We start from the raw sequence: 72,089 nt of genomic DNA, 5'->3' as shown, positions 1-72,089 counted from the left end.
CCTGCAACCTGCGAAAAGGAGACCCCAAACACAGTAAGTTAAGCAAAATGAGAAGACAGAGAAACACACAGCAGATGAAGGAGCAAGGTAAAAACCCACCAGGCCAAAGAAATGAAGAGGAAATAGGCAGTCTTCCTGAAAAAGCATTCAGAGTAATGACAGTAAAGGTGATCCAAAAACTTGGAAATAGAATGGAGAAAATACAAGAAACATTTAACAAGGACCTAGAAGAACTAAAGAGCAAACAAACAATGATGAACAACACAATAAATGAAATTAAAAATTCTCTAGAAGGAATCAATAGCAGAATAACTGAGGCAGAAGAACGGATAAGTGACCTGGAAGATAAAATAGTGGAAATAACCACTGCAGAGCAGAATAAAGAAAAAAGAATGAAATGAATTGCAGACAGTCTCAGAGACCTCTGGGACAACATTAAACACACCAACATTTGAATTATAGGGGTCTCAGAAGAAGAAGAGAAAAAGAAAGGGACTGAGAAAATATTTGAAGAGATTATAGTTGAAAACTTCCCTAATATGGGAAAGGAAATAGTCAATCAAGTCCAGGAAGTGCAGAGAGTCCCATACAGGATAAATCCAAGGAGAAACATGCCAAAACATATATTAATCAAACTATCAAAAATTAAATACAAAGAAAAATTATTAATAGGTGCAAGGGAAAAATAACAACTAACATACAATGGAATCCCCATAAGGTTAACAGCTGATCCTTCAGCAGAAACTCTGCAGGCCAGAAGGGAGTGGCAGGTCATATTTAAAGTGATGAAAGGGAAAAACCTAGAACCATGATTACTTTACCCAGCAAGGATCTCATTCAGATTCCATGGAGAAATTAAAACCTTTACAGACAAGCAAAAGCTAAGAGAATTCAGCACCACCAAACCAGCTTTACAACAAATGCTAAAGGAACTTCTCTAGGCAAGAAACACAAGAGAAGGAAAAGACCTACAATAACAAACCCAAAACAATTAAGAAAATGGTAATAGGAACATGCATATGGATAACTACCTTCAATGTAAATGGATTAAATGCTCCAACCAAAAGACATAGACTGGCTGAATGGATACAAAAACAAGACCCGTATATATGCTGTCTACAAGAGACCCACTTCAGACCTAGGGACACATACAGACTGAAAGTGAGGGGATGGAAAAAGATATTCCATGCAAATGGAAATCAAAAGAAAGCTGGAGTAGGAATTCTCATATCAGATAAAATAGACTTTAAACTAAATACTATTACAAGAGACAAAGAAGGACACTACATAATGATCAAGGGATCGATCCAAGAAGAAGATACAACAATTGTAAATATTTATGCACCCAACATAGGAGCACCTCAATACATAAGGCAAATGCTAACAGTCATAAAAGAGGAAGTCAACAGTAACACAATCATAGTAGGGGACTTTAACACCCCACTTTCACCAATGAACAGATCATCCAAAATGAAAATAAATGAAGTAATGTAGAAGCAATATTAAATATTTATGTAAAAACAGAAGCAATAATCAAAATATTTTAAAACTACTATGGCAGGGTCATTGACCAGTCAGAGAGGTGCTATCCATTAACAAAAAGAAATGCCAAACTGGTGGAAGCAAGTTTTATCACCTTTGTTGGCAAATAAATTAAATAGTGTAGGCTCAGGTGGAAGAGAGAGTACTTGACTGTGATTCAGGGAACCGGGAAAAGCAGCATTAATGAGGCTAAGAAGTATTGAAACAAAAGTCAAAAAGATCCAAGTTGGAAAGCTTCACTCTGCCTCTTAATCACTCTCTAAGTTTCAGGTTTCTCATATACAAAATAGTAAAAGAATACTTGCCTCGTTCATGGGGCTGGCAGAAAAACAGAAGGCATATGAGTATTCTGCACAAATACGTTACTGTATTGAGGTGGAAATGCCACACCTCATGTGATTATTTGCGCATTTCAGTGAAAATTTTCAATGAGTCACACCATTTTCTTCCAGTTTTTTTCATAGCAAGGAAACATGGTCACAGATTATAAATGTCTCTACCTTGATCTCCTTGGATAATCTTGCAGATTGCTACTGAAATTGTTGAGTTCCTCCATGGAGCAAAGTAGATACACAGGGCTGCCAGGAGCTACAACGCTGTGCACAGAAGCCTACTCTACAGCGGCCTTGGGATCGGGCCACATGGCCACAGGAGCAGCCAGAAAGGAGGAAAGGGTGGGTAAGGCCAAAATTCAAGCCAGGCATTTCAACTCCAGCCCTTTGCCGGTGAGGTCATTTTCCATGTATTCTTTGTTTCCACTAGATTCAATGTCTCAAAAATGTTGAACACACAAAATCTGAACCCATATGATGAGCCATCCAGGCCCATGCAATGGTGCTTGCCATCCTGACAGGGTCATCTGGAGCTGGAATTATTGAGTGGGAGTCCAGGAATCAAGGCTGGCTTGAGATTATACTTTGTCCTCTATATCCATGAGCTGTTTGTCCTCAGAGAGAGTAGCCCCAGTCTCCAGAGAGATCACTCTATCATGTCTCTGGTGGCTCAGAGACTATCTGGCCTACAGTACCAGTTCTGACCTGGACTATCTGTGTGCCTCTGGACTTCTGTTTCTTGATATATCAGCTGGGAATAATAAGAGTACCGAACTCAGAGCTGTAGCAAAGATTTTTTTTTTATAATGATTTTTTTTTTGCTTTATAACAAATTTAATCAGTCATACATATACATATGTTCCCACATCCCCTCCCCTTTGCGTCTCCCTCCCACCCTCCCTATCCCACCCCTCTAGGCGGTCACAAAGCACCGAGCTGATCTCCCTGTGCTATGCGGCTGCTTCCCACTAGCTATCTACCCTACGTTTGGTAGTGTATAAATGTCCAAGCTACTCTTTCACTTTGTCACAGCTTACCCTTCCCCCTCCCCATATCCTCAAGTCCATTCTCTAGTAGGTCTGTGTCTTTATTCCTGTCTTACCCCTATGTTCTTCATGACATTTTTTTCCCTTAAATTCCATATATATGTGTCAGCACACAGTATTTGTCTTTCTCTTTCTGACTTACTTCACTCTGTATGACAGACTCTAGGTCCATCCACCTCATTACAAATAGCTCAATTTCATTTCTTTTTATGGATGAGTAATATTCCATTGTATATATGTGCCACATCTTCTTTACCCATTCATCCGATGATGGACACTTAGGTTGTTTCCATCTCCGTGCTATTGTAAATAGGGCTGCTATGAACATTTTGGTACATGTCTCTTTTTGAATTATGGTTTTCTCAGGGTATATGCCTAGTAGTGGGATTGCTGGGTCATATGGTAGTTTTATTTGCAGTTTTTTAAGGAACCTCCATACCGTTCTCCATAGTGGCTGTACCAATTCACATTCCCACCAGCAGTGCAAGAGTGTTCCCTTTTCTCCACACCCTCTCCAGCATTTATTGTTTCTAGATTTCTTGATGATGGCCATTCTGACTGGTGTGAGATGATATCTCATTGTAGTTTTGATTTGCATTTCTCTAATGAGTAAAGATGTTGAGCATCCTTTCATGTGTTTGTTGGCAGTCTGTATATCTTCTGTGGAGAAATGTCTATTTAGGTCTTCTGCCCATTTTTGGATTGGGTTGTTTGTTTTTTTGTTATTGAGCTGCATGAGCTGCTTATAAATTTTGGAGATTAATCCTTTGTCAGTTGCTTCATTTGCAAATATTTTCTCCCATTCTGAGGGTTGTCTTTTGGTCTTGTTTATGGTTTCCTTTGCTGTGCAAAAGCTTTGCAGTTTCATTAGGTCCCATGTGTTTATTTTTGTCTTTATTTCCATTTCTCTAGGAGGTGGGTCAAAAAGGATCTTGCTGTGATTTATGTCATAGAGTGTTCTGCCTATGTTTTCCTCTAAGAGTTTGATAGTGTCTGGCCTTACATTTAGGTCTTTAATCCATTTTGAGCTTATTTTTGTGTATGGTGTTAGGGAGTGATCTAAGCTCATACTTTTACATGTCCCTATCCAGTTTTCCCAGCACCACTTCTTGAAGAGACTGTCCTTTCTCCACTGTACATTCCTGCCTCCTTTATCAAAGATAAGGTGACCATATGTCCGTGGGTTTATCTCTGGGCTTTTTATCCTGTTCCATTGATCTATCTTTCTGTTTTTGTGCCAGTACCATACTGTCTTGATTACTGTAGCTTTGTAGTATAGTCTGAAGTCAGGGAGCCTGATTCCTCCAGCTCCATTTTTCGTTCTCAGGATTGCTTTGGCAATTCGGGGTCTTTTGTGTTTCCATACAAATTGTGAAATTTTTTGTTCTAGTTCTGTGAAAAATGCCAGTGGCAGTTTGATAGGGATTGCATTGAATCAGTAGATTGCTTTGGGTAGTAGAGTCATTTTCACAATGTTGATTCTTCCAATCCAAGAACATGGTACATCTCTCCATCTATTTGTATCATCTTTAATTTCTTTCATCAGTGTCTTATAATTTTCTGCATACAGGTCTTTTGTCTCCTTAGGTAGGTTTATTCCTAGATATTTTATTCTTTTTGTTGCAATGGTAAATGGGAGTGTTTCCTTGATTTCACTTTCAGATTTTTCATCATTAGTGTATAGGAATGCCAGAGATTTCTGTGCATTAATTTTGTATCCTGCAACTTTACCAAATTCATTGATTAGCTCTAGTAGTTTTCTGGTAGCATCTTTAGGATTCTCTATGTATAGTATCATGTCATCTGCAAACAGTGACAGCTTTACTTCTTCTTTTCTGATTTGGATTCCTTTTATTTCCTTTTCTTCTCTGATTGCTGTGGCTAAAACTTCCAAAACTAGGTTGAATAAGAGTGGTGAGAGTGGGCAACCTTGTCTTGTTCCTGATCTTAGTGGAAATGGTTTCAGTTTTTCACCATTGAGGACGATGCTGGCTGTGGGTTTGTCATATATGGCCTTTATTATGTTGAGGAAAGTTCCCTCTATGCCTACTTTCTGCAGGGTTTTTATCATAAATGGGTGTTGAATTTTGTCGAAAGCTTTCTCTGCATCTATTGAGATGATCATATGGTTTTTCTCCTTCAATTTGTTAATATGGTGTATCACGTTGATTGATTTGCGTATATTGAAGAATCCTTGCATTCCTGGAATAAACCCCACTTGATCATGGTGTATGATCCTTTCAATGTGCTGTTGGATTCTGTTTGCTAGTATTTTGTTGAGGATTTTTGCATCTATGTTTATCAGTGATATTGGCCTGTAGTTTTCTTTCTTTGTCACATCCTTATCTGGTTTTGGTATCAAGGTGATGGTGGCCTCGTAGAATGAGTTTGGGAGTGATCCTCCCTCTGCTATATTTTGGAAGAGTTTCAGAAGGATAGGTGTTAGCTCTTCTCTAAATGCTTGATAGAATTCGCCTGTGAAGCCATCTGGTCCTGGGCTTTTGTTTGTTGGAAGATTTTTTATCACAGTTTCAATTTCAGTGCTTGTGATTGGTCTGTTCATATTTTCTATTTCTTCCTGATTCAGTCTTGGCAGGTTGTGCATTTCTAAGAATTTGTCCATTTCTTCCAGGTTGTCCATTTTATTGGCATAGAGTTGCTTGTAGTAATCTCTCATGATCTTTTGTATTTCTGCAGTGTCAGTTGTTACTTCTCCTTTTTCATTTCTAATTCTATTGATTTGAGTCTTCTCCCTTTTTCTCTTGATGAGTCTGGCTAATGGTTTATCAATTTTGTTTATCTTCTCAAAGAACCAGCTTTTAGTTTTATTGATCTTTGCTATTGTTTCCTTCATTTCTTTTTCATTTATTTCTGATCTGATTTTTATGATTTCTTTCCTTCTGCTAACTTTGGGGTGTTTTTGTTCTTCTTTCTCTAATTGCTTTAGGTGCAAGGTTAGGTTGTTTATTCGAGATGTTTCCTGTTTCTTAAGGTGGGATTGTATTGCTATAAACTTCCCTCTTAGAACTCCTTTTGCTGCATCCCATAGGTTTTGGGTCGTCGTGTCTCCATTGTCATTTGTTTCTAGGTATTTTTTTATTTCCTCTTTGATTTCTTCAGTGATCACTTCGTTATTAAGTAGTGTATTGTTTAGCCTCCATGTGTTTGTATTTTTTACAGATCTTTTCCTGTAATTGATATCTAGTCTCATAGCATTGTGGTCAGAAAAGATACTTGATACAATTTCAATTTTCTTAAATTTACCAAGGCTTGATTTGTGACTCAAGATATGATCTATCCTGGAGAATGTTCCATGAGCACTTGAGAAAAATGTGTACTCTTTTGTTTTTGGATGGAATGTCCTATAAATATCAATTAAGTCCACCTTGTTTAATGTATCATTTAAAGCTTGTGTTTCCTTATTTATTTTCATTTTGGATGATCTGTGCATTGGTGAAAGTGGGGTGTTAAAGTCCCCTACTATGAGTGTGTTACTGTCGATTTCTCCTTTTATGGCTGTTAGTATTTGCCTTATGTATTGAGGTGCTCTTATGTTTGGTGCATAAATACTTACAATTGTTATATCTTCTTCTTGGATTGATCCCTTGATCATTATGTAGTGTCTTTCTTTGTCTCTTCTAGTAGTCTTTATTTTAAAGTCTATTTTGTCTGATATGAGAATTGCTACTCCAGCTTTCTTTTGGTTTCCATTTGCATGGAATATCTTTTTCCATCCCCTTACTTTCAGTCTGTATGTGTCTCTAGGTCTGAAGTGGGTCTCTTGTAGACAGCATATATGTGGGTCTTGTTTTTGTATCCATTCAGCCAATCTGTGTCTTTTGGTGGGAGCATTTAGTCCATTTACATTTAAGGTAATTATCGATATGTATGTTCCTATTCCCATTTTCTTAATTGTTTTGGGTTCGTTAATGTAGGTCTTTTCCTTCTGTTGTGTTTCTTGCCTAGAGAAGTTCCTTTAGCATTTGTTGTAAAGCTGGCTTGGTGGTGCTGAACTCTCTCAGCCTTTGCTTGTCTGTAAACGTTTTAATTTCCCCATCAAATTTGAATGAGATCCTTGCTGGGTAGAGTAATCTTGGTTGCAGGTTTTTCTCCTTCATCACTTTAAATATGTCCTGCCAGTCCCTTCTGGCTTGCAGAGTTTCTGCTGAAAGATCAGCCCTTAACCTTATGGGGATTCCCTTGTGTGTTATTTGTTGTTTTTCCCTTGCTGCGTTTAATATGTTTTCTTTGTATTTAATATTTGACAGTTTGATTAATATGTGTCTTGGCGTATTTCTCCTTGGATTTATCCTGTATGGGACTCTCTGTGCCTCCTAGACTTGACTATTTCCTTTCCCATATTAGGGAAGTTTTCAACTATAATCTCTTCAAATATTTTCTCAGTCCCTTTCTTTTTCTCTTCTTCTTCTGGAACCCCTATAATTTGAATGTTGGTGCGTTTAATGTTGTCCCAGAGGTCTCTGAGACTGTCCTCTGTTCTTTTCATTCTTTTTTCTTTATTTTGCTCTGCAGCAGTTATTTCCACTATTTTATCTTCCACCTCACTTATCCGTTCTTCTGCCTCAGTTATTCTGCTATTGATCCCATCTAGAGTATTTTTTATTTCATTTATTGTGTTTTTAATCGATGCTTGATTCATCTGTAGTTCTTCTAGGTCCTTGTTAACTGTTTCTTGCATTTTGTCTATTCTATTTCCAAGATTTTGGATCTGGGAAATAGAATCTTGGATCATCTTTACCATCATTATCCTGTATTCTTTTTCAGGTAGACTGCCTATTACCTCTTCATTTGTTAGGTCTGGTGGGTTTTTATCTTGCTCCTTCTCCTGCTGTGTGTTTTTCTGTCTTCTCATTTTGCTTATGTTACTGTGTTTGGGGTCTCCTTTTTGCAGGCTGCAGGTTCGTAGTTCCCGTTGTTTTTGGTGTCTGTCCCCAGTGGCTAAGGTTGGTTTAGTGGGTTGTGTAGGCTTCCTGGTGGAGGGGACTAGTGCCTGTGTTCTGGTGGATGAGGCTGGATCTTGTCTTTCTGGTGGGCAGGTCCACGTCTGGCGGTGTGTTTTGGGGTGTCTGCAGACTTTTTATGATTTTAGGCCACCTGTCTGCTAATGGGTGGCGTTGTGTTCCTGTCTTGCTAGTTGTTTGGCATAGGGTGTCCAGCACTGTAGCTTGCTGGTCGTTGAGTGAAGCTGGGTGCTGGTGTTGAGATGGAGATCTCTGGAAGATTTTCGCCGTTTGATATTATGTGGAGCTGGGAGGTCTCTTGTGGACCAGTGTCCTGAAGTTGGCTCTCCCACCTCAGAGGCACAGCACTGACTCCTGGGTCCTCAATTTGGTATGATTTGTTGTCTATTCATGTATTCCACAGATGCAGGGTACATCAAGTTGATTGTGGAGCTTTAATCCGCTGCTTCTGAGGCTGCTGGGAGACGTTTCCCTTTCTCTTCTTTGTTCTCACAGCTCCTGGGTCTCAGCTTTGGATATGGCCCCGCCTCTACGTGTAGGTCGCTGGAGGGCGTCTGTTCTTCGCTCAGACAGGACAGGGTTAAAGGAACAGCCTCTTCGGGGACTCTGGCTCACTCAGGCCGGGCGGGAGGGAGGGGCACGGAGTGCGGGGCGAGCCTGCAGCGGCAGAGGTCGGCGTGACGTTGCACCAGCCTGAGGCGCGCCGTGCGTTCTCCCAGGGAAGCCGCCCCTGGATCCCGGGACTCCGGCAGTGGTGGGCTGCACAGGCTCCCGGAAGGGCGGTGTGGACAGTGACCTGCGCTCACACACAGGCTTCTTGGCGGCAGCAGCAGCAGCCCCAGCGTCCCACACCCGTTACTGGGCTCCGCGCTTTCAGTCGCGACTCGTGCCCCTCTGTGGAGCCCCTTTAAGCAGCGCTCTTAATCCCCTCTCCTCGCGCACCAGGAAACCAAGAGGGAAGAAAAAGTCTCTTGCCTCTTCGGCAGCTCCAGAGTTTTCCCGGACTCCCTCCCGGCTAGCTGTGGCACATTAGCCCCCTTCAGGCTGAGTTCTCGCCACCAGCCCCAGGCCTCTCCCTGCGCTCTGACCGAAGCCCGAGCCTCAGCTTCCAGCGCTGCGCGCCCCGCCGGGTGAGCAGACAAGCCTCTCGGGCTGGTGAGTGCCGCTCGGCACCGATCCTCTGTGTGGGGATCTCTCCGCTTTGCCCTACCCAGGTATGTGGGGAGTTTCTTGCCTTTTGGGAGGTCTGGGGTCTTCTGCCAGCGTTCAGTAGGTGTTCTGTAGGAGTTGTTCCACGTGTAGCTGTATTTCTGGTGTATCCGTGGGGAGGAAGGTGATCTCTGCGTCTTACTCTTCCGCCATCTTACCCGGAAGTCCTGTAGCAAAGATTTAATGAGATCATTCACTAAAGTACTTAGTTGCTGCTCAGAGAAGCTTCTACCTGTGTAAAGTATAATTATTATCTGGGCTCCCACATGAGAATCATACAGTTTCAAACTTGTTAACATTTCAAAGCTGCTACTAGTTGTTCAGGTTTATTCCCACCTTCTCACAAAAATTCTTTGTTACAGGCACACCTCACACTTGTTTCTTCATACTTGCTCTGCTTTAATTGCTCCGTTTCCTCTGTGGAACGCTGTGATGTTGTGACATTAATAAGAAATAAGGAATATACTTCATTCCCAGTTCCCGGCGCAGAGCTTCCTAAACCCTAGGAATTTCCTGGGTTATAGGGGTGAGAGGAGTATCTTTTATTATTCATAAGTCGTTTTCAAACATACTATTTATACTATTGAGGTGATTTTTGGAAAGTTCCTAAGGATGAGGAACTGGTTTCAGGGAAACCAACCACGTGATTAGAGGATTGTATCTTTCAGCCTCACCTCCCCCAACTTCCTCAGGAAAGGGAGAGGGTCTGGAAACTGGGTTCAATCACCACTGTATGGCCAAGGACTTAAGCAATCATGCCTATGTAATGAAGCCTCCATAAATACCCTAAACAACAGGGTCTGGAGAGGTTTTGGCTTGGTGAACACATCGAGGTGCTGGGAGGGTGGTGAGCCCAGAGTGGGCATGGAAGTTCCGAGTCTCTTCCCGCCTTGTCCTATGCATCTCTTCCATCCGGTTGTTCCTGAGTTGTATCCTTTTATAATAAACTGGTAATCTAGCAAGTAAACTGTTTTCTTGAGTTGTATGACCTATTTTAGCAAATTATCCAACCAGACGATGGGTTGTGGGAGCCCCCAATTTATAGCCAGTCAGTCAGAAGTACAAGCAACAATATACGTCTTAAAATTGGCATCTGAAGTGGGGGGCAGTATCGTGGGACTGAGCCCTTAACCTGCATAGTCTGCAGTAACATAGGCAGTTAGTGTCAGAACTGAGTTAAACGGTAGGACACCCAGTTGCTCTCTGCTGAGAATTGAAGAATCACTTGCTGTGGAAAACCCCACACATCTTGTATCAGAAGTATTGGTGTGAGTGTACAGAAAAAGTGTGTTTTCTGTTAAATGCCTCTACCAATTTTTACTTCTTACTAGATTCTTCAAGTACCAGTTCAAGGCCATCTCATCCAGGAAATCTTCTCAGGTGTATTTCTCAGAATGAGATAGGTGTCCATTCCTTTCTGTCTCGTTTTTTACATGAAAATCAAGTCTATCTCCCACCTGGACTGTGAGACCTTTGAGGGTAGGGCCTAAGTTCCTCCACTTTACTATCTCCCCCAGCATAACCTAACAGAGAATTGGTGCTCAGTAATTACTGAATGAAATTATAGATAAAAAATGAATTTAACGTAGTGGGATACTGGCATTGTGCACAAGCTTATGAGGTGTCTGCTAACATGGTATGATTTCACAGATGCAAGGAAGAACGCCTGATATTCTCAAGAGCTTTTCCACCAGTGAGCTAATACCTTAGAGCTCCACTCATCTATTTGTCTATGTATGAGTCCAACTCTATGCTGGGATTTTAAAACAAATCAGACCTGACCCCTAATCTGCAACAGCTTTCCTCTGGGCTGACGGTCCTAAACCCCTACTGAGTTCACACGGTGCATGCACAGGAGACCCTTCTCTAAGTATCCTTTACGCCTCTGTAACATGAATGAAAGACCTCAGATACTTTTTGGCTGGGGAACTGAGGGAGAAAAGAGGAAAAACCGGGGGCATCTGTGGAGGGCAGAGGAGATGATACATCACCCACAAGGAAAGGAAACTGCTAGAGGAGGTCAAATCAGAATAAGTCTGCCCAAGACACGTCTCAAGGAGCTGACCAAAGGAGAAGGCTTATCAATATTTGGACTCAGTGGGAAAGGGATGTGAGAATAAGCATGCTCTAAAAGCAAGAGCCCAGCTTGGGCATGAGTTTGAATCTCATCTCTCCACTTAGTAGCTATAAAAACGTGGGCAAATCCTCAAAGCCTCTGATCTTCAGTTTTCTCCTTTATACAATGGAGATGGCCTCATAGTATTTTTTTGTGCCGATTAAATGAAATATCAAATAACCAGTTAGATTGCATGTACTCGATAAATGTTGTCACCCTTCTCTCCTAAGGTACAAAGCAATCCCAGGGTTCAGATGCACTTCTAATCCACATGTCTCTGTAGGTGGATACTTGTTCAGGAAGCTATTCACATACAAATCAGAACAGGAGCTACTGGCAAGGCAGAGTCAATCTGCATATCTGCCTCCGGGCAGGACATGACTGGGGCTACTTGGGTCTACACTAGGTAAGACGGCCTCTTTTGTGAACATGCCTTCTGGAACCAGGATGCAGAGGAGACTTGGATGGATTCTTTTCAAGATGAGCCCAGCCTCTCCTTGCAGACAGAGCTCCTGGAAGCACCGTCCTGGGCAGCTGTGGGAGGACTGAGTGGCGGGGCTGTGCCAGCCCCCTCACTCCAGCAGCTACCACTCGGTAGCCAGAAGCTGGTCCCGCTGCTCTCCTGGAGCCTGGGCTGATGCCGCGGGGAGGCACAGGGGGCAAGGGGTGTGTGCGGGGCAACTGTGCAACTTCAAAGTCTCTGAGAATGTCGTTTGGCATAGAGGAGAGTCAGGGGCAACTGGAACTGTGGGATTTCCAGTTATAAATGGTCCCATTCAGAGCTGTGTACCCTGTTGCACAACAAGGGAACAAGGAGACATTTGATGGCATTAAAAGGCCTTGAGCTCAGAACAAAGGGACACAACTTTCCCTGACTTGTCTTCTAAACTTTAAGGCCTCTCCTGTGTGATGGCGGGTTATGAAAACACGACACAGCTTATCCCACTCTGCCTTGGCAGAAGGCTTGCTTCTGGACACAGACCCGGAGGCAGTGGCCTCCGACCTGGGTTTTCTTAAAGGCTCGAGCATACATTTAATCTGCACAGTGAAGGATCTGGATTAAAGACCCAGTGGCCCTAGAGGGGTGGGATAGGGAGGGTGGGAGGAAGGGAGACGCAAGAGGGAGGAGATATGGGGTTATATGTATACGTATGGCTGATTCACTTTGTGATACAGCAGAAACTAACACACCCTTGTAAAGCAATTATACTCCAATAAAGATGTTAAAAAAAAAAAAAGAAAAAAAAGACCCAGTGGCCCAACATAGACATAAGAACTTTCCGAGACTGATCTCTCTCCCTCGTTCTGATATCCAATCCATTAAAAAATCCCCAGTTACATTTTACACCACTTCCATCTCCATCCCCACTGAGCTGTCTGTCAGTTTACTCCCTGGATTCTGAAGGGACCTGAGAGGCACAGTCACTGAGACCATGTCTGGAAGAATTTCACAATGGCCGAAATCAGAATGCCATCCTGAACTGAATTTATATTTAACAAGTTATTCCAAGAAGCTGGATGAGCCAGAGCATCTTATATGTACATCTTAGGATTTCTTTCTCAAACTTACCTGTGTAAGGAAACAGAAACTCAGAGAAGTTGTTTAAGGTCAAGTACCAGGAAGTGGCAGAGCTGTGGATTCTGGTCCATCAGCACCATCACGCTATCCTGCTTCAGGCCTTCCCATAGGGTGCCTGCCTTTGCGATAGCCTTTCGTGAAAGCCCTCCTCCTCCAGTGGTGGCCACGTGGAAGGCAGGAGCTGTGGTGGATATTGTTAGAATCTCCTGGCGTGGATTTAAAATATCTTAAAACAGAGCCTTTGAAAAATTGATTCTAAAAATAACTCATTTATTGATACCAAATCAATTTTGGTATTGATTGATCATATTGATCAATATTTGAATGTGTTCATTTCTCCAGGCACCAGTTGCTCAATCTCCCATTTCTAATTGAGAAACGTCGTAAAGCTCAGTAAGTGCACACCTTCAGAAGTACAAGTCTAAGCTGCCACAAAATATATTTTAAAGTGTGAAACATATAAGTTGCAGGAACACAGTATCCCTGTGCAGAGAGAAAAGGTAGTTACTTGAATGCCAGCCCAAAACTGGGAAAATGAAATCTTCACAATGGAAATCTTGTGTTGCTGGTGCACATGTTTGGTCAGAGATATGAAATTTTAAGGAATCTTCGTCTACAGGAATGATGCCAGCTTCTCTCTCCCGTACATCCTCTCGGTGGATTAATCACCAGGCCCCCGGGAACCACAACGTGACCACTATGTGAGGCGCCTTCTTCCCTAAACAATGAAGTTCTGTCTGATCGTCTTTGGGAGGCATTTATAGCTTCAGGACATTACTCTGTTTTATTGAAAGTACTCAGCGCTGGCTTCTTGGGACATGGCTGGAAGGGGTGTTGAGCTGGATTGGGCAATAACAGATGTTCCAGTGGGACACTGAGACATCCTTAGTGTGGGGGGCACCCAGCAGGGACACATTTTGAAAGGTGAAGAAGGCATGAGTGTGTTTCACAAAGCCGAGTGTAAGTGAGCTGACCCATTGCTCTGAGGAAGCTGTGTGTCCCGATCTCAAGTTCTTAGTGGGGTCTTCCCCACCTACAGGTTACATGACAGAGAGGAACACAACTGCCAAAGCCAAGACTCTTTGTGTTAATAATGATGAGATGAAATTGTTTCTATTCATCTGGCTGGGTAGAGCCTGGAATGCAGTAGCTGTGCCCAGGGCACCATGTGGAGAATACAGAGCAACGCTGTCATTCCCAGAAGAACGTGGCAGCCGCCTTGCACAGTAGGCTGGCTCCTCTCCACCCCCAATGTCTAAGGGCAGCAACCGAGAGTTCTTAAAATAATAAACAGCTGGCCGTGGGCTCCCTACAAAATCCCCAGAATTCCAGTACAATTAGACTTGATTGAACAAGTTTTAGACCGCAGCACCGGAAACCCAGAGTCTGAAGGTCTCCCACCCGCACCCACTGGCTTGGGCACCCATTTAGAATGATTGCCCTGAAGCTTTGTGTCTGGGGGAGGATCTCCTACAAAGCAGACAAGGGCAGGGGGATTTAAAGGTCTTGAGTTGAGCAATCTTGTTTTCCATCTTTGGAATATGCAAATGCAAAGGCGACTGGGGCTCTGAATCCTGTGTGGATGTGATTTCATTTCCCCATGTCGGAGGGGGCCCCTCTACCTAGGAGGTAACTCACCAACCTCGCTCCCCTACCTCAGACCTGGAAGTGGGGAGAGCATAGGGTGGAAGATGAGGAAAGGCAAGAATCTCAATGAGGTTCATAACAAAGACATCTTTAGCAACCCTGTTCTGAACTTTCAGAGTGACTTTGGTGCAGTGGTGACAGTTGTAACTTACCTGCAGCCTGGAAAAGTGGATACAACTGAGGACTGGGAATCAAAGAGACCGAGTTTTGTTTCTGGTTCTGCTACCTGCAGGTCGTGTGACTCTGATATATTATTTAACTTTTCTGGGCCTCACTTTCCCCATCTCTAAAATGGGGAGAATAAGAAACCTGTCCTGGAGTCATGCCCATAGTAGGTAACTCATAATTACTAATTTTTAACTGACTACTGGTACACGACTAGTACCTACCTCCAGGTTGCTGTGAGAATTCACTGAAATGATATCTGTGACCCTTGCCTCATAAATGATAAACATGCACAATTTATGGTGGTGGTGGGATGAATTGGGAGATTGGGATTGACATATATACAATAATATGTATAAAATAATAAGAACCTGCTGTATAAAAATAAATTAAAAACAAACAAACAAACAAAAATATTCACAGTCTATACCTCTCCGAGGAGCCCTGAGAAGGCTCCACAAAAATGTGAGGCTTGGGGGCTTCCCTGGTGGCGCAGTGGTTGAGAATCTGCCTGCCAATGCAGGGGACACGGGTTCGAGCCCTGGTCTGGGAGGATCCCACATGCCACGGAACAACTAGGCCCGTGAGCCACAACTACTGAGCCTGCGCGTCTGGAGCCTGTGCTCCGCAACAAGAGAGGCCACGATAGTGAGAAGCCCGCGCACCTCAATGAAGAGTGGCCCCCGCTTGCCACAACTAGAGAAAGCCCTCGCACAGAAATGAAAACCCAACACAGCAAAAATTAATTAATTAATTAATTAACTCCTACCCCCAACATCTTCTTTAAAAAAAAAAAAAAAAGTGAGGCTTCACAGAACGCGAGGTGCAGAATACTGATTATGTGACATGGTAACAGGTATTCTGTGGGGAAGTTTTCATGGGGAAATATTCAGGAAATTGAGTTAAACTAATTTAAATAGGTTTCTGTCCTGTGGGATCTCTCAGGGTGTGTTGTAAATTGCCGAGAGACGTAAATGGCAGCTCTTTTTAAGCTCACCTGACCATTGAACCCCTTTTCACAAGGCTCTCAAAAATCTTGAGTTCTCAAGTGATATATTAAGGAATGCAGTTGGGGAAATAGCTACTTTAGACATGTCCCCAGGAAGAAGGAGATTTCAAGGACCCCGTTCCCCCTCACCCCCACCAAGAAATAAACTCTTGGTTTCAGGAGCTATACACATGTTTTCTTCCCTTTGCCAGGCATTTCAAAAGCCTGCAACCACTGCGAATTATTTTTATGCTGAATTGTTTTTTATCTGTAAAATGGAAATAAATATCTGTAAAGAGGACATAACAACCCAAGATTTGAGCTCCTAACTCACCAATATCTAGAGTAGCTTCTGGTGATGGAGATCAGCCATACACTTTACCCCCTGAGTAGGAGCTACATCCACAGAGCTAAAGGGAAGGATCTGGGGATCTGGGGGACAAAAACAGGCCCCCAACCTCCAGACCAAAGGGATGAGGAGAATGAGCCCTATCGTTTTCTCCGGGTCTGAGAAACTAGGGGAGCCACCAAAGGCCCCTGCAGCAGTCATGGGCATGGACCACAGCAGCAAACAGGAGAGTCCAGAAAACAAAGCACTATCTTCTCCAAAACAGCCCATACCTCCAGGTCAATCCAATGGTACCGAGCACCAGGAGCTGGTGAGAGAATTTCATTCATGCTTATCTTCAATTTGAACGACCAGAGATTTGCATTAGCCCAGGACAGATTTTTGGAACCACTCTGTAAGTGCCAAATGATATCTGCATTGGTGTTTCCTCAGCATCCTGGAAAATGGAAACTGGGGAGATGAATTGACTTGTCTGGGTGTTGGGGGGATGTCAGAAAATGAGCCCACTAGCTCAAAGAGTGGAGCTTCTTTGCCAGGTTGCTAGGTCAACTCAGTGACAGGTTCATGGAAAACCCCAGAATATTCCCAGCCACACCTGCTTCTGCTCATCGTTCTGCAGCCACCTGACCTGGAAGAGATGCCAGGAAGTTGACCCATCTACACTTGGAGCAAAGAGAAGTCAAAAGATGATCCCCTTTCTTGCTGTCTTAAAAATCCTGTTCTAAAAGTCCTCCGGTCTCTAGGATAAACGACCTCTTTCTATATTATAATCCAGTTCATTTTTAATTACTCCCCCACCAAATTCATTTGAGTTCATTAAAATCCTACACAAATCACTAGAGTAAAAGTGAGAATAAATGAAAACTTAAGGTGCAAAACGAGACCTAGCTAGCAATTGTTTTCACTGGAAAGATGCCTGATTTCCATTGGTCATGGGGGAGGATTAAATGGGAGAGAGAAACAGCATGGCCTGGTGAGGAAACAGAGAAATAAAAACCCTTAAGTGAGGGTCTGAGACTTTGGATGCAAAAGTTGGCCCCTACATTATACAGTCACTGTAAGTCCCTCTCTTTTCACTTTCTTGGTTCTTCTTCTGTAAAAGAGGTATTGGGTTGGGGCCCTTTGGGTTCAGCATTCAGAACCAGGATGGGGGAGAATGTTTCCTAACAGTGATTTTTGGATGCGTTTTTCTTTCTGTTTCTGTAGGTCAGGAAGAAACTAATGTGAACTCCCCAGCGAACTCCTGAGAAATAGCGTCTGCAGCCACACAAGTCTAAGATGCAATCAGTACAGAACTTTCCACCTTTACTGACGTTTCTTATCTTCTGTCATCTGCACGGTGACTGTGAAAAATGTTCTCAGTGGGTGTCTCTGATTCATTTTTGTGATGGTCCCACGATGTCTGAAGAAGTTAAAGTTTAAACTCTCTCCCTTCCCATTGGCCTTTATAGCTCTGTGGATTCTGCCAGTAACTGGGCTGATTCCTAAGGCTTGAGCTTTCTAGAAAGGAAAATGGCCTGACCAGGGTAAATGGCTGTATTTGCTGAGGGGAAAACTCACCAAGCTTTTAAATGGTTCTCTTATACAGCAGCAATAAATGTGAACCAGTTTATCAATGCCTCCATTTTCAGAGGGTGTTATGAAGATCTCTATCTAGGAATAAACTTCCTCAAAGATAAAACAAGAGGCTCGGGCTTCGGAGACAATAGTAATATTGTCTTGGGAGTTTGAGAAGCTGCTCCTAAAGGCACTTAGAGAACTCTTCCCATTGATCTGACAATTTATGTATTGTTCAGGAACTAGCCCCGAGCAAAGTCGGAGAAGAGTCAGTATTTGAGGGACTTTAAAACATTAAAGTCGAACGGCAGCCTCCAGAGGATGGAGTGAATTTTTTTTTTGGCAGCCTCCAGAGGATGGAGTGAATTTTTTTTTTTACGTGATGCGTTGTGCCTGCCACACAGGCCAGGATGCGGGGTGCTTCCTGACTCTCAGTCCCAGTTTCAAAGGTGGGACTTTGAATGCAATTGTGTGTTTGTGTGCAGCACGCATGTGTATAGGCGCTGTCCTGTAGTGGCTCATGTGTCTGTGCCGGTGTGTGTGTGTCTGTGTGCAGCGTGCCTGGCTGTGAGCATGGATTGGGGTGCGGGGGGCTGGCAGTACTAGTTTTTGGTGCAAAAGAGGTGAATGTCAGCACTTAAGGGCACTGGGATGCACACGCAGGCACAGCTGTGAGTGTGCAGGTACCTATGTGCAAGCTCACTTACAGCAAATGTGTCTTGTGGGTGATGAAGTGGGCTTTTGTAGAAATGTGTGACTGTGGCCTAGCCCACAGAATCATCACCAGCCTTCACATTCAACTCAGCGAAGACACCTCTGGTCCAGCCCAAACCCCAGTGGCTCTCAGACTTGTCCATTCACTGCAGAGTTTTCCCAAATGCCTACTGTACGCCAAGTCCTACGTCAGACACTGTAATAAAGGTGAAAAAAAGGAGAGAACACGAGGTTTATGTCCTCAAAGAAGTCACCACATAATATGAAAGATGAGGTATGTATACTTGAAAGGTAGAATACCCCTGAGCAGAAGGGAGCCTGGTCCAGTCAGTGTTATCTGATTGTGGTGCTCAAATACCTGTCTGTTACCTCATCCAAGGGTGTCTTTATTTTTTTGAAATTTTTATTGGAGTTGCTTTACAATGTTGTGTTAGCTTCTACTAGCAAAGTGAATCAGCCGTATGTATACATATATCCCCCTTTTTTTGGATTTCCTTCCCATTTAGGTCACCACAGATCACTGAGTAGAGTTCCCTGTGCTATACAGTAGGTTCTCATTAGTTATCTATTTTATACATAGTATCAATAGTGTATGTATGTCAATCCCAATCTCCCAATTGTCTTTAACTATAAAATTTATGAAGGCAACAAACAGGAATATTTCCAACACACTGAGTGAATTCTCTGAAAGGTAACTGAGGTTCTTTTTTATGTCCAGTTACTTTAGATTTCGTCTTGTAAGACAAACGATAAATAACATATTTACCAGTTAGAAGCGTGAGAGGGGCTTTTGATTTTTTATCAGTAAGGAACTGACAAGGATGTTGTAAGGATTAAAGAAATGATGACAGGGATGATGAGGATGAGGAGGTTAGTACAACAAGATCAATGATAGATGCTAAATTCTTAAATAATCTGGGTGTGTGGGAAGTGATTTATGTAGATTTACAAGATGAATTTGGATCACATCTAAGTGCAGTGGGGAACTCTGACAAGAGCTCTGATGAAGGAGAAGCCTGAAAGGAGACCCAGCGGAGAACTGGCAGAAAAAGCAGCGGGTGTGCGGACGCGGCTTTTTCCCACAGGAACTTAGAGCCCCCCAGGGAGTCTAAGCCTTTCCTTGAGCCTCAGCGCTCTGTTCTTAATTGTGTGAGACTGAAGAGGAGGTCACTCCTCAAGGCTTGTTAGTCATCCTTGTGGCCAAGATAGCTATCCAATCACCAGCCATCCTACTCCCAGACCACTGCTTTAGAAAAACTTGTCCTGAAACACAAACCCCACTGTCTTATATAGGCTTCCCTAGGGGACAGCTTTCAGAGGAAGCACAGGTTATAAGTTGGCCACAGCATCTTCATCAGTATCCACGCTGATAATCACACTAATATCCACACTATGTTCCCTCAGATTTGTAGGGGTCTCTCCAGTTGATGTGGAGCACCTTCACATCCACAGTTTGATGAATCTGAACAACCATCACCCTTTGGAGTAGGCAGAATTCGTCAATCCAAGAGCATCACAGGGCAGATTAACCTAGGTGAAAAGAGTAAAATCACTTACTAGGGCTTCCCTGGTGGCACAGTGGTTGAGAGTCCGCCTGCCGATGCAGGGGACACGGGTTCGTGCCCCAGTCCGGGAAGATCCCACATGCCGCGGAGCAGCTGGGCCCGTGAGCCATGGCCGCTGAGCCTGCGCGTCTGTGGAGGCTGTGCTCCGCGGCAGGAGAGGCCACAACAGTGAGAGGCCCGCGTACTGCAAAAAAAAAAAAAAATCACTTACTAGTAATTGCCAAAACATCTATGTATTAGAAGTCATCTACTGTTTAGGACTGGCCCAAAAGCCAACATGTGATAACACATTGTTACCGTCTACATTACAGGAGCACTCAGTCCCTTGACAGTTGGGCACGTAGCCTCTGGAGCAGACCATCACTCTGAACTGCCTTGCTCAAGCAGAGAGTAGCTAAGCTGGGGGCTCGGGATGCTTGTGCCAAGAGCCAAGGCCACGGGAGGGCCTATTCTAATACTCAGTCAAGGGAGCGGTCACTAAGAACCCAACTGTAATAACAGGAACCTTCGGTTACTTTCATCAAGATATTTATATATTGTTAATGTCCTGAAATGACTAGACTTATTTTTATATCACTTCTGGATAAAATGAGGCGAAAAGAGTTGTGTTTTTTGTTTGTTGTTTGTTTGTTTTGAACAATTCCAGGTTTTCCTGTATCCCAGGGACATGTGTCTGAGTATGAGTGTGAATGCTCAAGGACCTAGACTTGTGACCTAGAAAGGAATTTAAGATGAGTCCAGAGTGTCCCAGGTAGACTAAGCTGCATTTCTGAGGTTGTCAATGATGCTGTGCAGGCCTCTGGACTGAAGGTGCGCCGGCTGGTGTGTGTTATATGTAGTTGGTTTCTAGTGAGTTGAAATTGTGCTAGGCAAATAAATTAAGTCAAGTTGATGCTCACTTCTTTGACTATGTAGATACTTTTAAAAAATGTAATCCTGGCTGATTTATTAGGGAATGTCATATAGGGAAAAATAATTAAGCCACTTCCATTTCTACCCACTAAATATTAATACATTTCCCTTCTTTCAGAGGTCATAGCTCAGCCTATTTCTGCTTTGCAATCCTCTCACCATCTTCCTGGCACAAGCTGAAGCTGATTTTCAGCTTGTCCTTTGTTTTGGCCAATCAAGGACAAGATTACCCTCATCCCAAGTTGCTTGATCTCCTCTGCAGTGGAAAGCCACTGGATTTTCGTGAGCAAGGGAGGGGCATGGAGAAGGAGATATTTAACTCTGTAACTCTAAGCTGCTGGGTGCAGAATGAGAATATTACCTATTAAAAATACCTCTAAATAATAATTATGGAGGAGGGAGGGTGATGTGTACAAAGAACTTTGGCTAAGAGTCAGCAGATAAAGAATATCTGATCTTCTAAATCTCATTTCTCTGGCACCGATTCACTGAGTTACTCTGGGCAGGTTACAACCTCTCTCTGGGCCTCTAAGTTTTCCATCTATAAAATAAAGCTTTCTAAATATCCATCCAGGCTTGGAATACTATGGTGTTCACATTCTATTCCCAATTTGTAGTGTATGATAAAATGACTTTTCTGTTTCATGGTTTCTTCCACTGTCTATTGTCAAAGAAGAGACAAGGCATTGTGGGAAGTCCCAGGAAGTTTGTGGAACTTCTCACTAAAAGAAGAAGCAACATCCAATGCAAACAGAAATCTGCATCTTAGGATCTTTCATGTTAAATGGGATGAGAGAACCTGACCAAAGTAGGAAGGGAGGTCATTGAGTCCATGGTCAGGAGGAAAACAATGAAGCAGTTACAAATATATCCACTCTCTACCACAACCCTCCCCCTAAAATCAATCATTGAACTAAAGCAATACACATGCAACTTTTAAAACTTAGGCATCATAAATGATGCCCATAACTTAAAGGATACATCATATATATTCCACTTGGGACATTAGAAATCATCAAGATAAATCTTCTTGTTTTATAAGGTTTTGAATATCCTTAAGGGAAAACTTCTTGTTTGCCTTGGTGAAGCACTGCTGAGGTTTATTCATGGCTCAGAGATGAGGAAGGATATCTCTATCCCATCCAATGATTTACAAGGCTGACTTGAACATTTCCAAATGAGATTTTTTTTTAAAGAAATTTTGCCAGTTTATTTTTTTTCATCTCCCTCTTGGTAGCAACTGAGGTTCTGAATTCAGTGAATATATGTTAGACACTGTTTACTTGAACTTTCTAAAACAAACTGTTCATCTTGGGTGTAACAGAAATGCTCTCTTTTTTATATTACTGTTCCCATGCCTTTCTGCAGAGACTCGCCAATACAAACACCCACTTACAGGGCTGCGCTCCACCACTGTACGCTCTTTGGTGAGTCTGCCATTGGACTTCAGTCAATAAATTTGCATTTAGTGCTTAATTTGTTCAGTATGCCTTACTAATTTGGCAATATTTATTTTGGCCCAGAAAGCATAAGGCAGCTAAATTCTTTTGGTTTGTTTGGTATGGGTTTTTTTTCATTTTCATAAAAGGATTTGAGATATGAAAAAGTTCCAATGTCATGGACAGGACTGGTTTCCTGTTTATGAGTCACCATAAATATGAAAGGTGCTGGGTGACATTTCTCAGCTGAGAGAGTCCATACAGCCCTGTGTGGAGAGCAAATCCTCAAGCAGGGTGGTCTTGAGGTGACTTGCTGACCTTGTATAATGTCAAGAGGAATTATTGTTAAACTACAGTAGCCAGATCTCTCTCTCTCTCTCTCTCTCTCTCTCTCTCTCACACACACACACACACACACACACAACTTTAATGGTTTTCTCACCCTTATTATTATAGGGACAAGAGGTTTATTGTAATATCTTGTGTTCTCAAAATCAACCTTCATCTTTCAGAAAAAACTGGCAGAAAGTGCATTCATGTCTGTCTCTTTTTTGTTTGTTTGTTTGGCCTGTGTGTCCTTGCTCAAGGCTCCTCCACAGAAACAAATCCTCCTACACAGCACCGCGCCCAGAAAATTCTTCCATTAAATATGGGACTGCAGCCCTGTGGTCCCTTCTTTTTCCCGCACAGGAATGCTGCAGCTTGCTGGGCCCTTACACAGGCCTTGAAGCGTCCATATTAAATAATCTCTGAGAACACAGTAGTTACCAGACTCTGACCTTCGTAAGATCAATGCGATCAGGGAAAACTGGCCCCCACGGTCTGAGTTTGACATCGTTTGCTGGAACATAGTGGGCAAATAGAATGCTCCCTAGAGAGGAGGCTGTTCTCACTCAAAGAGAGGTAGCTTTAATGACTGACATCTTGTGAAAGTCTCGGAAGAATTGGGCTTACGGCATCAGACTATGTATCCATCCATCTCAGCTCTGGTCTCTTCCAACTCCCAACCCACAAACACTCAGAAGTTGGTCTGAGATATTAAGACTGTACTTTTTGCAAAATGAATCAACTTGAGTCATGAATAGCAGTGCTATCAAGGCTGATATTTCTCTTCACACAAATAAGACACTGCCCATGAAATTCTGAAACCCTTTCCAGATCGTTCAACCCACTTCCTGAACACGTCATGGTTTTTGTTTTTAGTATAGCTGATACATTTGCCAAGCTATTCCATCAGCTCTGAATGCCCTCTCTAGCCTTCACATAAAAGCTCATACATACCCTCCAGGAGTCAGTTTCAATGTAACTACTTCGGTGATGTTTTTGCCAACTTCCCAGGCAGAAAGTTCTTTCCTCTGTTTCCCTTGGTCTTTGTACTTTCATTTGTTCTTTTTCTCCTGCACGCCTTATTTCATTTATTCAAATAGTATATATTTTAATGCCATCTGTATGCCAAGCACAATGCAAGCCACTTTTCCCAGAATACTGCAACGTTTGTCTATGAAAATTGTCTCTCTAACAGAACAGTAGGGCTTATGAAGTCAGGAAATTTGTCATTTAGATCTTAAAACCCCAAATGCCCAAAGCAGGTTAAATGGTTACCTTACTCAGAAATTGTATTTACAATTAACAAATTAATACACTGCACTCCGTAGGTTCAACCCAAACTGATCATTGTTTATTTGATAATTGTTTACCTACCTACTAGATAACTAGCCATAGTAAGCCTAAGTAGTTGTGTTTCCAAGTACCAGCCTTGAATGCAGGAAGCATTGCATATTTCAAGTTATATGCCTGGGAAAAGTCAGTGTCTCAATTTCTTTATTTATAAACAGAAAAAAAAATGCTTACACCGTTAATATGAGAAGTAAATAAAATAAAATGTGAAATGTATTTTGCACTTATGCCAATGTTCTATGAGTAGTAGCTATCGGTCTTAATAATCAAGATAGTCAGGAATCATGTCAAAAATAGCATTATTAACTTTTAGAACAACACATAGGGAAAAATGTAGAAACATTGCCAAGGCTGAGTTGAGTGTCTCAAATGTAACACATGACGTCCACCTTGTGTGTCAACAAAGACGACTGTAGGGTCAGCTCAAAAAATCAAGAGGATGTCACTATCATTCAGTTACTCAGATACAAAACCTCTTGCAAATGTGAGGCTGAAAAGTGACCAAGATACCCAAAAGGAGTTCTAGGGTATACAGTGCCCCAATCAACTCTAATTCACTCATGTCAATAACAAGCACATGTGAAGTGGCCAAGTCCTTGCAGTTTTTAAGGCACTGTTTTAGGATGACTTCAAGGACTGGGCATCTTCTCCCAGAGCATGGACTGGCATCTTGGCAGTAAGAGTGAGATGTTTGCTGGGAGAATAGGCATAAATAGAACTGTCCTAGGCAAAGTGAAATGTATGTTTACCCCCTTATAAATTAATTTAAAGATATATATTTTATTAAAGAAGTATTTTAAACATAGTGGTGAGATGATGTGGTGTAAGCCTCTAGAATTTCACTCTAACTGCTGTGTAAGGAATGGATTGGAGGTTAGTGAAATCAGGATGCAGGGAAAGCACTAAGGAGCAGGTCTATTGCAGTAGACCAGGTAAGTGAGGGTGATGCTGTAGACTAGGATGACTGCATCAGTTGAGAGATTCTATAGACTAGTGGGGAAAACAGAGCTACACTGACATTTTAAGTATAATTTAATGAAAGCCTTGCTTCATAGTAGATACTTATAAATGTTTATATATTCATCAGTTTCTTTATTCAACAAATATTTGAGCTGTATTATGAACCAAGAATTGTCTTGAATACTAAAACACCTACCTTTCCCAATCTTCACACCTTACCATGAGCAGTATAATATAAAAAAGGCAGATATAAAGATTTACATATATATGGATATATATATACACACACACACACATAATTGTGAGAGCTTATTATGGGAATATTTAATGAATGAATGAAGTAAGTATTAACCATAATAAATGAAAGAACTGTAAGATAATGTTGTTTGAGGAGTCAGGAATTACATGAGAAGATAACTGAAGAGGATCTTAAAGAATGCTTTAGAGTTTTTTTTTTTTTTTTTTTTTTTTTTTGCTGTACGCGGGCCTCTCACTGCTGTGGCCTCTCCCGCTGCGGAGCACAGGCTCCGGACACACAGGCTCCGCGGCCATGGCTCGCGGGCCCAGCCGCTCCGCGGCATGCGGGATCTTCCGGGACCGGGGCACGAACCCGTGTCCCCTGCATCGGCAGGCGGACTCTCAACCACTGCGCCACCAGGGAAGCCCTGCTTTAGAGTTTTTGAAGTGAGGAATGGAATTGGTGAGACAACACGCTTTCCATGACAGAGGAGAGTATTAGCAAACAACAGAGGCATGGATAACCTGGTGTGTCTGCAGAATGAAAAAGAGTTTACTCTTGCTAAGTTCTTAGATACTGAGTAGAAAAATTAAAATCAGTAGAGTAAAAAATTGTTAGTCCATCTTGTGGATGATGAAATCTTAAATGACCCTACTTTCCTAAGTCTTAAAGTTCACTACTTGAATTACACAATTTTTACAAATGTCAAGCTATTAACGAACACTGATCTGGATGCCTTGAAACCTATACAATTAGTAAAGATATAGTAGATCTGAAGAATCTGAAGAGCCTCATTAGTAAGTTTAATCAAACAGGGATATATAGAATACTGAACACACCAAACAATAATATATATTCTTTTCAAGCACATATACTTAACAGGTATATGTGGCAGGCAGACTTTTAAGATGGCTCCCAAGAGCCTGGCACCTGGCATACACACTGCTTCTCCCAGTTATTCAATCAAACACTGATCTATGTACTACTGTAAAAGGATTTTACAGATGTAATTAAGATCTCAAATCAGTTGACCTTAAGATAGGGAAATTATCCAATTGGATTTAACCTAATTCCATGAGCCCTTTTAATCTGAGTCTAGAGGTCAGAGACAAAGAAAATCAGAGATTCAAAAGCATGAGGAAGATTTGATCCAAGAGATATTTTCTGTTGCTGGCTCTGAAGATGGAGGAAGTAATAAGTACAGGTGGCCTCTAGGAGCTGAGAGCTGGAAAAGTAATGGGAACCTCAGTTCTATACCCACAAGAAACTGAATGCTACCAACAAGAAGAATGACCTCAGAAGCATATTCTGCCCCACTTCCTCCAGACAAGAACTCAACTCAGCTCTTTTGAGTTATTTCTACATTGTGAGAACCTGAGCAGAGTACCCAGACTTCTGAGCTACAGAACTGTGGGTTAACAAATGGCTGCCATTTTTAGTCTCTAAATTTGAGATGACTTGCAATGGAAAACTAATACAGTATCAGTCCATCAGGAAATCCCAACAGATCTCAAATAATTTATAAAACATAGACCACTATCTCTGACTAAAATTTAATAAAATTAGAAATGATAAAATATGCTGCTCAAAGTTCCATAAATTTGGAATTTTAAAAAAAGCAATTCTAAATAGTCCATGATTCGAAGGACAAGTCATAATAGATATTACAAATATTGAGAAATAAGTAATAAAGCTATACTGTGTCCATGGATAAGAAAACTCAATAAAATATATGTCAATTCTCTGTAAATTGAATCCAGTGATTACATACAATTCCTTTAATACATCCAAAAAGATTTTGGTGAAAAAAAGCAAGTCAACCCAAATATTCCCATAGAAAATTGTTTTTCAGTTTCTTTTAAAAAACAAGTTGCAATAAACAATCTTGTCCATAGAAACTTGAGAACTTTTATGAGAACATTAAAAGACAAATGACAAGTGAAATGCTGGAGTAGGAGGACCCTGAGCTCACCCACTCCCATGGGCACAAGAAAACTACAACTATTTACAGAGCAACTATCTATGAGAACCACCCGAAGACTAGCAGAGAAGATTTTTCACAACTAAGAGTATAAAGAAGGAACCACAGTGAGATGAGTTGGAGGAGCAGAAACACAATAGAGTGAAGACCCCCACCACCAAGTTGGTGACCCACTAACAGGAGGATAATCACAGTTCCAGAGGTCCTCCCTAAGGAGTGAAGGGTCCACACCCCACACTGGGCTCCCCAGCCCAGGGGTCCTACACTAGGAAGATGAGCCCCAGAACATCTGGCTTTGAAGGCCAATGAGGCTTGCTTGCATAAAGTAGAGCTGGAGAGACTCTCCTCTCAAAGGGTGCACATAAAATTTCAGATTCTCCAAGAAACTGCACAGAAACAGTCATTTGAAAGAAGCTTGGGTCACACCCACTTGATGATCTTGGAGAGCCTCCTGGAGAGGCAAGAGGCAACTGGGACTCTGCTGGGGACACAGACACTGGTGGCAGCCATTTTGGGGAGCTCACTGTACCATGAGGCCACTGGTGCTGGCAAGTGCCATTTTGGATCCTCCCTCTCACCTGTTAGTGTTGGAGGCTTATCAGCCCACCAGCAGGCAGGCACCCATCCCAGGACTGCCCATCAGCCACCACAGGACCTGGCCTTGCCCACCAGCAGGCCAGTGAGGCCAGACTCAGGCCCCACAGGTCCTGCAGACAGGTACCCTGGGACCTGGCCCCACCCATGAGTGGGCCAGCACCAGCCCCAGGCCACAGAACAAGTTTCAATAGATTTAAGAAGACTGAAACTACATCAAGTATTTTTTCTGACAACAATTGTATGAGACTAGAAGTCAACTACAAAAAGGAAACTGGAAAAAACACAAACAAGTGGAGGCTAAACAATATGCTACTAAACAACAGTTGTGTCATTGAAGAAGTCAAAGAGGAAATAAAAAACACCCAGAGACATATGAAAATGGAAGCACAACAATCGAAAATCTTTGGGACACAACAAAAGCAGTTCTAGGAGGGAAGTTGATAGTGATACAATCCTACATTAGGAAACAAACAAAAAATCTCAAATAAACAATTTAACTTTACACCTAAAGGAACTAGAAAGATAAGAACAAACAAAACCTAAAATTAGTAGAAGGAAAGAAATAATAAAGATTAGACCAGAAATAAATGATATAGAGACTAAAAAAAAAACACAGTAGAAAAGATAAATGAAACTAAGAGCTGGTTCTTTGGAAAGATAAACAAAATCAATAAACCTTTAGCCAGACTCATCAAGAAAAAAAAAAAAAGAGAGAGAGAGAGAGGGCCCAAGTTAATAAAATCAGAAATTCAGAAATGAAAGTGGAGAAGTTACAAATGACACAACAGAAATACAAAGAGTCGTAAAAAATTACAAACAATTATATGTCAATAAAATGGACAACTGTGAAGAAATGAATAAACCAGAAACATAAAATCTCCCAACACTGAATCAGGAAGAAATACAAACTATGAACAGACCAATTACCAGTAATGAAATTGAATCAGTTATTTAAAAAATCTCCCAACAAACAAAACTCCAGGACCAGATGCGGTGGGGGAGGTGCAAAATAGAAGGGGATTAAGAGGTACAAACTTCCAGTTATATAATAAATAAGTCACAGGGATGTAACATACAGCATAAGGAATATGGTCAATAATAGTGTAATAACTTTTTAAGGGGACAGATAGTTACTAGACTTATTATGATGAACACTTCATAACATCTGCAAATGTCAAATCTTTAGTGTGGTACACCTGAAACTAACATATTGTACATCAACTATTTTCAATAAAAAAAGTATGAGATTATTAATTCAGCCAACACAAAAAAGTTTTAAAATATCTACTTGGTAAATATATGGAGGAATAGAGTCTCATAAAAACTGTTGATGAGTGGGAATTCCCTTGAGGTCCAGTGGTTAGGACTCTGCGTTTTCATTGTGGAGGGCGCAGGTTCAATCCCTGGTTGGGAACTAAGATCCCGCAAGCCAGGCAGCATGGCCCCCACCCCCCAAAAAAAAACAAACAACTGTTGATGAGTAATTTCTGTAACCATTATAATTTAAAATGGCATAACTTTTAACACAGCAAGTCAACTTCTAGAAATATGCATTATTTAATACATGCTGAGAAATTTTCCCTTGATATTCCTCTACTTTTCTATATTTTCTTAATAATTTTGCCTGCTTACACTTTCAGGTAATGTAAAAAATATTTTCTCCTAATTTACTTAGATTTATTTTATTATTATATATTTTACTTCTTCAATTCAAATTTTTATGTTCATAATTATTTTTAACAATTATGAAAAATGCAACTTATGTAGTTTTCCATGAGTATAGATTTTGATATGTAATAATCTACATTTCTTTATTTTCCAAAAGTATTTTAGAGTTAACTATTATCTGATAAGTGTTTTATTTTTGTTTTAATTGAAAAACATTATTTGCAATTAAATAATTGTAGGACAATAATAATTACAGTTTTATTGCACGGTCTGAGAATTACCCCTATAAAATTTCTTTTGTACGTTTTGGAATTTATTGAGATTTTTTTTTTGATTAGCTAGTTTATGATTACATGTGTCCCTTTGCACTCCCATTTTTCTTTGTATTTCCAATTGATTTTCCTTTATATATCCAATATTATATTAATGAATAAAGATTAACAACTATTACTACATATATTGTGGATTTTTTTTGTAAGGATCATATATTAGTCATGTTTCTTATTTTTTGTATATTATGATGTTTTGACAGCTTATGTCTGGGAAGATACTGCCCTTCTTGGGTGCTAGCCAAATTTTTAGAGATAGCAAAGAATTCAGCCAGAAACATGCCTTTTGTTTTTTCCCAAACACTAACCTTGGAGGTAATGTAAAACATGATGACTATAGTTAACACTGCTGTACAGTATATTTGAAAGTCGTTAAGAGAGTAGATCCTAAGAGTTCTGTTCACAAGAAAAAAAATACATTTTTTCTATGTTTTTTGTATCTATATGAGATGATGGATATTAACTAAACTTATTGAGGTAATCATTTTACAATATATTTGTCAAGTCACTATGCTGTACGCCTTAAACTTAGTGCAGTCTGTCAATTACATCTCAATAAAAATGAAAGGAAAAAAAAATCCTGTAAAGCAAAGGAGCCTGAGTCCTCCTAAAAATTTGACAATTCTGAATTGATTGGCAGATAGTGGAAGAAGGAAATACAATTTCTCCTTGATTTAGTGGGAGCAGGTTTCCGCTGTTCTTGGCGACATCACATGAGCAGGGCTAGATGAGGTTTCTCCATACAGACTAATGGTTTCGTGGTTGTTGAGTGACTCCCAGTTTTAGATAAAGATGGATGTTAGTCCTAAATGTTGGTGGAGGTGTGAGATGTCATCTTCTATTGTGTCTCCATGGGAATTTTAGAGGAAATTTGAAAGATCCAATTGGATCTTGATTTTGAGATGCTTGGCATTAAAAAAAAAAGTTTCTAGCTAAATCCATTGAGACAAATCTAGGCTCTAAGGCCATAAAACTGAAAAGGTTAAAATTATGTCGGTCACTTTTACAGAGGCAGAACGTTAATAGTCTAATAGCAAGAGCAAACATATTGGCTCCCCAAATACATGGGTTTGAATGCTGGCTTCACCAACTAGTAAGTAGGAGGCCTTGGGCACATCCCTCAACCTTTCTGTACCTCACTCTACTCATCTGTAAAATGGGGACAAGTATAATAAAGACGATCAAAAGTTACCAGCACATTACAAATATCCAAAGAATGGTAGTTGCTACCAGGATAAGATATCATTTTTTTTGTTATCACTCTCATATGATTTGCTTTTCCTTCTGGGTAACTGTGGTGATTGGCTAGCAAAAGCAAACTCATATCAAGTCCCATGGCATTGGTCAGCATGAGTTCTGTTAACTGTATAAATAGATTATGAAGTACTTAGTTGATTTACACATTTCTGCAGCTGAAGAAAAATATTTACTGGGCAGATTCAACTGAATTTAAATAATCAGATTAAAAGCAGCCTGGAGGCCGCCCCTCAACTCAACAAGGGACAAGTTGCCTTGCCCTGGGTAGCAAACTAATGCCAGCTGCTTGGCTAATTTAGCAGTAACCTGGGGAGGTGTGATTAGAACTGCAAAAGGGACAGAAATGCTTGAGAAGGAGGGCTTTTCTCTTCACACTATATTCACATCACAGCTCCAGGGATGGACTCTAATTCACTAATTCAAAGCAACACAGATAAGGATTGAAAAGTCTGAATGAGAGAACATGGGCTTAAACTTGGATGAGGTAGGAAGTTTAAGTTTCCAGGACAGGTTAGTGTCATCTAATAAATAAGTTATTTTTTTCAAAGGCGAAGTGGTAAGTTAGCCCTTTATAATTCAGAGCAAATTTCCTTATAAATGTAAATTTATATTCAGTGATCAGGTGATCAGCTTCCCAAGTGGGCCACACAAGTATTTCTAATCCAAAGAGCATAGTGTGACAAGTGTCACAGGCAAACAACATTAAACCCAATAAAGCCATGTTCTATAGCCTGACTGACTGTTCTTTTTTTTTTTTTTTTTTTTTTTTTTGCTTGCTTGCTTGCTTGTTTAGATAGTCCATATAAAGTTGAATTCTCTTCAGGTACTGTTTTTAAAACAGTACTTAATGGCCATAAAGAATATTATTAAAACAACATAGGTTGCTTCTATGTATCTTCTGGCACATTCTAGTTTATATTGGCTGCATTTGCTTAGTTATATCACAGGAAATACTGCTTAACCCCAAATTTACCAAACTGTGTTCCATAGCTCCAAATTTACCAAACTGTGTTCCATAGCTCAGTGAATAGCAAAATAAAGAAAAGGTACTTTGTAAAATAAATTTGGGCAATGTAGTACACTAAAACCCCCCTCTTGAAGATTCACCATGCACGTTCAGTTATTAAAGATTCTAAGCTAAGGAAACCTTTTAAACTTCATGTCATCAGCTGTCATTAAACTTAATTTCAATAAATAACAAGTTTTTGTTTTATATTACCCCAATTAAAACCCTGAGAATAGTGTTCAGTAAGACACTAGCTTGGAAAATACCAATCTACTTATTTCCACCCAATAGTGTATGTGTTGCATAAAACTCACAGGAGAATAATAGCCCATTGCATACACATTCAGTACTATCATAATGAAAACAATGTAGTATAGCTGTATCACAGAGAACTTGAATTTTTACAGACTGTCTGTCTTTAGAAGGTAATGATTATACCTAACAGAATATTCAGGGGAAAATAAAATTCACTGTTCTGTGGAAAGAGACCATAACCCTTCTTCCTTCTATCTCTGAAGTTTAAACCATGACTTTCAGGATAACATCTTCCCCAATGACTAGGTACCCCCAGGAGAACTTGCTCACAAGGGAGCTTGGGCTCAGTGTTCGCTTGTTAAGCAGGGGTGTTATCGATTTATACTGACAGTCTTGCTGCTGAAAAATACTTTCTCCAATACATAGATAAATTCTCTGCTTCCAGGGTTTTCAATATTATTTTCTTCTTTCCCCAAGGAATTGGTCTAGGCTCTTCACAGTCTTCCTTATTCTGAAAATGTATATAAAAAGCCCTGTCCCTATGTAAGAGTATAAAAATAAACTTGAGTTAGGGTCCCAAGCTCTGAGGGAGAGGGTCCTGAATTGAGATTTCATAGTCTGCTGATGGTAAAACACATTAGGCAGTGAAAAGTCCATTCCCTTCTGGTGCTAGAAATTTGTATTCTGGCTGAGCAAGGCCAGGAAATTTTGGGGGGATTTCAGCAACATGGATTTCAGCAGGCACTGCTGATCTGACCCAGAAGGGCCCAGGCCCAGCTCCCATTTGCAGTTCTGGCAGCCCTGCTGGAGACCAGCAGCTTGCTTTGGCTAATTTAAGTACCTCCCTAGATGGTGACATTCGTGCTGCTTTCTATGGCACTTGAGAACTGCCGACACCGAAGGGTTTGGTTTCATGTTCTTGAACTTGGGTGACACAAATATTTCAGTGGTGAATCAGTCCTGAAAATGGGAGGTGGGTAAGGTAGGGAGTGTTTATAGAAGACATTTCATCACTACTAGTCAAACATGTCTCATTGTTGGTTCAGGAGGGCCTGGTATTTTCCTCTTTGAAGGGGATACTCAGGGAGCCAAGAGCTTCCAGCTTGGAGCTCAACTCCAGGGTAGGGTAATAGCCATTTGCACACAGGAAACCTGCAGGACTAGTTGCTTTGGAATGTTGACAGTCTTAGGGAAATGGTTTTATGTCTTTCCTCAGGGGAGAAAAGAATACTTCGTAGATGTATGTAAAGAAAGCCTGGGCTGCTGCAGAGAAACTGTCTTTCTGCCTGACATTTTTTTCTTTTTAATTGAAGTATTTCTTTTAAAGGTTTCCCAGTTGCAGAACCCCAAAGATGAGGTCAAGAAACTTGTAATTTCAGAAAAGCAGTACTGCTGATATCAATGGTATAAAAGCTTGGTTGGAAGATGAGAATATGGGATTTCTTTGGCTTGGGTACATGACTTGGACTGTAAGTGATAGAAACCCAGACCCTACACAGCAGTCTCATGAGCCCTCAGCCTTCAGATGAAGCAGAGCTGGCACCATGGTCCTGAGTGCCCTGCCAGCCTCGGGAGGTGGAGGTCACCTAAACAGCTTGCCGTCCTTCTGGGGATGTGGCACTGTGCAAGGCAAAGGGGTCTGAAGAGGCCTGCGTTTAGAAAAACCATAGCCAAGCCATGCCAAGAAACACAAACCAAAAGGAAATATTTTAAGAAAATAAACAAAGCTACTGAGTCAAACATACAAAGCAGGAAAGCGGAACAAAAGATTATTTGAGGCCTGAGTTTTGAACATTTTGAAGCCACACATGTAATGGGCCAGCCCAAGAACATGAGGAGCCTTACAGCTGTGTAAGCGTTGAGGCAGCCTGCTCCCACCAGGGGCTCCCCAGCCGGTGAGGCTCCGAGCAAGCCCACCGAGCTAGCCGACTGTGCACTTGAGCTCAGCCTTGAGCTATGCAGAAACAGATCTCCACCGTCGTGCGGGCCACACAGATACAGATATGGCTGACAGGACTGATCCCACGGACTGAGTAGCTCCGGTTATATGCATTTAAGTGTCCTCCAGGCCTAAATTTGTTGTTCAGGAACCCCAAAGGATATCTGTGTTATAATATAAAACAGTACTGACGATGTATGCATGTTGAGTTTTACAAGTTTGGCTATCAGAGTTTCTAGCCAAGTACCTGTCACATCCATATGACACTGTCCTCAGAATCCCAAAATTCTGGAACTGAATTTGTTGGGCTGAATCATCTCATGGCCCAAGGATTTAAACTTTGTAAAGTAAGCCACAAGTTGGATATACTTCAGGGTCAAGTGTATGTTCTAGTGAACAGAATGAGGCTGCAGTGTCCAACGGCCTCTATCAGAGAGTAATGTCTCAGTGGTACTAAATTTGAATCCATGTTCACCTTCTTTGGTGTATCCAGAGGGCTTTTTGAACCAATTACCTTAGACACAACAGAATACCTTTCACTAAGATGTGCTATAATGCCATGCCTTTGGCTTTCATGAGGGGTTCAATAAAGCACAAGCTATGTGAAAACCACTCTGAATTTGTTGTAAAACTATTGTCAAGAACATAACCATATCTGATTGCAAGTTATTTTTGTGAATAAAGGTCAGAATGAGTGTATTTCCTCTATTCTGCTGAGGGGCTATATCAGGTTTTCCTTACTGCTGTGGTTGCCAGGAAACTCACGTATAAATGTCATGATTGTAGCTCCATAACTTCTCACAATCAGTATAGGAAAGAAAGAGGAGGTCAAAACTGTACTGATCATGAGAGATTATGGAGTTACGATTATGACATTTACATATATATACATATATGTATACATACACATATATGTATATACACACACATGTACACACACATATGTGTGTATACACACACACACACACACACACACACATATATACCTGGAATTAGGACACGAAGATCAGGAAGTGTCACTCCAGTATGCAAAGCAAGAACTCTCGTAAGTATATGGTCCTGACCATCTGCAGATACTATTGCAGAAGGAACATTCACTTTCTGCCCATCTCCCAGTTTGGGAGAGAGACTCTGTTTTGCTGAAGGAGAAGCAGCATAATTCATATTGTGGCGGCAATAACCCTCTGCTCTGGTCCTTGCCCCTGGAAGAGATTGGTCAGGAAAAGAGAAAAAGCATAACCCTTACAGATGTAGACCTGAGCACGTGAATGCTCAGTACAGAGAGGTCAGGAACTGAGGCTAGGTGGCAGGCAGGGTAATGCCGAATGAGCCCTGAATGATGGAGGGGAAAGCGTTTGGAGAGGTGCTGGAGGGTTGTGATGGTGGGGAAGGGGTGGAGAAAGGACAGAAGAATTTAGCAGGAAGCTGGAGTCTAAGTTGGCAGAAATGATCAAGGGAATTTTCTTGGAATACGAACGTTTATATTCCTTTGAAATTATCTAATCAACAAAAGTGTAAGAAAATCTAGTTAATCATTATATTATTACCAAAATCATGTCTTTCAGTTTGTATATAAGGAGGATGCTGATGGAGAGGCAGACAGGGGACAGGATTTAGGGAATGTTAAGGGGGAAAGGATTGGGGTCCCTGCTTAGCTGAATATTAACATGAAATAAAAAGAAAAAACCAGGGCAAAAAAGTAAAACGTGGAAAAAGAGAATTGAGTATCAGCAGGTAACTGGAGTGAGAGGTCATTGGCAGAAACCCGAGGGCTTGAGCACCTGCAAACCCATGCGGACAGGCCACTCTCCTTGGGACACGGACTGCAGGAAGAAGGCTCATAGCGACAGTGCCTAAGTCTCAGAGACAGTAGGGAGAACTTGCTAGTCTATATTTGCAAATATATTGATATTTCAGGTCTCTCAGGAAGGCCTCAACCTGAGATTTTCAAGCTTCCTTTTTACCAGTCAATGTGGGTCACAGCACATGAGTGTGGAAATTGCCTAGTAATACAGGAAAGGGCATAGGATGGATGTGCTCAGTGCCCAAGGAGACACATCAGGTATCAAAAGAGAGGTTTCTGTAAGTTAGACTGTCCAGAACAGGCTTTATGTAGGATGCAGATTAGACACAGACCTTGAAGGATAACAACTGCTTTATGCTTATTTGTTGACCTACTGGATGAATGCATGAATATTTAGACTACTGGTACTCTAAAAATGTACTTTGTATATCTCTTAATAAAAGCTATGAAGCCATGAGAAATGACACCTGAAGTCCTTAGTAACTTGGGCTCAGATCTAGGAACAGAGTAGAATAAATAGATATTTAATTTTACTCTATATATGTGATTTATTTGTGAGTTACTGTCAAGGAAGCAAATTACCAGTGTATTACTATATTGGAAATGGTAAGTCCACATCTGACTTTGGAGAGAATAAATTCTAAGCAACAAAAGAGACTAATTAGCTGTCATAACTTGGATCATAACTTGGATCACCCATGTGAAAGGAACTCAGTTTTAAGATGCTTTATCACTAGAACTTTGAACTCAAGAAGCAAAGATAGTTATAATTTAGAATATGGTTAAAACACCTAATATCTGGTGATATGTTTCTCAGTTTAAGAAGAAAAATGTTTAAAGTCTACATTCCATTATTCTATGTGTATATATGTTGGGTTTTATTAAAAATTTTATGAATCGTTTATAACCTGCCTATTTCCAAGGAAAACAATTATTTGATATAATAGTTAAAAAGACAATAAATTGAATACCAGAAAGCACATACAAAGAAGGGTGTGGTAGAGTCTTTAAAAAGTGGTGCCTTGAAACAATACTTAGACAGAAGGGATAAGGTGAAACTTCATAGCTGCCTTTCACTCACCAAGCTCTTTATTCCCTTCTACCTGAATGCATTCACAGGTATTTACCCTTTGTTGTCACCTAACTGAGGATTTGATTTGCTCAGCACATGTTATAAATGTGTTAATTTAGATTATAAAAGCCTAGAGGATTTATATAGTTTTCCTATAAATAAGTACTTAAAAATAATAGTGATATGTATGTAGTGCTGTAAGCTCTACAAAACACATTCACATACATCCCATGATATCAGTCTCCAAACACTTGGAAACTAGAACTTTCATATGTTGTGTTCTCACACCGTGTCTACTTTATAAAGTGTTTCCCCCACTATTCGCATTTTACCCTCAGACTTTGAAGTAGTAAAGACTTTATTCTCAGTTTATAAATGAAGAAACTAAAATGCTACCACCAAGTTGAATTATTACTTAGAATGATCCTTAAGAAAATGTATACATACCCCTGCTTATAAATTCATTTACTTCTACTCTTTGACTTACAGATCTTATTTTTACTTTTTCAGAAATTTCAATATTAGTGTTGCATTATTTCTCCCATCTTAGTAAAAAACAAAAAATCATTATCAGCTCCAAGAGGTATATTTGTCTTCCAATTCCAGCAATATGGTAGACTGACCTAAAGTGGAGTCCCTTTTTCCACAAATAAAATATTACCAACAGAACAGTGTTGAAAATACATAAAAGGGCTCATAAGAAAGAGAAATGCCCAGCTATCAGAAATAAAAAGCTAATTGAAAGACAGAGGCTGAAATAATAATGTATAAAACTTGCGGAAGGCAACTACACCAGTACTTACAGGGGTATATACATCGGCAAACATATATACACATGGAAACCTATAAGCTAAATGTGTAACTTAAGGAACTCTAAAGAAAGTTGGAGGAAGGAAATATTAAAAAGCAAGATAAAATAGAGAAAAACAACAAATTCAAAACTTATTCTTTGAAAGATAATAAAATAGTCAAAGTCATCACAAAACTAGTGAAGAAAAAAATTTTAAATGGGATATAACTACAGGTACAACATTGTACCTGTTGTACAGGTACAACATTCTTTACAGAATGTTGGAAATCGTTTTATGTCAGTAAGTTTGAAAACCAGGATGCGACAAAAAATTTTACAGAAAAAAGGGGTAAATTATCAATACTGATCTAAAAAAAATAGATAAACTGAGTATTAAAGAAATTAAATTGAGAGTTAAAAAAATTCATCACATTACCCCCACCTTTTCATAACCCTTGCCTTCCCACAAAGCCAAACATCAACACCATCAGACTCAGACAGTTTTACAGACAACTTTTACTAAACCTTCAAGAAACACAAAAGCTCTGTCTTATACAAACTGTTCCAGAGAATAATAAAAGAAAGAATTCTCCCAAACTCGTTTTATGAGGCTAGGATGACCTTGATTCCAATACATGACAACTGAGGAAAATTATAGACAGATTTCACCTACTAACATAAATGCTAATATCCTCCACATAGAATAAACAAAATGTTTCCACCTTTTTCTTCCCACAGTTATCAGAGACCAAGAGGAGATACTCAGAATAGATGTAAACCAGCCTTCGCCAGTCATCCTTTATCATCAGTCAAGAATGTGGAGTACTGGCTACTCTCCCCCGAAGAGATGAAGTGGGAGTCCCTCGCTGGATCTATGACCACACCCTCCACCCTCAGGGTTTCAACCTCCTCCTGTATGATCAGGAATCAGGAGAGGGCTTACCAGCACTGAAGAAGGATTCCTAGTGGAACTAAGTCTGTGCCCCCCAGACCTTTGGGCCTCTTTGAACAGGGTCAAAAGGGAACCCATAGGGTTCTACATGTAATGAGCTCAGAAGTCACCACTCCATCTTAACAACAAGTAAAAACTGAACAGATTGAATCAACATTTCTTGGATCCATAAGAAAGAGAAGGACATGGGGCAGAGTATGGCCTCCCAAACTGGAGAGACAGACAGGAAAATGCAAGAGGTCATGGCTCACCAGAAGAGAGACTCATGAGCAGAAACTGCAGTGGGAACCAATGTAAGGTAGGAAAACTTGAACCATAACTGATGAACCGCTGTAAGCTCAGTGTAGACAACTCTTGAGAGTTAAAAACTCCACAGAGAACCACTCACTGGGGGGTTCAAGAATTTTTTGAGATTTACCTTCAGGAGTTCAACCAGGTTTTCATAGTAAATGTTGGAGAAAAAGCCCCTTGTGCTTCTGGCAGGAGAAGGGAAAAGAAACCATTTTGAAATACACCAGATCACTCTGTTCTTAATAAAACCTGTCCACAGGAAAAATCAGTTAACCAGAGGTAACCTGATGAGGTATTATCAGAGCCTAACTGATCTGGGGGAAGGGAAATACCCAACTCCAGTCCTCTTTAGCCTTCCACGTGGGAGAACCGAACTACCCAACTCCAGTCACTCTAGCCATCCTGTACCATATAAGGGGGGAGAGAAAAACTGAGAGACAGTTGTGAAGTTCACAGCCCAGAGTCTTTTGTTAAAAGACTGAGACCTAATTGTAGAACTATGGAACACTTCCTCTCCTCCCACATCCTACCACCATATTGTTAAAGGCCTATTAACAGTAGTTCCTTTTACCTGGTATATCATGTCTGGTTATCAAGAAAAAAAAATTACATGGCATACCAAACAGCAAAAAAAAACACAATTTGAAGAGACAGAACAAGTATCAGAAACAGACATGGTAGAAATGTTGAAATTGTCAGTCTGGGGATTTAAAAAGACTGATTAATATGCTAAGGGCTCTAATGGATAAACTAGACAACATGCAAGAACAGATAGGCAATCTAAGTAGACAAATGGAAATCCTAAGAAAGAAAGAAAAAAAAAAGAAATGCTAGAGATCAAGAACAGTATAGCATAAATGAAGAATGCCTTTGATGGGCTTATTAGTAGACTAGACAAGTCTGAGGAAAGAATTTCTAAGTTAGAGGCTATATCAATAGAAAGCTTCAACTCTGAAAAGCAAAGAAACAAAGACTGAAAAAATAGAACAGAATATTCAAAGACTATGGGACAACTACAAAAAGTATAACATATACATAATGGGAATGCCAGAAAGGAAAGAAAGAAAGGAACAGAAGAAATATTTGAAACAATAAAGACTAAGAATTTCCCCCCAAATAATGTCAGACATCAAGTCACAGATCTAGGAATCTCAGAAAACACCAAGCAGGATAAATGCCAAGAAAAAAATTCACCTAGGGACTTCCCTGGTGGTCCAGTGGTTAGGACTTCACCTTCCAGTGCAGGGGGTGCAAGTTCAATCCCTGGTTGGGGAGCTAAGATCCCACATGCCTTAGGGCCAAAACACCAAAACACAAAACAAAAGCAATACTTTAACAAATTCAGTAAAGACTTTAAAAATGGTCCACATCAAAAAATATCTTAAAAAAAAATTCACCTAGCCATATCACTTTAAAATAACAAAAAAGCAAAGAGAAAGAAAAAGATGCTGAAAGAAGCCAGAGGAGGAAAACACCTTAGAGGTACAAAGATAAGAATCACATCTGCCTTCTCCTCAGAAACCACACAAGCAAGAAAAGAGTGGTGTGGAATATTTAAAGTGTTGAAAAGAAAAAAAAACCAAAATAAAGCACCAACCTAGAATTCTGAGAAATTATCTTTTTAAAATAAAGGAGAAATACTTTCTCAGACAAACAAAGATTGAGGGAGTTTGCTTCTTGTAGACCTGTCTTGCAAGAAATGTTAAAAGAATATTTTTTAGAGAGAAGAAAAATAACATGGATAAGCTACTCAGATCTACATAAAAAAAGAAAAAGCATCAAAGAAGGAATAAGTGAAGGTAAAATTTACATTTTTTTCCTTATTCTTAATTGATCTAACAGATATAACAGATATTACTTGTTCCAAATAATAGAAACAATGTATTCAATTATATATGCTTATGTATCAATATATATCATGCATCTATACATATATGTATGTGTACTTGTGTATATACATGTGTATATGTATACATATATATGCACACGCATACTAAATATATGTGCTTAGGTATGCTTATATATATGTAAAACAAATGACAGCAATGATACAAGGGACAGGAGAGGGAGGAATTAGGATTATTTTGTTATTATAAGGCACTCACACTACCCATGAAGTAATACAGTATTACTTGAAAGTGGAAGTGGACTTGGATTTGTTGTAAATGTATATTGTAAACTCTAGGGCAAACATTTAAAAAGTAATAAAAGAAGTATAACTGATATGCTAAGAGAGAAGATAGAATTATACAAAATGCTAAAGTAAAACCACAAAAGGCAGAATAAGAATGGAAGGCAAAAATATGACAAAAAACAAAGGCAACATAAAGAAAAAGCTAACAAATATGGTATATATTAATCTGATTATCAGTAATCACTTTGAATATCAATATTCTAACTGCACCAATTAAAAAACAGAAATTGACAGAGGGAACCAAAAAATTAGGTCCAACTCTATGCCGTCCACAAGAATGTCATTTTAGATATAAAGACACATATACATTAGAAGTAAGTGGAAGGGGGCAGGATCAAGATGGCAGGGTAGGAAGACCCTGAGCTCACCTCCCCCCATAAACACATCAAAACTACAACTATATATAGAGCAGCTCTTACTGAGAACAACCTGAAGACTAGTAGAACGGCTTTTCTTCAACCGAGGCTATAAAGAAAGAACCACACAGAGTCTGGTAGGAGGGGAGGAGAAGTAGGGATTCACACCCCTAGTGGGTCACTCAAAAGAGGATTAGGATACCACAGGCTTGGGAATACTTCCTAAGGAGAGAAGAATTAAAGTCCCCACACACACACACATGCACACACTGAAGAAAAAGAAGAGACATCTCAAAAGTGTGGCTCCAACCCCTTGGGCCAGATCCTGCCTCTAACCAAGGCAGATACCATTCATAGAAGCATTATTTACAATAGCCAAGGTATGGAAGCAACCTAAGTGTTCACCAACAGATGAATGGATAAAGAAGATATGGTATATATATATATATATATATATATATATATATATATATATATATATATAAAATTATATATATATATATATAATTATATATATATATATATTTAATGGAATATCAGCCATAAAAAGAATGAAATTTTGCCATTTGCAACAACATGGATAGACCTGGAGGGAATTATGCTTAGTGAAATAAGTCAGACAGAAAAAGACAAATACTGTATGCTTTTACTTACATGTGATATCTAAAAAATAAAACAAATTAATAAACATAACAAAACAGAAACAGAGAACAAACTAGTGGTTACCAGTGGACAGCCAGGAAATTCCTTAAACAACACACTTGTAAACAAAGAAGGAATCTTAAGATAAAATTTAAAATATTTTGAACTAAATAAAGGTGAAAGCACAACTTGTAAAAATCCGTGAGATAGAGCCAAAGCAGTGCTTAGTGGGAAACTTATAATGTTGAATGCATATATGAGAAACGAAAAAGATGTAAAATCACTAATCTAAGTTTTCACCTTGGGAAACGAAAAACAGAAGAGAAAATTAAATACAAAGTAAGTAGAAGAAAGGAAATAATAAGAATTAGAACAAAACTCAATAAAATTAAAAACAGGAAATCAATAAAGAAACCAAAAGCTGGTTCTTTGAAAAAAAATCAATAAAATTAATAAGTTCCTAGACAAGCTAAGAAAAAAAAAGAGAGAACACAAGTTACTAATATTGGAAATGAAAGAGGGCACATCACTACAGATACCAAGAACGTTAAAAGAATAATTAAGGAATACTATGAACAATTCCATGCCCACAAATTTGGTCACCTAGATGAAATGGACCAATTCTTTGAAGACACAATTTCCCAAAACGTACACAAGAAGAAATAGACAATATGAATAAGTCTATATCTATTAAAGAAACTGAATCAGTAATTAATGGTCTTCTAAAACATAAAGCATCAGGCCCAGATGGGTTCACTGGTGAATTCTACCAAACATTAAAGGTATAAATTATGACAATTCTTTACAATCTCTTTCAGAGGAGAGAAGCAGAAGGAATACTTCTTAACTTGTTCTGTGAGGCCAATATTAACCTTTATACCAAAACCAGGCAAAGATATTACAAGTAAAGAAAAATACAGATCAATCTTTCTTATGAACATAAATGTAAAACTCCTCAACAAAATATTAAAGCATCAAATCCAACAATGTATAAAATGAATTATATACCATGACCAAGTGGGATATATCCCAGGTATAGAAGGCTGTTTCAACATTTGAAAATCAATTAATATAAATCATCATATCAACAAGCTAAAAAAGAAAAATCCACATGATCATATCAATAGATTAAAATAAAGGGATTTGGCAAAATCCAACATCCATTCATGATAAAAAGAAAAATTCTCAGTAAACTAGGAATAAAGGGAGACTGCCTCAAACTGGTAAGAAATACGTACCAAAACCCCCGAAACAAACAAACAAAAGCCCCTACAGCTAACATCATAATTAATGATGTATGAAACTCTACTTTTCTATTAGAAAACTAGAAGATCTCCTACTAAGATCAGAAGCAAGGCAAGGGTGACCCTCTCACCACTCCTTTTCAACATCATACTGGAAGTACTAGCTAATGTAACAAGACAAATCAAGGAAATAAAAGGTATACAAATTGGGAAGGAAGAAATAAAACTGTCTTTTCACAGGTGAAATGGTCATCTGTGTACAAAATCCAAAAGAAATGACAGAAAATCTCCTGGAACTAATAACTGATTATCACAAGGTTGCAGGATACAAGATTAGTTTATAAAAATTAAGTGCTTTCTTACATTCAGCAATGAACAAAAGGGGATTTGAAATTAAAAACACAGTATTATTTATATTAGCACCTAGGTATAAATCTAACAAAATATGTACATGACCTATATGAAGAAAATTACAAGATTCTGATGAATGAAATTAAAGAAATAAATAGATGGAGAGAGATTTCATGTTCATGGATAAAAAGACTCAATATTGTCAAGATGTCATTTCTTCTCAACATGATCTATAGATTCAGTGAAATTCCAATCAAAATCTCAGCATGTTATTTGGTGGATATTGACAAACTGATTCTGAGGTTTATATGGCGAGGCAAAAGTTTCAAACTAGCTAAAAAATTATTGCAAGTAGGAAAATAAAGTTGAATAACTGACATTACCAGACATCAAGACTTACTGTAAATCTCCAGTAATCAAGACAGTGTGGCGTTGTCAAAATAACAGACAAATAGATCAGTGGAACAGACTAGAGAGCCCAGAAATAGACCCATATAAATACAGTCAACTGATCTTTGACAAAGGAGCAAAGGCAATACAATGGAGAAGCTGGTAATTCATATGCAAAAAAAGAATATAGATACAGACCTTACACATTTCACAAAAATTAACTCAAAATGGACCATAGTTTTAAATGTAAAACACAAAACTATAAGACTCTTAGAAAATAACATAGGAGAAAACATAAACAACCTTGCATATGGCAATGACCTTTAGATGCAAAACAAAGCACAATCCACTAAAAAAAAAAAAAAAGGATAACCTGGACTTCATTAAAATTAGAAACTTCTGCTCTGTAAAAACAGTGTCAAGAGAATGAAAAGGCAAGCCACAGACTGGGAGAAAATATTTGCAAGCAATACATCTGATAAAGGAATGTTATTCAAAATATACAAAGAACTCTTAAAACTCAACAGTAGAAAAGCAAACAACTCGATTTAAAAATGGGCACAAGACCTTAACAGACACCTTAGCAAAGAAGATATATAAATGGCAGATAGGATGTGAAAAAATGCTCCACATCACATGTCATCAGGGCAATGCAAATTATAAAAACAATGAGATATCACTACACACCTGTTAGAATGGCCAAAATCTGACAACACCAAATTCTGGAGAGCATGTGGAGTAACTAGAACTCTTGCTCATTGCTGGTGGGAATGCAAAATGGCACAGTCATTTTGGAAGACAGTATGATGGTTTCTTACAAAACTTGGTGTTTATCCAAAGGAGCTGAAAACTTAGGTCCACATAAAAATCTGCACACAGATATTTACAGCAGCTTTCTTTTTCCATAATTGCCAAAACTTGGAAGCAACCAAGATTTCCTTCAGTAGGTGAATAAACTGTGGTATATACAGACAATGGAATATTAATCAGCAGTAAAAATAAATGATCTATCAAGCCATAAAAATACAAAGAGGAACTTTAAGGCACATTACTAAGTGAAAGAAGTTAATCTGAAAAGGTTACACACTGTATGATTCTAATTATATGACATTCTGGAAAAGGCAAGACTAGGAAGACAGTAATAAGATCAATGGTTGCTAGGGGCTGGATGGGGTGAAGAGCACAGAGGATTTTAGGGCAGTGTAACTACTCTGTATGGTACTATAATGATGGATACATGTCATTATACATCTGTCCAAACTCATAGAACGTACTACACCAAGAGTGAATCATAATGTGAAATATGGACTTTGGGTGATTATGGTATTTCACTATAGGTTTATCAAATGTAACTAATATACCACTCTGATGGGGGATGTTGATAATTAGGGAGGCTATGCATGTGTGGGGTCAGGAGGTATATAAGAAATCTGTACCTTCTTTCAATGTTGCCGTGTACCTAAAACTGCTCTAAAAAATTAACTCTTAAAAAAATAGAACCCAGACATCCCCTCCCTACCCCACTAGTTCACACAGCCTCATCCCTATTATCCACGCTGTATCTATGGAGCCTAATTTTACTATGTTCATTATACCCAGTTATCACTACAAGACACAGACTTTTGAGTTACCTCTTAACTCCATCATTCTAAGCTTAAATTTCTATGAATATGCTTTATTCCATTCTCATCTCCTAACACCACCTCAGTTTTTAAAGTTGGTCTACCATGATCTCTGGAGCTCACTGTCAATGAATTGTAATATTTACTGTGTACTCAAAATCATCTCTAAACATCCTTTATCCTCTTGTTCTTACAGCAATGTGACTCTCCTCTGAAATGTTGCTTCTACACAGCTAGCCCTCTCAGTTGCAAAAGGGGCAAGTAGCCTCTGTGCCCCTAATTGCCACTTCTAAATCATTCTCCCTGACTCCTCACTTAAAAACCCAGCTTTACATTGCATGGCATCAGATTATATCTCTGCTACCATTGCTTGTTGGTATCATCCACATGTTCCCCTTCAAGTCTCAATGTTCATAGCTCTTGGCTCACTGCTTGTACCATTATTCCTATCTTCATTCTTGGTGATTTCACAGTGCATAAAGATGATTCTTCCAACACCTATTAATTTCTCAAACACCTCTCTTCAGATAATATTGTTCTAGGCACTCATTCTCATGGTTATATACCAGAACTTACATTTCTATAACATTTCTATAACTGCAGTCTCTATATAATTTCAGTTGCATGCATTCCATTCTCTGACCATCATTTCTATTTTCCTAGTTCTTTCTTCCTAATACCATGATTCCAACCATAGACATTCAATGTTTATGGACAATTTGAATGTAATTCATTTCATTATCAGGTAAAAAGATTACTGATTACTGAAACACATGCAAAAAAATAAGTATTTGAAAAGTTAACACCTGATTTTTAGTACAAATGTTTTAGCAAACTAGGAAGAGAACAAATTACTTTAATTTGATCAGTGTTTCTAACAAAACCTATGAAACTAGCACATTTTAGAAGTACTCTTTTTTTATCAAGAGAAAAAGGCTTGTTGTCACTCCTTCTATCCAACATTGTACTGGTGGTCCTAGCAAACACTACATTTAAAAAATAAAGATTATTGAATAAAAAACATCATTGTTGACTGATGTTATGATTGCACAGAGAAATGTAGAGTATTAGAACTCACTGATGAAAGAGTATATCAAGTTAGCTAGTTATAAGAGAAATACATAAAAATTGATTTATTTCTTGTATGCCAGAAACAATTAATTTAGAAGTGACATTAAAAATATACAGATAGGGCCTCCCTGGTGGCGCAGTGGTTGAGAGTCCGCCTGCCGATGCAGGGGATACGGGTTCGTGCCCCGGTCTGGGAGGATCCCATATGCCGCGGAGCGGCTGGGCCCGTGAGCCATGGCCGCTGGGCCTGCGCGTCCGGAGCCTGTGCTCCGCAGCGGGAGAGGCCACAACAGTGAGAGGCCCACATACCGCAAAAAGAAAAAAAAAAAGAAAAAAAAAATATATATATACAGATACCATTCATAACAGCAACAAGCTTTATCAGATATCCAGGAATTGACTTAACAAAGTACATGCTAAATTTCACAGAAAGAAAAAAAAAACATTATTAAGGAATATTAAAATTTCAAAATATATGGGTAGATATACCAAATTTATCGGCAATAATATTCAAAATCTAAAATATGGCAATTCTACCCTAATTAATTTATAGATTCAATGCAATTCTAAAAACATTCTAACATGATTTTTAATGGAATTTGATAAGCAAAAATCAATATGGGATTTTAAAATACCAAGAAGATCTAAGACAAATTTGAAGAAAAATAAGTAGAAATTCACCCTACTAAGCTTTCAAAAATTGAACTTAATATAAACACAAGGTTAGTTTATTGGTGAAAGGATAGACAAATAGACCAAAGAAACAGGAAAGAAATCCTAGTTAAACACATATAGAGGAACTTCATATACATCAGAGATGACAAAATAAATCAGTAAGAAAGTCAGGAACTAGGCAATAAGTGCTTCAGGGACAAATGCTTACTCATATGGAAAAAAACTGAACTGTATATCTGTCTCATATTTAGAAATCAATTTATGTGTAATAATATTCTAAATTTAAGTTCAAAAATTTTAATTTAGGAGGTAATAGAATAAAAAAATATATTTTTTCTCAAAATAGGAAAGAATTTTACAAACAAAATAAAAGTCTAACCATAATGGAAAAGATTGATAGTTTGTCAGCTCAAAAACTAAACTTATTTTGTGTGTGTGTGTGCAGAGTTACCATGTTCAATAAAATGCAATGTGAATGTCTGAAGTTATGTATATGAATAGTACTGTAGTAATTTATATATTCAGTAAAGAAACCAAGAAAAAACTTCAAAGCAAGCCACAGGCCATAGGTTGGGAGAATATATTTATAAAATATGTAACTGATAAAAGAACACTACTGAGAATATATCAAGAACTCTCTCATTCGACAATATGAAGTCAAATAACTCAATAGAAAAATGGAAAAATGGATGGTTTTTTAAAAATCACAGAGCAGAGACTTCCCTGGTGGTCCAGTGGTTAAGAATCTGCCTTCCAATGCAGGGGATGTGGGTTCAATCCCTGGTTGGGGAACTATGATCCCACAAGAAGCAGGGCAACTAAGCCCACATGCTCTAGAGCACATGCCACAACTAGAGAGAAGCCTGCATGATGCAATGAAAGATCCCACATGCCACAACAAAGATCCCACGTATGGCAACTGAGACCCAATTCAGCCAAATAAATAAATAAATAAATAAATTTTTAAAAATCACAGAGCAAGAAAAGAATACATAAATCTAGACACACGTCTTACACTTTACACAAAGTTTAACTCAAAATTGATCATTGGCCAAATGTAAAAATGCAAAACTATAAAACTTCTAAAACATTTTAGAAAATCTATGTGCCTTTGGGCTCAGTGATGAGATACAACACTAAAATCATAATTCATGAAAGAAAAAATAGATGTTCAACTTTATTAAAATTAAAACCTACTCTGCAAAAGATGATGTTAAAAGAATCAAAAGCCACACACTGGAAGAAAATATCACATATCTGATAAAAGACTTGCACCTAAAATATACAAAGAACTCTTAAACTTCAACAATTAAAAAACAATTTTAATTTTTAAAAATAAGCAAAAGAGGGGCTTCCCTGGTGGCGCAGTGGTTAAGAATCTGCCTGTCAATGCAGGGGACACGGGTTCAAGCCCTGGTCCAGGAAGATCCCACATGCTGTGGAGCAGCTAAGCCCGTTGCTCCACAACTACTGAGCCTTCACTCTAGAGCCCATGTGCCACAACTACTGAGCCCATGTGTCACAACTACTGAGCCCATGTGTCACAACTACTGAAGCCTGTGTGCTAGAGCCCATGGTCTGCAACAAGAGAAGCCACAGCAATGAGAAGGCCTCACACCGCAACGAAGAGTAGCCCCTGCTCAATGCAACTAAAGAAAGCCCATGTGCAGCACTGAAGACCCAATGCAGCCAAAAAGAAATTAATTAATTAATTATTTAAAAATAAGCAAAAGATTTGAACAGACAGCTCACAGAAGAATATAGTATATATATCAAATAAACGTGAAAAGATGCTCAACATAATTTGTTACCAGTGAAATTGAAAAAAAATTAAAACAATGAGTAACTACACATCTACTGGACGACTACAATACAAAAAACCGACAACACTAATTTCTGGTGAGCATTCAGAGCAAAACAAACTCTTATTCATTGCTAGTGGGAATGAAAATGATAAGACACTTTGGAAAATAGTTTGACAGTTTCTCACAAAGATAAGCATAGTCCTTCCATACAATCCAGCAATCAAGGTACTAGGTATTTACCAAAGTGATTTAAAACTTATGTCTACACAAAAAAATCTTCATATAAATCGTTACAGCAGCTTTATTCATAATCATCAAACCTGGAAGTAACCAAGACGTCCTTCAATAGGTGAATGGACACACCGCACATCCATGCAGTGGAATGCTCTTCAGCGATGAAAGAGAATGAGATATCAAGCAATGCAAAAGCGCAGATGCATATTGCTAAGTGAAAGAAACAATCTAAAGATTACTTACTGCATGATTCCAGTTATATGACATTCTGGAAAAGACAAACCTATAAAGATGGTAAACAGATCAGTGGTGGCCAGGTGTTTGGGAAGGAACAGAATAAGAGATTTTTTTAGAGCAGTGAAACTAATCTGTATGATAGTTGCAATGGTGGATACATGACATTATGCATTTTTCAAAACCCACAGAAATTTACAGCACAAATAGTGACCCTGAATGCATGTAAATTAAAAAAACATTTATTGGGGGGTCAGAGGCGATACCAGGTCAGGATGCAGACTGAGACAAAAGATGTAACTTTATCTCACTGAAGAGAGTGTGAGGAAAAAAAGGTGCTAACCTCAGTAACTATGGAAATGAGTGACATCTATAGGATTAAAGCAAAAAGAACTGCACACAAGCACTGTACTCTAGCTGACAAAGTCGTTTCCCACAGGAATACGAGTTAAACAACTCTGACACCACTATACATCTATACTGGAACTGAACAACTAAGTAATGGATGGCAATGGTGGGAACCAGACTTCTCACTTCTGGAGTGGGAGGTTACAGACAAGCAAGGGGAGAGGGCTGGAATGATTCACATAGTAATGGATTAGAGTTGGAAAGGTCTTGGCTTAATAAAGATGTAGATGGACACATATGGAAATATTTGTAGATATGTTTATGTATGTGGGTTAGTAGTCCTTCATATATTTTCTTTCTCTGTCAGCTGAAAGGGCCTAGAAGCAATGACACCCTAGTAGCAATCAGCACAGCTAGCACCTAGATCTTGATTTCTAATACCCTTCTGCAATAAAAGGAACCAGGGTCCCTTGGAGAAATGGCTGGGCATTCCAGGGCAGGGATGGAGAAATATAAAATATGAGCCTGGAACATTTTGTACTGTCAGAAAGTGAGGAAGTACTAAACAAACAAACAAACAAACAAAAAGACTCATAATGATGAGACTATGTCAAAGAGGCACAGGATCTAACTGAAAGAGTCCCCAGTGCCAAAGCTGGAACAATTTGAGCAGCAAAAAAATAAAGTGGTTTTGGTTGTAACCCAAAGTACAAAATTAGTAAATGAATAAATTAATAAATATAATAATTAGGGGGAATAGAAAAATATCCCATGAAGAAGAACTCCAAATAATTTATTTATGTAGATATTCTGTCTTCAAGGAGGTGAGGCATAACTCCTCACTCCTGCGTCTAGTCACTTAATTCCAAAAAGTACAAAATGGAGAGAGGAAAAAAGAGTACAATGAAAGAAGCTAACAAACACCACCTCAGCCAGGTGATCAACAGGAACCTCAACTGTGATAAGTCATGTTCATAGTATGTGCCCTTGATCTGATGTGATAAGAATGGCAATTTTCTCTGTGGGTCTTCCTCCTCAAAGTCCATAAATAGTCTAATCATAAGAAAAACCAAATCCCAGCTGAGGACATTCCACAAAAACCTGACCAGGACTCCCTAAAAGTCAAGGTAATAAAAAATAAGTAAAACCTGAGGAAACTGTCATAGCCAAGAGGACCATAAGAAGACACCATGAAAGTCTGATGCAGTATACTGGGTAGGATTCTAGAACAGGAGAAAAGTATATTAGGTAAAAACTAAGGGAATCTGAATAAAGTGTGGACTTTAGTTAATAATAATGTATCAATACTGATTTATTTATTGTGATGTATGTGCCATATTAATATAAAATTTTAATTATAGGGATAACTGTATAGGGGTATATATGGGAACTCTCCGTACTACATTCATAAATTTTTTGCAAATATAATATTACTCTAAAATTAAGTTTATTTTTAAAATCAGAAAAGAAGTAAATAGACTGTCCAGTAAATTATTATTAAAAATTAATTCAACTTCACTAATAAACATGAATATAAATTTAAAAGGGAAAAATGAAAAGACATGTTTCTGATGGATTATCTAATATCAAACTAATCCTGCCAAGAACACCTATAAAAGATGAATAAAATTTTTTTAATTGTTTAAACCTATTACAACAAGAGCATTCATTCTACCTCTACCTATTTGAAGGCAGCCAAGGACTTGTGGAACTTTGGTCAACATCCCTGTTCAATAAATTTTGGCAAAAGTATACAGTTGTGTGACTACCCACAAACTATATGGAACATTTCCATCAAATCAGCAAGTTTTCTCAATCTCCTTTATAGGTAATCCTCCTTTCAAACCTAGAAAGGCAATTGCTGTCTTTCTGTCACTATACTTGCCTTTTCTGGCACTTCATACAAATAGACTACAGTACGTAGTATTTTGTGTCTGTCTTTTGTCACTAAGCTTAATGCTTCTGAGATTCAACCATGAATACATGGAGCAACATTTTGTTCCTTTTCACTGATAAGTAGTTTTCCTTTATATGTATATACCACAAAAATTTTAATCTATTCACCAGTTGATGGATATTTGGGTTGTTTCCCATTTAGTTTGATTATGAGTAAAGGTACTATGAGCATTCCCAAACAAAACTGTGTATGCATATGTTTTCATTTCTCTTGGATACATTTTAGAGTAGGAATATTAGTGTATGATAACTTTATAAGAAAATACCAAAATGTTTTCCAAAGTGGCTACAACATTTTCATTTCCACTTGCAATATATGAGAGTTCCAGTTTCAATACCACTTGGTATTTTTTTTAATTTAGCCATTCTAATAGGTGTGCAGTATATCTCATTGTGGTTTTAATTTGCATTCCTTTGATAACAATGACATTGAACATGTTTTCAGGTGTTACTGGCCATTGCCATTCGTACATCTTCTTTAATGTAGTGTCTGCTTAGATTCTTTGTCCTTGTAAAAAAAATATTAGATTTTCTTTTCCTTTTTCTTTTTTTTGTTGTAGGAGTTCTTTATGTCTTACAGGTACAAGTTCTCTCTCAAATGTTTTCTCCCAGTCTGTGGCTTATCATTTAATTTTCTGAACAGTGTCTTTTCTTACAGTATATTTTGAAGAACAGAGGTTTTTATTTTATCTGTGTTTTTGGTGTATTAAGAAAAGTTTGCCTAAGAAGGAGCAGTCCTAATGTTAATGAAATACACATCATCTCTTTTCAAAAGGAGACAGTCTGGGTGGCTGACTAGTAGGAAGGCAGCAAGTTAGGCTGGGTGATAAATGAAGTGTGTAGGTGTCTAGGGGTTCAGGACTTTTGGACAAATACACTGTTCTCACCATAGGCCTTTGCAGTGAAACCAGACCCATGTAACCTACACTGATCTGAGTCTTCATGCTCTCTGCTCTTCTGCTAGATAGAATCTTTTCTGTCCTTAAGTCCTCTATGGCCCTTTGGATATTTTAAAGTGTTTTAAAATATTTTAATGTATTTGATCACTACAGCCCTGTGAAGTAGGAATTAAACGTCTATTGCTTTGTTTTGTTTTGTTTTGTTTGACGCACAAACTTCTCTACTATCCCATATTCATAGTTGAAAATTTAAGTGACTTGCCTAATGCCACATAAATATTGAGCAACAAAGTTAGGGCTGGAGCCCAAGTCTCCTGACACAAAACATGGTATCTCCTGCTTTCCTTACTTAAATGCTTGGGCAACTGTGGCTAAACCCAAGTCCTCTCTGTGGACATGGTAGAGCCAGGGTAGAGAGGTTGGGTTAGGGAGAGAGGCTATTCATAAAGAAGGTTTGGGAGAACCTGGTAACACATTACCATCCCATGTCAAAACAAAAGGCATTGTGGTGCAGTAGGAAATTAGATAAATGTGAGTTCTGAATCCAGTTTGGCTAGCTTTAAAAAATTTTGTCTTCTGAGTCAACGTGTTCCCCTAAAGTATTTGAGAAGAACAGTCTCTCACTCATTAGCTATGTATTTCTTAACTCTGATTAATCAGTGTCCTTTTAATAATATGAGCTAAAGTTTTTTGAGCATCTATGTATCAGACCCTGCAATCCATTTTATTTACTGCATTTAAACCTCAAAGCATCTCTATGAAGTAGATAATCTCATCCCAATTTATCAAAAAAATGAAACAGAGATTATGTTTTGCCTGAGCCCCCATAGAGCCTACGCTAGAGATTTAAGATTTTCGGACTCCAAAGCCATGCTCTCAGGCACTTAATCTATAGTGCCTCTTGTATTTAAAATGAGCACATTCATTCTTACTGCATACAGTTGCTTTGCAAATTTGGAACAATTCATGTTAAAGTAGATTGTAAATACTTGTCTTTATTCAATTTCCTCCCCTTTTCATTGTATGAGAGGATTAAATTTCCTAACCCAACTTGCAGTTGTGGGGTGGGGGGTGTCTTATGATTAGTCCTTTCTAATGGGTTATGGACAGAACAGGCTTGTGTCACTTGGGGGATGGAAAATTTAATTGTCAGTATAAGATCATTCGGTTCTCATTCTGCCTGGGAGATTATGGAAGTGTGTGTATGGAAGTGCCATAATTTTCAAGTACCCTGGAATGCTGAGCCAACACATGGAAGACAGCTGCCTTGGAATGTTTTGCAGAGTGAACTTTGTATGAGAGAGATAAACTTGTCTTCAACCACTGATATTTGGGGGTTGTTTGTTACCATAGCAAAACCTAATGCATCCTCATCTACACAACATAGCATCTAGGGTTGTAGTGAGAGGGGTCGTATTTTAGTGGTGGTTGGTCTTGATGTTATTGTCCATAAAGACCATCAGGCCATTTCCAAAAACAACCCCTTGATGGTCCTTGGCCTCTCTTTCATAGACAGGCAAAATATTTTCATTATCAAAGTAGCAAAATTAAAATGATGTCTTTGTAAAACATAATTCAATGACATAGACAAGGAATGGATATATTGTCTGGAGTGTTCAGCAGAAGTTTAAGCATCAGATAAACAGTCTTTTCCCTTGAGTTGATTCTCTCAATCTACTTACAAGTAATTATAAAGGCATTAAACTCACAAGCATGAATGGATTACAAACCATTCTACCACTAAGTAAATTTAAGCTGTCTTCTTGATCTCTATCAGGAAGGCCTTCCCCCCTTAACAAGTTCCACATTGCAGACAAACCTTTCTGCCATCTGCTCGAAGGGAAACATGTGGCAGAATCTTGCACTTGAACATTTTGCCCTTGGTAAGGAAAAAAACCTTAGGGACTTTTTTTTGGAAAACCACCCTCTTGGCACACAATTTGTAGCCAAGGTTTGCCCTTTGTCCCTTGTGCGAAATGATCTATTTTGATATGAATGTCACTTTGAATAAATGTGTATGAGGTCATATTTACATATGCTAACCACTCGTGTGGTTTCTGGTGGTGATGGTCATGGTGGATCCCCATACTGCCAGACTGAGGATTTGAACTGGGTGATGATATCAATGTCTCCTAAGCCACAGAAGGAAATGAGCCATCTTTTAAAAAGCTCCATAGCCGTTCTCCACTGTAGTTGCTGCATGTTGCACTGCCTTCCTCTTCTTTCTTCTTCATCGAGCTCATGCTTATTGACTTTTCTTAGACGCTTTCTTTGGCCATGCCATGTGGGTTAAGTAACTCTTCTCTTTGTTCCTTTTACCCTGTTCTTATCCCTCTCCTAGTATAATATGAAGGATATTCGGATATGATGTGGCTAGAGCTTTCTTGCTGACTAGAGGAAGTGTAATGATGTTTCAAAGCTGTATCATCATGTGTATTTTTTCCCTGCCATGGGCATCAATGTTCATATGAAACTTCAAGCAAGAATTGGAACATCCCACGATAGGTGATTTGAAGCATTCTCCTCCCCAAGACAGCACACATGAGATCAATTCTCCAGAAGCCACCAAGGAGAATTCAAATAGTTTCAAGAACTCTGAGATTAGAGAGGAGAAAAGATAGAGAGGATCATAGTCATCGAACTAAGAAAGAAGGCAAGTTGCATTTCGCAGAGCATACTTGATGTAATCAAAGCCATCTGTATGGATGACTGCTACATACTCAGACTCTACAAATTGATCAAGTGTATCGGCAAAAGCTAAGGATTCAGTGTGACTAGTAATAAGGGTCCCAAGATGAGGCAAGAAGTAGACATCCAAACACACATTTAACTGGAACGAGAGCAAACATGGCAAATACCAAAGATGGTCCAGTTTGGATCATAATCAGTTGCAGCTTTGTATTAAAACATTGCAGTTTTATAATTCATACTAGAATCTTAGTGGGAGGTAAGGGTGAGGATTTTCAAACTCACAGACAAAAAATTGACAAATAAAATTTGTTTTATAATCAGCTGTATATGACTCATTCTTAACAAATTCTTCTATGGTCTTCAAATATTATTAGAGATAAATGAGACTAGATGTTCCTGCCTGTTTCAATCAAGTTTTAAGGGTATATGTGAACAAAACTATGTAAGTTTTCCACTTTACAGAATCCTGTTTTAAGGAAGTGTTTTTCTGCCCAAGTGTACTAAATGTTGTAGTAGCACTTACCATGTTCTACATATCTGTCCATGGGCTTATTTCTCGTGAGGACAGTGTCTCACACATTTTTTATGGCTCACGTGTGTAACATAACAATTAATGAATTAAGACATTAGTTAATATAACTGGCATGGCAGAAAACTATCATTCTAATCATTGGGTAGACAAGGATTTCTTAAAATGACAAAGGAACTAGTAATACAAAAATTGAAAACTTGTTCATACTAAAATCAAAATATCTGTTATGACAAAACACTTAAAAAATCAAATTGTTAAGGTAGAGGCTGTGTGATATGTTGTCACATATGTAACTGATATCAGCAAAAGCATAAAAAATATAATACTTCTACAAATCAAAAAGAAGACAAATAGACAAAAGACATAAATAGGTATTTTATAAAAGAGGAATTATAGGGACTTCCCTGGTGGCCCAGTGGGTAAGACTCCACTCCCCTAATGCAGGGGGCCCGGGTTCCATCCCTGGTTGGGGAACTAGATCCCGCATGCATGCCGCAACTAAGAGTTCGCATGCTGCAACTAAAGATCCCGCATGCCGCAATGAAGATCCTGCGTGCTGCAATGAAGACCCAGCACAGCCAAAATAAACAAATATTATAAATAAATAAATAAAAGAAAAAAGAGGAATTACATATGACCAATTCATATATGAAAAACCATTTGATTTCATTAGAGATGAGAGAAATGCAAATCAAGATCACAGTGAGGTAACATTTTAGAAACATTCGATGGCAAAAACCAATGGTAAATTAGAAGGACCATGTCCTGTCTCTCAAAACTGGCATAATTTCACTGTGTGCAGTACAAACAGGAAGACGTACTTACACATGAAACTCATTATTAACTCTGTACTCTAACACTTGCTAGTTACCACAGTTCTCGATGACAAATGACATAGTGTTCTTATTTGACAAAAGGTTCCTCATGTAATATGTAGAACTGCTTTCAGAGTGTCATGAAATTTGATTTGTGCTATTCCTTGTCGAACATTAAATTGTAGTATTTAAACAAAAAAACAAGGACTAACATCTCCTCCAATCTGAGTTTTGTTTTACATTACACTGAATGTTTCTGAAAGAATCACATATTCCTAAGAGACAGAGACTGATTTCCTAACCTCTTTGTGTAAGTTCAAAAAAAATATGAAGGTTTAATAAATTTTTAGAAAAGGTATAGTAAACACAGTGTTAAGGATGATTGCCACCTTAACTGGGGAGAGAAAGGAGATATAATGGGAAAATCACATGGCATGTTTTTGTCAATATTCTAGTTTCCACATTGGATGATGGGTACATTGGTAGAAAAAAATTCTAGTTTAATTCCTAAAAGGCTTCTCTAAAACCAAATTAAAATCCTTAAACTATGAAGTTGGAAAGTAATGAGATTTGTAAATGCTTCTTCAATTTGAAGAAACTGCTTTTTGATCATATAAAAACAGCTGTGCAAAATACATTTTAAAATTTTCTGATATCACTCATCTTTTCAAAAAGAAGAGCAAAACTACCCAAGGAGAAAAAAATGTCCATTATAAAGGATTGAATAAGAAAAAAAAGTTTCTTAGGGATAAACATCAACGCTTTGGATCATGTTTTCATTTTCTCACTGTAGCGTGAGATAATGGGGGTTATTCAGCCAATTTAGAAATACATCTTTTCAATCGTGAACCTCATTTTTAGTGCAACCTATAGGAACTGGGTCAAGGATTTTAGTGTGCTTCTTTTCCCTGCCCGAAGCCCACTCATATCCAATCACCATGAACCTGAACTTCACAAATTGCCTTTACCATTTAAGGCACCTAAAGTACATCAGTCAATGTCCCGTCCCTTAATTATGAGCACTATTTACATAAGGTTACCAAAGGTCTAATTAATAAAATATATAAGAAGATAAAGTAAATATTAAGTGTGTACTCAAGGTCACTACTCATGGTTGAAGGCATAACATGGTATATTTCTTTCCTGGTTCTTCATCTCAAGTCCTTTCATGTGTGCCACCTCCAACCTCCAAGTTCCACACTCTTCTGCTGTTCAGCAACTCAGCTCGAATAGGAACACCTATCATGCAAACATCCAGGGCATGTGAATGTCTGACCCGTCCCCTGCCGAGATGGAAGGTACTTACCCTCAAACCCTGATGAGCAAGAAATTTGACCTGAGCTAATAACTACTGTATTCAATAGCATGGAAACTGAGATATATTTCTCCTCCTGAGTCCTATTAGGTTGGAAGCAAGAATCATCACAGAGAAACACCGTGGCTATATCAAGAATGTCCATGGATGTCAACTTGACTCATTATATTCCTGAAACGTCATCCTAAAATCTGTCTTAATAACAGAGCTGGTTAATGAGATTAATTTTTCAACTGGGGACTGCTTATATAAGTTAACTTCTAAGTCAAGTTATCAAGAGAAGACCTTTTCCTCAGATTATTTCTACTTCTATCCCTCAACACAAGAAGATGAGTTCAGGGAAAAAGCAAATTCGACAAGTGTTTCTTACATGTTTACTCCACTAAGCATTACCATAGAAGCTACAGAATAAAAGCCACAAACTATTGAATCCCAACTATGTGCCAGATATTTTGCATCCATTTTCACTAAAGTTCACAACTCTCCACATTAGTTGTGAAATTCTACATTTTACAGATGAGGAAACTAAGTTGCCCAAGGTCACAGAACTAGTAAAAGCTGAGGCTGGCATTAGAATCTAGATCTGTCTCAATCTGAAGGCTGCAGGCTTTTATTATAAGATGCATGATTTTAAAGAAAGTTACCAGCATACTGGATAGTTCGAAAAGCCACAAGTTCTCTACAACTAAAGGTACACTGCCTTTCATGAACATTTGGAAACTATAAAAGGTCAAATCAAACCCCTCTTCAACCCTTCTGTTTATTATAACAATGTTACATTACCAACTGAAATCCTCAACCAAGACCCCCTAATGGCTTGATAGGTTTGTTCATTTTTCCCATATTCCCCTTTTCCCAGTGTACAGACCAGCTCACCTCAGGCTACTGTATGTTACACTTTGCTGTGCAGGGGTCTGCGGGGGGGGGGGGAATGAGTGGAGGAGACTCCTTTTCTAATCTTTTTGGTTACAAACTAACTCACCAACAGACCCATAGGTGTTTTGTGACCAGCCTAATATTACAAATATTACCATTGATGGTGTTTGGGAAGGTGCTTTCTTAACATCAAAGATCAAAACTATAATTTTATCTAACACATTCAACTTCAAGAAGACATGCAAACGATTCTTTAACAACTTATAGCTTCAGGAAATCAGAAACTGATTGTCTTTAAGAAAATAAAAACAAGCCACGTGTATCCTATGTGGAATTAAGTGGACAGAGAAATTAAACTGACCTGAAGCTATTTCCTTTTTCCTCTCTCTCTGAGGAAAGAGAGCCTTGAAAGGCTCATCTCCAGGTAGTAAAGCAGCATCTGTCAGCAGTGGGCCTGGAAAAACCATCTCTCAGATGGAAAAAAAAGAAAGTTTGATGACCAGATGTAGGAACGTAATTTGAGACAGAATAAACTGAATTTAGGAGACTAGAATGTCCCTTATAAAGAAGCAGACCAGTGAAGGGTGTTATAGGGCAGTGCTTCCAAATTGTAAAGTGCATATAAATCACTGGGGAATCTTGTTAAATTCAAATTCTGACTTGTGAGTTCTGGGTGAAGCCTGAGATTCCCAGGTGACACCAGGCCGCTGGTCCTCAGACCACACTTGGAAAACCAAGGTTATAGGGCAGTGGGTTGTTTAATGGTGTCAACTGATATTCTGTGATGGTAAAAGACAATGATTAGGGGAGAACAGTCATGCCAGATGAGACTAGTGCAGGATGGACAGGCTGGTAGAGTCTAAATGTGTATGGCCCACCTGCCAGGAGGCCATGGGAAGAAACTGAGTCCTGGGTCTCACCTTCGTGTGCTCCTGACTTGCAGTATACAGTGGATAGATATCCTCCAGGACTAACATTATGAATTCAGCCATCCATTCCATTCTCGTAGAGCCAAAGGGACAAATACATTTTGGAGTGCCATAATTTCTACCATCATTTATAAATTTATTCAAGAATAGTGTTGTGTTGCCATACATCCATTCTGCTATGATCTGAATGTTTATGCTTCCCCAAAATGCATATGTTGAGATCCTAACCCCCAAGGTGACAGTATTAGGGGGTGGGGCCTTTGAGATGTGATTAGATCATGAAGGGAAAGCCCTCACACATGGAATCGGTACCCTTTTAAAAGAGACCTGAGAAAGCTTCTTTGCCCTTTTCAACATGTGAGGACACAGCAAAAAGACTACCATCTTAGAAGTGGGCCCTCACCAGGCGCCATGGTCTTGGACTTCCCTGCCTCCAGAACTGTGAGAAATAAATTTATGTTGTTTATAAGCCACCAGTTTGTGGTATTTTATTATAGCAGCTCACACAGACTAAGACACTCTATGTCCCTCCTCCATCTCCCAAATCACTTTTCCCACCACTTCTGGAAATATCTGAATATGGGATAGGAACACTGGAATCAAAAGTCTGCAAAGAGCTTTAAATGACAGTAAGCACAAACATCAGCCTCCTGATTAGACATCACTTGTAAAAGTCATCCTCATTCACACCCATCACTACATGATTTCTCTCAGGAGGGCATGTGTTGCTCATGCTTCTCTGTTCTGCTTTCTAACATCTCTCAGTTCTCCATTGTGTGCACTAAACTCAAAGGGATGGGAAATTCCATTTCTACTCTATGGTAATATCATCTCTCTAATCACTTTATTATGAAGCCTGGGGGTAATTGTGCCATTTGACATACTTTCCATCAAAGGCATGGAAATCCTGGAGGCAGGACAGGTATGGAATGTTCGCTGTTGATCAAATGAGAGGAGCACTTGTCTCTTCTTGTAAGCAATTACCATCTAGTTGCCCCTTTGCCACCCCATGATCCCTTCTCAGAAAGACCTCCAAAGACTCCTCTTCTTCCCAGCTCTCAATGGCCCTCAACAACTGGCCCTATATCCAAGTCTAATAGCAGGTTGTACCAAAGCATAGAGCTACTTTAAAACACATCCCCATATAAAATATCAAATACAGAATAGCTCACTCTAATAATGTGCTTGTAAAGAAAATAAGTTGAGCTCATTGGTAATTCTATCAAATATCCAAACTCTCCATCATCATCCCCATGCATCCATCCAACCTTCCACAGATACCAAACGCGCATGAGTTATGGGCACGAAGGAAACACAAGGGCAAGGATAGCACATACTGTCCGCAAAATATTGACAGTCTCTTAAGGTAAAACACACCAATTTTCTTTCATTTAAACAGTCATTGATTTACTGAATCCTCAGTGAGCCCTAATCCTATGCCAGGCACTATGCTAAATTCTGGGAAGAAGCCTTAAACAAGATGGACATGAGTCCTGCTTTCTCAAACCTCATGGTGTAGCAGAGGAGACAGAAGAGAGTGACAGAGCACATAATAAGCAGCTAAGGACAAAGCAGGAGATAAAGGCAGATGCTGCAGCTGCAACTCAGTGAAATGAGACCCAGTGTCCTGCCTGCATGGGCAGAGATGGCGCAAGGAAGCAGTGAAATTTGAATACAGCTGCAGTAAGTACAAGGACTTCAGATACATGGGAACTTCTGAAAGACTAAGTAGTTCCTAAGGGCCAGAGAAAGTTGAGAAAAATTTCCTAACTTAAGTAGGTTTCTGTTGTACATTTTTTCTTAAACTGAGGAATATTTACCCTTGGGAGTACTTGGTGGAGGTGCCAGGAGTATAAGATTCCATGGTGATATAATAAAACATCTTCCTGGGGTAACAATTTTACTAAATAGTGATTTAAGACATATGTGTGTGTTTGTGTGTATGTGTGTGTGTGTGTGTGTGTGTGTGTTTGGAATAGAAAGTAAAATTTATATGAATATTTTCTAACAGAAAACTTCAAAGACATGCCTTGTTTGTGTCGGATCACTTTGGCCTCTACAGCCAGACCTTCTCCATGACTGCCAACACATCACATTCTCAGTTCTGTATGTTGAAGAGTGTGTTTACAGGAAGGAAGAAACCCTGCTCTGCCGAGAAAAAGAGATATGCATCAGGAAAGTTGGTTTGAGTCATTACATGAAAGATTAAATGCCAGACTGAGGATATTAGGTTTCATTGATGATACTGGAGGAGGAGGTATGGGACTGAGTATCTGTGAGCTGAGCAGGGACTCATGGGACCAGGCAGATGGCTGCATTTCTGAGTCTCACTTGTGGGTGATAGTATGTGGATCTTTACCTGAAGGCCAGGGGTGAATATGACAACATAACAAAGGCCACTCTGGAACAGGTATGGGCAAGATCTATGCACAGGGTGCTGTCCCTGTAGTAAGTCAGAGCTACCAGGTGTATTGTCTTGGAGACTGCACAGTGGGGGTGCTTGGAGAAAAAGGTCAAAAAATGTTAGAGGAGCAGTAGGAACAAGTTGGGGCTCAGGCTCAACTCCCCCTGAGCGGGGAGGGTTTCCTCTCCACACTGGTGTCAGTCTTGCATCAAGAGGACATGGTGATCACCTGTCACGGTTTTCTTGCTGCCACGTCACAGGGCAGGATGAGGTTGGGAGATGCTGTCCCCTGGGTCAGGTCCAGATTTAAATTGCTAATCATTGCTCGAAGGCAGAGGAAGAGAGAAACCATTAGGGAACACTCTGGTCTTGGGGAAGGAGCGACCCCTAATACCTGGTCTTTTCATATAGATATTATGATGAATTTCAAGCAGGGTTTTTGCTTGGATGTATCTCCCCAGGTTACACCCACAACGGCTTGGTGTAAATGACTCCTAGAAAGACACGGGTTGGGTGGACACGACCCCAGGAATCTTGCCTGACTCCTCTGCCTTGCTCTATCCCACTTGCATCCTGGAGTGGGGCATGGATCTGTGTGGGCAGGGACTATTTTTTCGGTCAAGTTTAGATGGTTCTGAACACAAAGCATCCGGTGAAGCTCAAGACCAGTACTGCCCAATAGATATATAATGTGAGCCACATATGTAATCTTAAATTTTCTAGTTGCCTCATTAAAAAAATGTAAAATGAAGCAGGTGAAATTCAAATATATAATCAGTCTAAAAATTATTAATACTATTTTACATTTTTTATTTCCTAAGTCTTTTGTAGTCAATTTTACACAAACCGCACATCTCAGTTTGGGCTAATCACACTTCTAGTGGGTAACAGGCACCATTGTTGAATGGCTAACATATCGGACAGCACACTTCTGGACTGATCTCAAGCCTGTGCATCACAGTAATGCCTCCTGGGCATTCCTGCAGTAATCAAGGTCCAGAAATACCAAGTCACTTGCCAGAAGTCACAAGAAGTGCTGGAGTCAGAGCCAAGACTAAATCAGAAATCTCTCAGAGCTAATCAAGTCTTCTTTCCAGCACAATCGACACTGATTTCTCTCTTCATGGTCACAGCTAAATCATCAGCGGGCTCTCTTCCTTCAGGACACTCTCACACTCTTTCTCTCTGCTCTGGGTGCCACCACCCGACACTGGCCTTGATTACAGTAACCTCCTAATTAATGTGCTGGCTTTTGGTCTCCCCTTCCAGCCTCTGGCAAAACCTGAACTTAGCACAGCTCTGATTAAAACAAGTCCACTGCTGAAAACAATGAGTCCCTATCTTTTTAAATAGATTTTAATTGTTAGAGCAGTTTTAGGTTACAGAAAAAAATAAGTAGGAAGTACAGAGTTCCCATATACCCTCTCCACCCACCTCCTGGTTACCCCCATTAACATCTTGCATTGGTGGGGCACATCTGTTACAATTATGAGCCACTACTGATATTACAATATTATATAGTTTACATAAGGGCTCACTCTTTGTGTTGTACAGCTCTACAGGTTTTGGCAAATGCATAATGCAATGTATCTACCATTACGGTATCACAGAGAATAGTTTCACTACCCTAAAATCACTTGTTTTCTACCTATTCATTCCAACCTCTCTTTTCCCTGAAACGCTTGGCAACCACTCATCTTTTTACTGTCTCTATAGTTGTGCTTTTTCCAGAATGTCAAATGGTTGAATTCATACAGTATGCAGTCTTTTCACACTTGCTTCATTCACCTAATAATATGCATTTAAGGTTCTTCCATGTATTATTGGCTTGATAGCTAATTTCTTTTTATCACTAAATGGTATTTTGTTGTCTGCATGTACATCAATTTGTTTATCCATTCATCTACTGAAGGATATCTTGGTTGCTTCCAAGGTTTGATAATTATGAATAAAGCTGCTACAAACATTTGTGTGCAAGTTTTTGCGTTGATTTCCTATTTTTAAATGATTCAAATATAATTCACGGCTTTCCATGGTCTGGTATTAACAAATATCTCTATATTTTTTCTATTAAAAAATGCTTTCTCCCTCAAACATTTTTCTTCTTTTTCAAAACCCGTTTTGGCTATTTGGAATCCTTTGCACTGTCACATAAATTTTAGAATGTACTTGTCAATTTCTACAGAAACACCTGAGATTTTGATTGAGATTGCATTAAATCAGTAGATCAATTCACAGATAATTTGTATCTTAACAATATTGAGTTTTCTGACCAATCAACGGATATTTCTATGTATTGAGGTCTTCTCTAATTCTTCTCAGCAGTGTTTTATAGTTTTCAGTGTATAGATCTTGCACATTCTTTGTCAGATTTATCCCTGTGCATTTCATATTTTTATGCTCTTATAGATTTTTAATTCAATTTATAATTGCTGCTAGGATATAGAAATACAACTGACTTTTGTATATTGATCTTTTCTCCTGCAAACTTAGTAATCTCAATTAGTTCTACTAGCTTTTTTGTAGATTACATCAAATTTTCTACATAGATGATCATGTCATCTGAGAATAATAACAGAATTGCTTTTTCCTAATCTGTATGACATACATACATACATACATACATACATACATACATACATTTATCTCTCTCTATATATTTATTTATTTATGCATTGACTAGAATCTCTAGTACAGAGTTTAATTGAAGTGATTAGAGCAGTCATCCTTATCTTCTCCCTGATGTTAAAGAGAAAGCATTCAGTCTTTCACAAGTATGATGTTAGCTGTAGGTTATTTCATTAATGCCCTTTATCAAACTGAAAAAGTTCCTTCCTGTTGCTAGTTTACTAAGAGAGTTTTTAATCAGGAATGGATGTTGAGTTTCATTTTTAAATGCTTTTTCGGTTTTTATTGAGATTATCATGTTTTTATCTTTCCTAGTTTGTTAATGAGATAAATTACACTGATTGATTTTTTTTATTGTTAAGCCAACCCTACATTTCTTGGGTAAGTTAATTTAGTCATGATGTATTCAATCAATTATATTTTGTTTAGAATTCTTACACATATTTATGATTGGTCTATAGTTTTATTTTCTTGTAATGTCTCTGTCTGGCTGTGATATCAAGGTGATGCTGGCTCATAGAATGAGTTGGGTAATAGTCTCACCTTTTCAATTTTCTAGAAGAGTATATGCCGAATTGGTAATACTTTTTTCCCTAAATGTTTGGTAGAATTCACAAGTGAAACCAACTTGTCCTGGAGTTTTCTCTGAGGGAATATTTTTAACTATGAATTCAATTTTTAAAAATAGATATAGGGCTATTTAAGTATCAAATCTTCCTCGAGTGAGCTATGGTAGTTTGTGTCTTTATAAGAATTTGTCCATTTCATTGAAGTTATTGAATTTATTGACATAAACCTGTTCATATTACTCCCTAATTATCTTTTTAATATCTGTAGAATCTATAGTGATACCACTTTTTTCATTCCTTATATTTGTAATTTGTGTCTTTTTTTTCTCCCTTACCAGTCTGACTAGAGATTTATTTAATTAACCTTCACAAAGAATCAATTTCTGGTCTTACTGATTTTCTCTATTTTTTTTCTGATATTAATATCATTGACTTCTGCTCTTTACTATTTCCTTTGTTCTACTTACTTGGATTTAATTATTTTTTCTTTTTCTAGTTTCTTAGAAACTGAGGTCATTCAAGACCCTTCTCTTTGATATAGGCACTTACTGTTATAATTTTTCCCCTAATTACTGCTTACGCAGCCTCTCACAAATTTTAATATGTTTTGTATACATTTTGATTCAGTTCAAAATACTTCCTTTTCCCTTTCGATTGCTTCTTTGATTCACAAGTTATTTATAAATCTGTTATGTAATTTCCAAATATTTTGGGATTTTCCTGAGATCTTTTCATTATTGATTTCTAATTTAGTTCCACTGTGGAATCATTTACTCTTGCTTTTTATTACCGACCCTGGCATTTATTTTTAAAAACTGTGATTTCTTTCTTGCAACTTTATACCTCTTCTCACTTCTCTAGCCAGCAAACTCCTATGCATTCTTCAAGGTCCAACTCAGATATGATGTTCTCTGTAAATCCTTCCCAAACTCTGCCAGATGAAGTCTCCAGCTTTTTCTCTTTTGTGCCTGCAAAGTCCTTTCCATGAACTCATCTAAGAGTTCTTGTCATACTGGGTTGCAATTATGAGTTAACAAATTTGTCTCTCTCCACCAGACTTCGAGGTCTTCAAGTACAGTGGTAAAGTTCTCTGCAGGTTTGTCTCCACAGATCCTGGCACACAGCAGTTTCTTGAATGAATGAATGAATGAATGAATGAAAGAAATCAGTGACAAAGCCACTAAGTTTTGAGACCCCCTCAGCTCATGCCTTCAGTTTCCAGAATGACTCAGCTACTGAAAACAAAGAGAAGATGTGAATATCAAGAGAGAGAGAGGGAAGCATAAATAAGTATCTGTGTGAAAGAACCAGGGACACGAAACAGGCCCCCTCAGGTATGGCAGGATGCCTGCTTTATGTCCAGGTTTACTCTATGCCTGCAGGAGCTGGGCTGGTGGCTCACGCTAGGCTGGCGCCTTACCTATGCAGATGGTAACCAGGCCTGCCTATGAGTGAGTGAAACAGACACAAAGCAGAGCCACGCAGGTGCTCCCCACTCCAGCTGTGGGAAACCTCTGGGCTGGACACGGGGAAATAATGTCTGCACCAGGCTTGGGCCCAAGTGTGCATGGCAGTGTGTGTGCACATGTGTGTGTGGAGGGGGGCGGGAGAAGGGGGAATGGAAGGAGGTGAATGACTATGAAATCTGTACTCACCGGGAAAGGAGAACAAGCAGAATGCTTATTTCCATCCCTGGCTGAACTCAAATCGTATACTTTCTCAGTGATCTCACCTAAAAATGTCTCACCTTCCCTAAAACCAATCTGTGCCTGTCAGTGACTAATACTGTTCTAGAAATTGGTACTTTTATAGCATTCCATAGCAGCAAAGGAGGCTTCCCCTGTAATATTACATGCCCATCTAGGAAATTTTCTTTATAAAAAGAGATCAGAATACCAGTTTTCACTGGGAGATTTCAGACATCAGCCAGCATATAGGGCAGATATACAATAGCCTTTCCACAGAAATGAATAACTTGGCTGGGGAGTAACTTTTGTATGCCTCTCTCTGAAGCCCTGTACCCCATTGTTTCTACATAAGCCCCCTATGTTCCTAAAATACTGGACCTCTTAGCAATCGGGAGAAACAAACAAACAAAAAACAAGCTCTCTATATTCCCAAGTCTTTGATCAATATGTAAGACATTCAGGCAGCATTCTGCAAAAAGAGCTGCTTACGTGGCTTGGTCTCCCCAGTAAACTGATGGACTCCATTCAGTCCATATCTGGAAAAGCTTTTAGCTCTTTAATTCAAGGATCAGTTGAGAATAATTGGACCTATGCTCTTGCATGAGAACTTGATAATTTACCCTGGGTCCTTATGGGTGACAGAGGGTGAAAGTCACACTGTACCTACAGCCTCAGTCCCTAATGGCCCCTCTCTAAGGAGCTGGTGAGAACTTTTAACCAGGGTGGCTGGAGGTCCAGGTGTGTGCAGTCCTCTTGTGTGTGGTCTGTGCTGGAGTTTCACAAAGTCAGCCTGGAGTTGTTTGCTCCTTTCTCCGAGCTCAGTATTTGAAAACTCAGACCACATCTGTTGATTCCATAGGAGTATAGCTTTCCTCCAACGTGCTCTGCAAAGTTATGGCTGTAGTTCTAAGAAAGCACGCCAAGACCAGATCTGTTGCCTGGTCCTCTCCCAGAAAAAATGAGACCTAGATTTGGAAACAGCCCTAACCCAGGCAGTGGGCAGCAGTCATTTACCCTCAGAGGTGGCTGTTAGTTTGCATTGAAAGAGCTCACTCTAGCCTCTGAAACATGAGAGAAGCAAGCCTTTTTGACTCTGACCCTAGTGGACGGACTACCTGTTCTTTAAGATCCTAACCTTGAACTTGCACCCTCCTTCTGCATCACTATTCCCGAGAAGAACCTTCTGTTTTCTTCTGCTGATACTTTTATTTCTTGACTGTTTTACAAGAAAACAGATTTGACATCTATGTCTAACAACAAATTCAAATCCTATTATGCGACACGTTTTTCCACACAGGGGCAGAATTACCAGGAGAGCAACAATAAAGGGTCTCTGGCAAAGCAGCTCCTTGTTAAATGTTTGTTTCATGTACGTATTCATTTGTTCATCATACATTTCCTGTGTCCTTACTTTGTACCAGATACAATGCTAGGCACTGGGGATACAGAGATGAACAGACTCCTGCCTTCTTGGAGTTCACAGCCCAGTGGGTGACAGACAGCTAAGCAAGGAAGTGTATTATGTCAGATGAGCTATGCTAATCGTCTGTGCAGGGTGCCTTGGGATCCTGGGAGAGTGGCCGGGTTAGAGCTGAGCATGGGAGGGGGGAAGAAGGACTGAAGAGAAGGCATTGTCATCAGATACAACCAAGCTTGAACCAGAGCCCTGCCTCTGCCCTTTATCAGCTGTGAGATGTTAAGAAAATTACTTAACCTGTCTGAGCTTTAGCTTTATTATCTGTGAAATCAAACTAATTTTAATGGACTGTTTCAGAAGATGAAATAAGATCATATTTATAAAGCACTTAGTGCAGTTGCTGGCATCTGGTAAGCGTTCAATAAATGTGACCTCTTCGTTCATTTCATCATTATTATTTTCTCTGCAGTCCGAGTCAACTTCTGACATACCAGGAGAGGATCGGTGCTAAAGACAAGATACGGGGAATCAGACAGCGACTTCCTATCCAGTTCACAGAGAATACCTATGTTCTGTTTATTGGGAGCTGTCAGCCTGCCTCATTTTGCTGTAAAACCCACTTCTTTTCCAGTTGCTGGTTGGGAAATTCTACCCCGAGTTATCAGTTTACGAGGTGTGTGGCAGAGGCAAGCTTGGGAATGGTCCTGCCACCTTATCTGGTTCTCTGCCTTGGCAATGTCCTCTTCCTCTATCCCCTTTTCATTATGCATTCAGAGTTTAAAGCAGAGAGGACTGCATTTCCTCTTGTCACTGGCATGACTGTGTCTGTCTCCTGGACATGTGCCCGCTGTAAATGGCTCCTACTTTTCTCCCATTAATACTGCGTCTGCATGTATAGCTGTCTAGGCCTTTGTTTAAATATTAAGAATGAGTGCGTTCAGACAGTCAGCACACAGAAATGTAGACGCATGGCCAAGAAAAAGAGTGTGGCTGACATAAAATACAGTGGTGAATAAATATGCAGAATCTGAGAAATTGTAAAGATTCAATCAATTTTTTTCATCCACAGGTTTATTCAATGTAATGGGGTGGGAAATGGTATGCGATGCCCAGACACAGAAGTAATGAGAGGTTTTTTTACATATATTCTGTTTATAAATTCATTCGACAAGCAAATTTGCCACCAACCTTTCTTTTACTTGAGTAATCCTAACAAGGATGGAGAGAACGGGAAGGCAGGTGCCTTCAGAGATCTGCTCTGGGTCACCTGTGATGCTGGGAACCACCTGCAGTAATTGTCCCACAAGCACACCTTCCATCATCCCTAGATCCTGCGACAAAGTACCAGGGTTACAAAGGACAACAGTGCCCATTCATTCATTCACCTAATGGAATTCCCATTGCCTAGAAAACCCTGTGTAAGATTCTGTAAGAAAAACAGAAATGAATAAACTCAATCCTTGTCTCCAGGGAGCTCATGGTCTAAAGGGGGACACATATGACTGTAACATCAGATACAAAGGGATGTAAAAGATGAGTCAAGGTTATTAAAAGAGCCCAATGTTTATTATGTAATCTGTATTAAATGCACTATCAATGGGTCATTTTTGAAGGAGCAGCCAGAGTATTCATTATATAACTGTACCAATTATACAAAAATGGCAACTGGAATGAAAAACTGAAAGTTTTAATCAGATATTTTGCCTGATGTTCAACGGAAATATTATCACATGACCATATATGCTCAGATCATCATAACTAATATTTCTAGAGCATTTTGCAGTAAAGTGCTTTTTGTGTTAACTTCTGTGTATAGAGCTAGCATTAAACCCATGGTCCTATACATTAACATATATACTTAGATTTGGAGATGTATTGAATTATAAGGTCACCACTTCCAAATTATTCAGATATTGGAGTGTCAGTAAAACCCATTGTTGTAAAAATCAAACTTCAGAATGTTTCTCTTTTTCCTCAAATTAGAGGTACAACATATCTGAAGCACAGTATATTAAAAGAACTGCCCAATATTGAGGGAAATAGAGATGCTTAATGCCAAAAAAAAAATTAAAATGGCTGATGTTATTAGGTTTGAATGTGAAAAATACTAAAATCCTCAAATTTATTGCCAGCTTATACCACACATCAAATCTGATCCTGAAAAGTGAAAAACCCCAATGTCTGCGGCAAGAGTCAACAGGAAAAAAAGCTTCAAACAATTTAGAAGCAGCATGTTTATTCAGTGTATAGTATTTGCATATCATTCTTCTTAACTCTGTTAAATCCTGTGGCTTCTACTGGCAGACATTTGATGTCATACCAGGAGCAAAAGAAGGGGCATTGAGGACTTGAAAGGTAACAGAATGATATTTCTTTCCTAAATGGAATGTAATTCTGATGGACTTTTTCAAAGTTACTTGGGATTTTTGAGGTTTGACACTGATTGAGCAGATCTAAGACAAACACATGTTTTGTAAGCTAACTTGCCCCACTGCATTCTGTGTGATAAAAGTAGTTTTAAAAGGAATGTGTATATGTATAGCTGATTCATTTTGCTGTACAGTAGAAACTAACACAACACTGTAAAGCAACTATACTCCAATAAAAACTAATTAAAAAATAATAAAAGGAATATCAAGTACAAGTGTAAAATTCTGCACACTCCTCCAGAAATCAACCTTGTAACCTTATTTGATGTGATATATTTAAAACAGCTGGTATAAAATCAGTGGAGGAGAAAGGACAAACCATTTTGATAAACTTAAATTAGCATTAACTGTTAAAAATACCAAAAAAATTAATTTGGGGAATTATTTAAAATCAAGTAGATTAAATGGCTAAATACCAATAACAAGAAAGATGTTCAGAAGGAAGACCAGGATATTGAGTTGACGTGGACTATATTAACTGAAGCATGAATGGTTAAAAAAAAAAAAAAATTAGAGTAACCACTAAAAGAATAATGTAGGGTTTCCCTGGTGGCGCAGTGGTTGAGAATCTGCCTGTCAATGCAGGGGACAAGGGTTCGAGCCCTGGTCTGGGAAGATCCCACATGCCGCGGAGCAACTGGGCCCATGAGCCACAACTACTGAGCCTGCACGTCTGGAGCCTGTGCTCCGCAACAAGAGAGGCCGCGATAGCGAGAGGCCCGTGCATCATGTTGAAGAGTGGTCCCCTTTTGCCACAACTAGAGAAAGCCCTCACACAGAAACGAAGACCCAACACAGCCAAAAATAAATAAATAAA

This window comes from Mesoplodon bidens, assembly GCF_964165515.1.
Source record: "Mesoplodon bidens genome assembly, chromosome: 14".
Classification (NCBI taxonomy): domain Eukaryota; kingdom Metazoa; phylum Chordata; class Mammalia; order Artiodactyla; family Ziphiidae; genus Mesoplodon; species Mesoplodon bidens.
Note: the sequence above shows the minus strand (reverse complement) of the source record.